This window comes from Diceros bicornis, chromosome 8 (assembly GCF_020826845.1).
Source record: "Diceros bicornis minor isolate mBicDic1 chromosome 8, mDicBic1.mat.cur, whole genome shotgun sequence".
NCBI classification, from domain to species: Eukaryota; Metazoa; Chordata; class Mammalia; order Perissodactyla; family Rhinocerotidae; genus Diceros; species Diceros bicornis.
This window is the reverse complement of record NC_080747.1, coordinates 3650659-3719171: the sequence shown is the minus strand read 5'-3', so window position 1 is coordinate 3719171 and position 68513 is coordinate 3650659. Positions and strand designations below refer to the sequence as shown.

Sequence of the window (68513 nt, the reverse complement as noted above, 5' to 3'; positions counted from 1 at the left end):
AGCTACCTGGCAGCCTAGGAACAAAGGACCCACCAGGCGGGAATGCAGGTGTGTGTGGGGGGCAGAGCGCCGCTTGTCGGCCCACGGGGTCGGGGGGAAGGACTGTGGACAGCGATACGCGGCCTGCGAGGGGAGGCTGCTCTCACAGCCCTGTCCTGGGTCCGGTGGGGGGGGCAGTGCCTCTGGCCCGCCCCCGTAAGCCTCGAATGTGGAACTGATAAAGAGCCAGCATCCTCGGTGGCGGCTGCGCTCGCAGGAAGGTTGTGGATTTTCCTGGTTTCCCAGCTCCTTCCAGGGCTGGTTCCTGCCCACCCTCGGGCTGTGCCTCCACCTGTCTGACCCCTCACCTCACCCTGCCTCAGGTGGGGTCCCCAGCAGCAGGCGTGAGCGGGGCTTTGGTCACTGTGGGGTCAATGTTTGGGGCTGTCCCTGCCCTTAGGACACGCACGCCCAGGACTTCAAGGGTGTAGGGGCAGCGCACCCTCAGACGGCTCAGAAGGAAATGTGCGGGTGAGAGACAGACACTCGGGGAAGCTGGGGCAGGCGCATGTATTCTTTGGGTTATTCTCAGAGCTTTTCCCTAAGTCTAGAATGATCTCAAAATAACAAGTTCAGAAAATGCGGGAGAAGGTGGCCTCACTGAGGAGGAACGTAGGGGGAGAAGGGCCTGGGCGCCAAGACCGGGACCCCGCCCTCCGGCGCGGGAAGAGCAGCCGCGCAGGTGTGCAGGGGGCCCAGGGCGTGGAGAGCTCGGGGGGCAGTGCCGGCCTCGAAGCCTGCAGAGCCCCGCCACGCTGGCAGGAAGTCGGGGTGAAGAGAGCATCCAAGCTGCACCTCAGTGGGGTGCCAGACAGGTTTGGTCCCCAAGGAGAAAGTTCTGGAGGAACAGGGAGGGTTGAGGGTGCAATGGGGTTGCCTTTGCCATGAGTGCCTGAGAAGGCGAGCGGGAGGATGGAAGGACACGGGGGACAGGTCCCCAAGACAGGGCAGAGAGAGATCGGAACGGCTTCTGCGTTCTGAATGCAGAATGCGGCAAGGTGGCCGCTGAGCGAGGGGGCGGCAGTGGGAGGGGATTGAGCAGGTGGGAGAAGGTCCAGCTCAATGGCCACGATAAAAGGCCACACCCACATATGAGTGAAATCCTACGGTATCTGTCTTTCTCTATCTGACTTATTTCCCTTAGCATAATACCCTCAAGGTCCATCATTGTTGTCGCAAGTGGCAAGATTTCATTTCAAACGGCTGCTGCAGAGATGGGGAGACACAGGGCAGGGCTGCCTTCGAGGCTGGTGACGCGGGCGACGATTCCAGTGTGAATCCTGCAACCCACAGTCTCGAGAGAGACAGGAAGAAAGGGGGCGGGTCAGAGTTCCACGGGGTTGAGTTTACAGGATGACCATGACACAGAGAGAGACAGAGACAGAGACAGACAGACAGAGAGGACAGAGTTCACAAGGACTTGAACACTAAGATCTGAGCTGTCCAGGGGAGAGAGACGGGGAGCTGGATCAGGGCCGACGGCAGAGAAGTGGAGGGTAGGCCTGACTGTCTCCAGGAGGGCAGAGGATCAGAATCATCACAGAGGGCCCGTGAGGACAAAATGTCGTAGATTGGAGTTGGGGAGGGGGAAAGCCAAGACCATTCAATGGGGAGAGAAAAGTCTTCTCAACAAAGCGTGCTGGGACAACCGTGTGTCCACACGCAGAGGAGTGGAGCTGCATCCCTACCTCACACCACACACAAAAATTAATGCAGAATGGATCATGGACCTAAATGTAAGAGCTAAAGCTATAAACCTCATAGAAGAACACGTAGGAGTAAATCTTTGTGACCTTGTGGACTTCTTAGATATGATGCCAACAGCACAAGCAACAAATGAAAAAATAGATAAATGGGACTTCATCAAAATCGAATTTTTGTGCTTTCAAAGGATACTCGAGAAAAGACAACCCACAAAATGGGAGAAAGTATTTGAAAATCACATATTTCTTATGGAGCTTTTATCCAGAACGTATAAATAACTCTTACAACTCAGTAATAAAAAAGACAACCCAATTTAAAAAAGGGCAAAGGATCTGAATAGACTTTCTCCACGGAAGATATTCAAATGGCCAAAAGCACACTCAAAGAGGCTCAGCATCATTAGCCATTAGGGAAATGCAAATCAAACCACAGTGAAATACCACTTCACATATACTAGGATGACTATATTAACAATTGTTTAAAAGACAGAAAATAAGAGTTGGCAAGGGCATGGAGACACTGTAGCTCATACACTGCTGGGGGGACAGTAAAATGGTGCAGTGGTTAAACAGGGTCACCACGTGACTCAGCAGCCCCTCCTAGGTGTGGACTCAAGAGGATGTAAACACACGTCCACACAACACGCGTACATGAACGTTCATAGCACTTTTCACAATAGCCCCAAATGGAAACAACGTGAATGTCCATCAGTGGATGAGTGGATAAAGAACATGTGCTATGTCCATGCCATGGAATAGTATTCGGCCATAAAAAGGAATGAAGCCCTGACACATGATACAACGTGGATGAACCTTGAAAACACGCTGCTGAGTGAAAGAAGCCAGACACAGAAGACCACGTGGTGTATGGTTCCAGTCATGTGAAAAGTCCAGACTAAGCGAGTCTATGAAGATAGAAAATAGATGGCTGGTTGCCGTGGCGGGGGACGGGGGAGCCACGGTAATGGGTACAGGGTGGTAAAAACGTTCTAAAATTAATTGCAGTGATGGTTGGACATATCTGTTAATGTACTAAAACCATTCAATTGTACACCTTAAAAGGGTGGATTGTGTGGCATGTGAATTATATCTCAAGAAAGCTGTTATATTTTCTAAAGCTGAAGGGGGCATTGTTGGAAGTGGAGCAGTTTCTGGTGATGCAAGAGATGGGGTGTGGAGTCCAGACCAAGGAGGGACGGAGCAGGAAGTCCCTGCGGTGAGGAGGCCTGAGGACGGGGAGGCCAGATGTGCAGTCCATGTGGATGTCCAGGACTTGGGAGGAAGAGAGGGGGTGCGCTTGGTCAGGGGAGTGGATGCGAGTCAAAGAGGTGACCACAGGGGTGGGACGCATGCGGTGCACTCAGTCCTGAGGGTCTTAGAGGAGGTGGCCTTCAGGCTGAGAGGTTGCGGCCCCCTGGTTCTTTGCTGCCTGGTCTGCTGGTCCCCTGGCAGCAGCCGAGAGAGACGTAGTGCTCAAAAGGGCAGGCGTCAAGTGTGCCCATTTTAAGGAGGAAACTGAGGGTCAGAGTGGTGAAAGGGCACCAAAACAGTCACAGAGCAGGATGCGGCAGAGCCTGAGCGCCGGGGTTTGGAGCAGCTGCATCCCGGAGCCCGCTCATGGTTGTACCCTGTGCTTCCCCACAAAGCACCAGGCATCCGCCAGGCCGAGGCCTCCTGCAGGGACACCCGGGTCAACCAGACGTTCCCCTGACATGTGCAGCCCGGAGAGCGCGAGTGGGCTGGCCAGGCTTCAGGGCAGGGTGGGGTCCACGGGGCAGAGCTTCTCCTTGAAGCCGTGTCAGGCCACAGAGAGTGCCCCACGGCCTCCCCAGTCCCGATGTGCCATGTGGCCTGGGCTCCAGGGCACAGGAGGTGCCCAGGGAGAGGGAACCACCAGGCTCTGGAGGGAGACCGACCGGAGCTCAAGTCCTTGCAGTGTGGCTTTGGATGAGTCACTTCTCTGCTCTTGGGCTCAAGTCCTCACCTGTAAACTGGGGATCGTGTTGTGTGGGCATAAAGGGGAGAGGGCCTAGCACACAGTAGGCACTCTATAAATGGTAGGTGCATAACCCCCCCGACTTGGCTGAGTTCTTGTGAATCTTGTTTATTGTCAGGATCTGGCTGGGCACGGCCCCTGTACGACAATCTAAGTTTCAAGTAACCACAGGAAACCCCAATCCAGCTGACTTCCGCATGATAGAGGATCTACTGGCTCAATCAGCTGATAGTGAGGAACAACAGCTTCAGGCATGGCATGATCTAGGCTCAAGACCAGCTTGCTTTCTCTCCTTCTCTAGTTCCACCCTTCAGGCGCCTCCATTCCAAGGCAGACTGTCCCCTCATGGTCATCAGATGACTGCCGGTCACAGCTTTTCCTGGTTCTCACACGGAGAGAAAGAAAGAGTCTGTCTGGGCAGGAGGACACATTTCTTCCCGAGGGCTCCAGCAAACAGCTCTTCATGGGGAATTGGCTCTCATTACTTAAAGGACGCATGCTGAACCAACTGTGGAAGGGAGCAGGCTCAGCCAGTCGGGGCTCACCCTTGGACGGCGCTGGGTCCAGTCCCACCTGAGTTTCAAGATCAGGGGCAGGAAACCGGGCTCCTGTTGACTGGAAAGCAGGGAGTGTTTCTAGAGAGGCACGAGAATCTGCCTCCAGAGCTCGTGCTGCCCAGGGTGGCGCTGGGGGGGTCTGCCCTGGGTCCAGGCTGGGAGGCCGAGGCAGTGCGGGAGCCCAGCCTGGCAGGAGAAACACGGGGTGTGAGGTCTGCCCACGGCAGCAGAGATGCTCCAGGAACAAGCGGGCAGTGCCCTGGCGGGTGTGGGGGGGGGGCTCCCATCCCTGAGGGTGCGCCAGCCCATCGGGAGGACGCTTGCTGGGGCCTCTAGCCCCTCGGGAGGCTCCCTTCTGCCGGGAGCATCTCATCTTCATGACTGTGTGACCTCAGCTTCCAACTGGGTGCCTTCAGTATTCCCACCCACCCCACCCTACAACCCACGGCCTGGCTGTGCGGTCCAGTGGTCAGCGCCCAGGTCTGCCACATGGCTGTGTAACCTGGGGAGGGTTGCTTCACCTCTCTAAGACTCAGCGTTCTTCCCTGTGGCGGGGATGGTAGGAGCTCCTCCACAGGGGTGCCGTGGGGATTAACAGGCCATGGTGGGGGCCAGGGAACGGGCAGGTGTTCGGACCCTCGAGCACCTGTGTCCCATAAGCAGCATTAAAGCTTCGAGGGGAGCTCCAGAAGGCCATCAGGTGGCCTCCTTGCCCTTGAGGTCTGACCAGCGTCCTCTCTGGCTCATCTTCAGTCCACCAGGCCCCTGGGGCCCTATGACACAGCCCAGGGGACCGGCAGAGCAGCACGGCCCCGGGGTGAGGGGAAAGGGGCTCCCAACCCCTGCCCATCACTCCTGACAAGCTTGGCCATTCCTGACACGCTGGGTGGCCAGAGCGACCGCTCAGCTCCAGCCGAGGATGGAGAAGGGCCTCGGAGGCTGAAAGACCAGCAGCTCCTCCGAGGGCCAGCGCGCAGCCTCCAGGACAGCCACGGTCCTGGAGGGCTGCCTTCCAGACAGGGCGGACAGGACTTACCCTCCCAGGACGGCGGAGGCCGCTCTGGTCCAGGAGGAGGTCCAGGTCCACTCCTCCCGTCGGGGATGGGTGGGGTGGGGTGGTTTCCAAGAAGAGCTGGGGCTGCACGCAGTCAAAGGGAGGGCGGTTGTCTTATGAAAAAGGAAAAAGACCAACCCCCGCTCAGCTGCGGCCCTGATGTCGTCATTTCAGTCAGCCAGGCCCCTCTGCGCCGTGCCCGCTCCTTGCTATCTCGTCCCCTTCTCCTCTCGGAGCCTCGGCGTCAGCTGGTTCCAAACTAGCTTTGTACAAGGGCGCGAGTCCCGCTGCCTGGGCTCCAATCCCGATTCTGTGGCTTGCTTGCTGTGTGAGCTTGGGCAAGTTATTGAACCTCTCTGTGCTTGCTTTCTTCATCCATGGCATGGGCACGTCAATATTAGTACCTCCTCCTGAGGATGGGGTAAGAATTAGACACACACAGTTTGTACCTGATACATAGCAGTGAATCATCAATGTGACCTGTGTTGTCAATTAGCCTGGTTATCTCGGCAGCCCGCCTCCCCATCTTGAGCCTCAGTTCTCCCTTGTATAAAATGGACATGGAGCAGGAGTGTGGTGCTGGGGAAAGAGTATGAACTTTGGCGTCAGATCCAACCGTTTTCTAATCCTGGATCCATCAGCTAACAGCTAAGGGCCTGGGAGAGCCGCTTAAACTCCCAGCTCAGTGCCCCCACCCATGAGATGGGTCTAGCCGGCACCTCGCTCGTGGTGCTGTTCCCAGAACTTAAGGAACCGCCCGAGACAGGGCAGAGCTGGGCCAGCAGGGCAGAGCTCGAGACGGCTCGTCCCGGGGCTGGGACTCCACCTCGAGGTGCAGTGGGGTCCCCCCATCTCCAGGCCTCGCTCCCACCCCCGTCCGACCGCTGTTCCCCTCCACCCCTCCCGGCCTCCCGGACCTTGCTCGTTCAGCCCCGCAGCGCTGGCCACACTCTCGTCAGCCCTCACCTCCTGTGTTTGCTTTCTGTGCTGTGTAACAAATTGCTGCAAACCTAGTGGCTTAAAACACCCGTTTGTCGTCTCGCGGTTTCCGTGGATGGAGAGCCTGGAACGCTTTAGCTAGTCCTTGCTGGGGTCTCACAGGTGTCGGTGGCTGCAGCCCACTCAGCGAGGGAGGCGTCTTCAGTCCTCAGGTTGTTGGCAGAATCCATCTCTTCACAGCTGTAGGACTGAGGCCCCGTCTTCTGGCAGGTGTCAGCTGCAGGCCACTCAGCTCCTAGAGGTCGCCCCCAGGTCCTTGCCTCCTTCCTGCCTCTACGCCACCTCAGACTTCCAAGCTCTCTACACTTTGAACCTCTGACTTCAGGAAGGGCCAGTCCCTTTTCAGAGCTCACCTGATTGAGTCAGGCCCACCCACACTCAAGGGGAAGGGAACTAGGCAGGGACACACACCAGGGGGCAGGAATCTTGGAGGATGTCTTGGAACTCTGCCCACCACCTCCTTTGGTCCGTAGGAACCCCAGGAGGAAGTGTCATCCTTCTCATTCTCCAGCTAGGTAGGACCGGGAGGCCTAAGGTCACACCAGGAACACTAGAGAGGACACCACTGGGGACCAGCCTCAGGTGTTCCCAACCTGCTTTGGTAGATGAGCAGCCGATGTATTCTCAAGAGACTTCTGGGGTCCAAGGAGGTCCAAAGGTGGGAGTTACAGGAGCAGAATTTAGCTCAATCGAAGGAGAAACATTCCAGCCACTGAAGAGATTGCTTTGACAGGTGGTGAGCTCCCCAGCACCAGAGGTGTGCAAGCAGAGGCAGGCTGGGCCTGTCAGGGAGCTTGTGAAGGGAACGCCCAGCTCTGCTGGTCTAGTCTCTGTGCGGCTGCTTTCAGCTCAGTCTCTGAGACCCACCTTCCTGCCCGCTGGGACTGTCATCTGGCCAGAAAGTGCTGAGCCCAGCGGGAGGTGATCACAGCCGGACTGGAGGCAGCATCCTGACCGGGTCGGGGACAGGTGGGAGAACCGCCAGGGCCAGTGAGACACATGGAGACTCTTGCTGGGACTGCAGGGGAAACGACCCCCAGAAGATGGCTCTGGGTCTGCTGGCAGCAGTCCTGCAACCACTAGAGCCTGAGAAGGCAACCGGTACCACGGGGAGCACAGCCCAGACGGGCTAGAGGGCACTGGGAGTCCCTGGATCAGGCCGTACGTGATGCCAGATCACTGTGGACCCATCAGGAAGGCGCACCGATAAATCCCCTTTTGCTGAAGTCGGTTTGAGCCGAGCTTTCTGTCACTGACCCCCAGATAACGGGGAGGAGGCATCGCCTTACACCCGGATCCCTGCAGCGTCCTCCCAGGTCTCCCCGCTGCTGCGTACCCCCTCTGGCCAGCCCACGCCCTCACGCGGCCAGAGCAAGCTGTCTCAGAACAGCTGACCACGTCGTGCTGCTGCTCTTCTCCTCCAGGGGTCCCCGCTGCCCGGCGGAGAGGGTGTGCCCTCCTCAGCCCGGCCAGGCTCTCCTGCTCCCCTGCACCCTCTCCCCGGGCTCCCCGTCTTCCTGCCCCGCCCGATAAACCTCTTCTTGGCTGTCAGAGCCCCTCTCAAGTGCCACCCACTTGGGGAAGGCCCTCCTCGCCCCTGGGCCCTGGAGAGCCCCCGGCCTGGCCCCCAGGCTTCCCTCTGTCCCGGTGCCCTCCGTGCAGGCCGTCATGGTGTGGTTGCCCTGACACAGCCTGGCGGACTAGGCGTGCGCTCTGGGGCCGGGCAGCCTGGGTCCTGATCTTGGCTCTGCCTCGGCGGGCTGTGTGACCTTGGGCACATTACTCCACCTCTCTGTGCCCTGGCTGCCTCAAATGCAAAAGGGGGTCATAATAGCGCCCATTTCCCGCGGTCCTCACGAGCGGTAACGAGAGCCAGCTGCTGCTCTTCTTGCTGTCTCCCCGAGGCCAGGGGCCCCGCCCAGCCTGGCAGAGGGCGCTGGGGAATGAGGGAGCAAGGAAGGCAGCGCAAGGAGGAAGTCCCCTCTCAGAGTCTGGTGGGTGCCAAGGGGCGGGGCTGCAGACAGAGTGCGCCCCACCACACTGCCCCCCACCCGGCCCTGAGCCGGGGCCCTCCCTCTGAGTCACCCACTGACGTGGGCTGATGAGTCTTATCGCAGGCCGAGGTGTGGCTGAGGACTGTCCTCGAGGTCCCCAAAGTGACATAAGCTCTGACCTCATCCGACGTGAAGCCCCGGCCCGGACAAGGGTCAGGTCAAAGGGCAGAGCCTGCCCAGAGTTTGGAGAGCTCGACCCAAGGACCAGGACACGGCCCCGCTGTCCGGCTCTGTGCAGAGGTGGAGGCACCGGCGGGGGTGCCCCGGCAGAGGCAGACCCCAGCCCAGCCCAGGTCCAGCCTGGATAGACTCAACTCCATTCCGATCGTGTAAGTAACGTCGGCCAACGCCCAGCAGGCACCAGCCCCGGGGAAATGAGACACTGTCCCTCTCCGCAAGGGGCTGCCATCTGGTGTGAAGTCAGGCACGACCCAGATGGAGATCGTATTATAATTGCAACCTGGAGCGAGGCCACTTTTCATAGCAAGAACCCCTACCTACAGGTGCAGGACCCCGAGCCCCACGCAGAGTACCCCCTTTGCCCAAGAATTTTTCGGTATTCCCCGGGGGGTGCTTCTCATGAGCTCACAGACAAGGCAGTGTCTGCAGGGGGCTCGGCTGTGTTGGGCCCACTGCTGCTCTGCTGGATGGTCGGGAATGCCCGGTCCTCTGGTGCCAGGCCCTCCGGAGCCCTCAGGATGCCGGGCCGTAAGGAGAACGCCTCGGTCCCCTGGGCCATGTTTTGTTAGAGGATCCTGAAGCACAATGTCTGGGGCCCTTGTTGACATGGTTCTGGTGGCCTTCAGTGCTCACAGCCCTCTCCCCTCTTCTAGAACCTTCTCTCCCTGTTGTGTTTTGTGCCACGTGGACTGACCCCAGTCCATTCACTGAATGAAGGTTCATGGAGCTCCTTACCGTGGTAGTGAGTTAAGTGGGGGAGGACTGACGAGAAAGGCATTCTCACCAGTGAGTGAGTGAGGCCAGTCCTCACCCAATTCAGTATTGCAGGCGCCTGCTCCTGAATTAGCTTCTAGAACTTTCTGCAAAGCTCGGGCACTAGTTGCTCCCCTGATCCCCCAGGAAAATCTGAATCACACCTGCTGACCAACGGAGCTTCTTGAAGGATCCCTAGGCTGTCTTGCCCCTGGTCCCTACCGAGGAATATTTTATGAGGAGCCACACGATACTCGCTATGGAGGGTGTTGTCAGGACATTCCACAGCATCCTCTTTCTCAGGCTCCCTGGGGAACCCTTCTCTCCTCTTGATAGTGAGAAGAGTTAAGCTGCCTTGGAGCAATGGGCTTGTTTTCATCACATGGGGATCATGTTTCCCTCTTTGCCCTGGCCATGAGGAAGCTCAGAGGCAAATTTATGGGCATGCACTAAAAGAGAGCATCTCATGACAAGAATTTGTATATTAACCTCCCCTCTGGCTTCCCATTATCCTTCTACCACCCTTTTTTGTTTTACTCTATTTCTCTCCCCTCCCTTTTATCCTGTTCTTGTTTGTAAAGAACCTTAAATATCGGGGGCGGGGTGTGGGCTAAGGGGCAGTAAATGTAAACAAATGAATGATAAATTTATTTAAATAAAATAAACCCCCAGCACGTGTGGGAGAATGGGTTGCAACGACGTAAGAGAGAGGGCAGGTGCCTGGACACCCAGGCAGAGCCGGGTCTGGAAGCCTGGACTGACAAGTGTGCCCGTGTTCCCTGTGGGTCCCCACAGCAGGAGGAGCCCCCACCTTCCCTGAACCACCACCAGGGCACATCCTAGGCCCTCGAGGAAGGCTCCCCCACATCAGGGGCCGGGCTCTGGGGGAGACTCAGACCCAGGTTCCCGCAGCAGGTGGGGAAGCCCCTCAGGGTGCCCCGCTTTGCTGAGCCAGCGGCGGGAAGGAGAGGGAGCAGCAGGGGGCGCTCCTCCCGCCGTCCCCCACAGCGGCCCCATCCTGGAAGCCGACAGAGCACTCCAGGCCTCGGCCAGCAATGCTCACCGCGGCCTCGGTGAGCCCAACCCGCCCACCTCAGGGAAGAACAGAGCGATCCCAGGGGACTGCACCCCGACTTCCAAGTGGAGGGGGAGCCACTACGTGTCCTTTCACTCTGGGCCTCAGTTTCCCCATCCGTACAAGGAGTAAATATCCCCTTTGCAAGGTGGTTGTAAAGGTCACATCAAGTGACCCTTGGAGGCAGTGTGATCCCAAGGGAAGAGCTTGGACTTAAGTGGCAGAAAGACCCAGATCTGAGTTCCAGCCTGCCACACGCTGTGGCCTCCACCTTCCAGAGCCTCCTTCTAAGGATCGTAACGCCCACCTCCCAGGGCGGCAGCGAATATTGAGTCAAATCACGTATGTAGAGCATCTGAACGGCCTCGGGCCCAAGAAGCAGCAGTTGTCACTTGTAAACTGTAGAGGGCAGTGCAAGCTCTGGTCTGCAGCAGCAGCCATCCCCGGGAAGCTCCTTGAGACTCAGTTTCCCCATCTATAGACAAAAGGTTTAGAAGAAATGAGCTCTTGGCCCTGCCCAGGTCTCTGCTTCTCTGTGCACTGGGGACTCCAGGCACGCAGAAGCCTTGCCCTGGGGATGGGCATCTGTGGCACCGTGTGCCCCCAAAGAGTCTGCTCTGGATCACGAAGCCCCCAAGATGTCCTGGACCTGCAGCCCACTCCCCCTGCCCCTCAGGCCTGAGCTGCCCTGCAGGAGATGGGAGCCAGGAGCCCTGGCCAGAGTCGGGGGAGGCCCAACCCAGCCCAGCCCAGCCCTGGGCCCCCAACCCTGGCATCCCAGGTTGTTCAAGGAAAGGCCTGAAATGCCCCACATCTTCAAAGCAAAATGCACTTCCCGTTTTTCAAGGCAGAAACGCACGTCCTATCACCCTCTGTCAAAGGGCCTTTTAGAAGGGGAAGCCCCAGCCCCTTCACCACCCCCATCCCCCCGTTACCCTGCAACCCCACGCTCACGGCCACTGCCCTCCCCGGCTCCTGTGGGTGCTCACTGGGCCCCCAGCTCCTCCCTCCTGTGTCCTCCCCAGCCCAGGCCACTTCCTCCAACACACACCCCTGCCTGACCCCTCAGCAGTGCCCTGATCGGACCCACCCCATCCCCCCAGCACCCCCCTCACCCAGCCAGCTTTCCTAACCTAGGTGTCCATAAACTTGGAGGAAAACAGACAACACCTTCACGTCACCCACACCTGCCCTGAAGCCCAGCATCTCCTTCAGTGGTGAAGTGGGCCCAAGCCCTGCTCCCCGTGACCCGTCCCAAGAGCGAGCACAGGGGTCTCCACAGTGCGCTGAGGATGTGGTGGGCACCTCCGAACCCCCTTCTGCTGGGCGCTGCGCGGAGATCCGGGCGGATGTCCCAGCGCCGCGGGGTGGTGGTGCTTTACGTGCCCACAGAGAAGCCGTGCGTGGGTCGTGGATTTGTTTGCTGTCTTATATGTTTTAACAACTGTATTTTAATAGCATTGTATCCTTTTGTAATGCTTTGCAGGTTGTTTTATGCATTTACAAAATCATTCTGATGTGGTATATACATACAACGGAACACTACTCAGCCATAAAAAAGACAAAATCCTCCCATCTGCAACAACATGGAGGGACCTGGAGGGTATTATGTTAAGCAAAATAAGCCAGACGAGAAAGACAAACACCGCATGATTTCACTCATATGTGGAAGATAAACTAACACATGGACAGAGAGAACTGTTTAGTGGTTACCAGGGGCAAGGGGGCCCAAGAAAGGAAGAGATGCATGTATACGGTGACTGACAAACAATAATGTACAACAAAAATTTCACAATAAAAAAAAAATATCATCATTCTGAGACGGGCTCCCCGGACTCCATCAGGCGACAAAGGGGCTCATGACAAAGAGGGTGAGACCCCAGCTCCAGGCTCGCACAGGACATTTTCACCCAACGGATGAGCCTCTGCTCTGATTTTTTGCTTCTAGAGCCTTTGACCAGGCAGTGACCTGCTCCTGGTTTGTCCTCCGACAACCCCGTCCCAGTGCTGCATATGCGAACACTCCTCACCCTTGAATTCACCTCCAAAGGGCACCTCTGCCCTCTCCTCTGACCCCCACAGCCCTCGTCACACCAGCTTGACACCATTGTCACCAGGCTCTGGGCCCCTCAGGGCAGGGCCCAGATCTGAAGTGGCCCTTCAGAGAATGTGTGTGGAATCACGAGAGTGAAAGCAGCTTCCAGGTCCTGCAGGCGGACTGTGTGCCAAGCATGAAATGCTAGGGACATTTCTCCACCATTTACTCCGTGCGGCTCCCCCAACAATCCTAGGAGGTATCGAAGTGCTACTCACTCCCCTTTCCAGGAGGAGGGAACTGAGGCACAGAGCTGTAAGCCCACCCCCAGGGTCACAGAGCACGAAAGCTGGGCCTGGAACCCCGACAGACTCCGTCCAGAGCCGGGGAGAGCGTGTTTCTAGAAGCCTGAGCTGGTGGATTGAATGAAGAACATGCAGATTACAACCTGATGAATGAGGCGCACAAGCCATCCACACGGGGTCGGCAGGTAGATGAGCTCCCACTTTGGGGAAGTGACACCCATGATGTCGTTTGCTTGAAGGTGCAGTTTCAGTACACACACACAGAGGAAGCAGAGTCACAAGATTTATTACTTACAGATCCCCAGAAGGGGGCCGGGGAGGGGGGGGCCACAAGCGGGTGACGAGCCAGCGGGAGACAGAAAGCAGGATAGCAAGCAGCTATTACTTACAAGGTGGTTGGGGCGGAGGTCACTAAGTTTTCGTGGGCTCAACTCTAAGTGGTCATTTTAAAAGATGCCCCAGGAAAAGCAAAATGGGAACTGAAGGACCTAAGCTCAGGTCCTTCTGTGAATGTCTGGACTCGTGCGAGCAGGTTGTCATACTCTGAGACGCCCAGGCAGCAACGCAGAAAAACAGAGCGCATCGTCCAAGCTCTTAAGACTGAGGAGGGAAGTCGGGGCACAAGGCAGTTCCCGAAGGTTTGTCCCCAGTGGAGGTGGGGAGCCAGGAGGAGGTGACATGCATCCATACCCCTGATATGGATGTGCCGGTCCCTATGCTGAGGGCTCCCGCGCTGGAGAGTTGGGGACAGGCTGGGGAGGAGGAGCTGGGGAGATCCGGACTTGTCCATTTCTATGGGGAGAGGGGAGTAGTCAGATTCCTGGAATCCTGGACAGGGACATGGCTGGTGCGGGGACTCCAGGGTCACCCGAGGACTGCGCCCTGGTGGCTCCCTCTCTCCACGGCCCCCACCCCTCTGGGCCCCAGCATATCCATCGCCGGGTCTCCCAGAGGCAGGCGCAGCCCCGCGGCCGGGCGGGTCCAAGCCCAGAAAGCCGGGCGGGGTCCGTTTGGGGCCGGGGCGGGGCTGGCGGAGGGTCCGGGCCGCCCCTTCCAGCGAGGGCGGGCGGGGCCGCGCCTTTAAACGCGGCCGGGCCCGCCGCCCGCAGACCGTCGGCCCAGAGGGAGCGGGCGCCTCTCCCGTCCCCGTGCCCCGGGCATGCCCCTGCGGTCCCGGCGCCCGCCTGCCTGAGCCGCCGGCGCGTGTGGCCGCGCGCCCGCCCCCGTTCCCTCCGTCGGCCCCCGGCGCCCGGCCCCCGCGCCGCCTCGGCGTCCCCGCTGGCCCCCGGCCCGTCCCCCGCGCTGCCGCCCGCCGCCGGCCCGTCCGCCATGCGCGCGCGGGCGCTGCTCCTGGCCGCGCTGGCCGCGCTGGCGCTGGCCCGGGAGCCCCCGGCGGCGCCGTGCCCCGCGCGCTGCGACGTGTCGCGGTGCCCGAGCCCCCGCTGCCCTGGCGGCTACGTGCCCGACCTCTGCAACTGCTGCCTGGTGTGCGCCGCCAGCGAGGGCGAGCCCTGCGGCCAGCCCCTCGACTCGCCGTGCGGGGAGAGCCTGGAGTGCGTGCGCGGCGTGTGCCGGTGCCGCTGGGCGCACGCCGTGTGCGGCACGGACGGGCACACCTACGCCAACGTGTGCGCGCTGCAGGCGGCCAGCCGCCGCGCGCTGCAGCTCTCGGGGACGGCCGTGCGCCAGCTGCAGAAGGGCGCCTGCCCGTCGGGTAAGCGCTCGGGCCGCGGCATGGGGCAGTGGGGTGGGGGCGGAGAGTGACGCCTTCTCTTCGGGGAAACTGAGGCTCAGAGCTAGGGCGGACCCTCGAGGTCCGCACTCCCTGGGCACAGCTGGAAGACTCTTTAGAAATCATCTAACCAGTCCCCTGGTCTTCCAGGTGGGGAAACTGAGGCCCAGAGAGGTAAACTGCTGTCCCGCAGGCCGCAGAAGTAGTCAAAAGTGAACCCCGGGCTCTGCTGAGAGGGGTTCCTGAGAGAGGCCTGATCCCGCTCTGCGCTTCTCCGGCTTCTGGCCCCAGCAGACCCACCTGTCTTGTGTCTCATTTTCGCTGGTCTGCATATCCTGCAGGGTGCTGGGCGGGAAGCAACCTGGCCTTAAATCTCCAGTCTGGGTACCGTCTTGAGTGACATCCAGTGTTCCCTTTCTTTTTAACTTCACTTAAAAGGCATGTCTCCAGAGGGCTGTTGGGGAATGGCGAGCAAGCTGTGGGGTCCCTGGACTGCTGGGGGCTCCCTGGGGAGAGGCTGTTGGGGTAGCGAATTTCTCAGTCCCTCCAAACCCCAGAACAGCCTCCTCTCACCTGGACTTGGCGCTGGATTGCTTCTTGCCGCACTAACCTTGATGCATAGGTTAACCTTGTGCATCAAAGAAAATGCTAGAAAACCCTGCAGTACCCTTATTTGTTTGGGGCACCTCTTAGGAAGGCAGGTTCTGGCATTGGTTCAGCAAGTCCTCGTGGACACCCTGTGCTGGGCCCCGAGTCCACCGAGCTGAGTCAGGCCCGGTGTGTGCCCTCAGCCTCCAGCGCCAAGGAGAGATGCTAACCACCAGGGCAGGCTCTACGGCCTGGGGGCGCCACAGGGGACACGGTGCCTGGGGTGCTGGGAAGCCCTCAGGGACCAGGGGTGTCTAAGCTGACTCTTAAAGGATGGACAAGTCTTCCAAGTAGCAGGAAGAATAGGCTTTGTGGGAAGAGGCACTAGCGTGAGCCACCACGTGGAAGCTTTGCTGTGTGTGTGAGGCGTGCTGGGAGGGGCAGAGAGCCCAGAGCAGCTGGCGTGTGTGGGCATGCGGCTTGTGTGTGTGAGTGTGTGTGTGTGTGTGTGTGTGATACTCAAGGCTGGGCAGGTCGGCAGGCGTGGGATAACAGTGGCCATAAGCATCGTGCCAATGGCTTAGACTTCATCCTGTAGGCCAGGGCTTCCCAAATGGTGCCTGGTATTCTGAAATAAGTGTCCTTTGGCCCAAAAAAGTTGGGAAAGTGAACACTGTCCCTGCAGTGGGGGATTCATGCTACGCTTGAGGCTGTCAGAGGTCCTGAGAAAACTTGCAGTAAGAAAGCACACACGCACACAGTGATAAAACCCAGGGTTTCCTAAGAGAATTTCAATAGAAAGTTCCTCTTTCCTGGCAGAACACACATGACCTGCTCCCAGCACCCTGGGGTTCTGGGGAGCCCAATTTGGGAAGCATCGAGTGGCACTAGCTGTGATAATGTGGGAGAGCTGTTGAAGGGCTTTAAGGGAGGTGAGGGTGGCGAGGTCAGACTTTTGTGTAGATTGTGCCCAGGAGACCGGGGGCGAGAGCATGGTGCCCCTCGATGTCTCGGGGACCGGCATCATCATTCAGTGAGCGCCCTCTGCCCCCTGGGTGGTGGCCCGTCGGGTTTGGGGCTTGGTACTGGCAGGCCCAGCTCAGGCCGTGCTGACGGGTCTGAGAGGTGGAGGGCTCAGGGGGCTTGGCACCTGCCCTCTGAGCTTGCTTGTGTCCATGGGCCCGCCCCAGCCCCGACACCCCCATGTGGTGGACGCTATGTGAATAAGGCGCCAGGGCCCGGGGGCGGGCGGAGAGGTTGGAGGGGGTCCAGGCTTGAAACCTTCGCTCGTGACCGATCGAGTCCACGTCCGTGAAGCACCTTCTCTGTGTGTCCTTCTGGCCCTGGGCTGGGGACAAGGACGTTGCAACGGGAAGGACCCCGTCTGTGCCCTCGAGAAACCCAGACAGTGGGGGAGACACATGAGGGTGAGAGCTGGGGCACAGCCTGCTGACCACAGGCAGGTGCAGGGGCCGCTCCGCAGGCGGGAAGCAGCTGGGAGCGGGGAGGGCAGGGGCTGGGGGTCCCAGCGCTTCATACTGATGGTGTGGCCTTAGACGGGTACTTACCCCCGGTTTCCTCCTCTGTGGGCTGGAGTGACAGTGGCACCTTCCGGGGAGAATTGTTGCCAGGATGAATGAGCCAGGCATTGGGGCACAGGCCTCCCTGAGCCATCCCTAGACTGTTGATTGTTCCATGTGTTATTGTCACGACCACGGCTGCTGCCACCATTCTGTTGCATCTGCCAAGGTCGGGGCCGCCTCTGTGCTGAGCCTGGGAAGGTGAGTGGGAGCCCTCAGCAAAGGTGGGGAGGATGGAGAGGGCCGGGGTAAAGCAGAGGCAGATGGAACGGCCTCAGGCACAGGATCCCGAAAGCCCTGCCGCTGCTGCTGCCCGAGCCCAAGAGGCAGAGGGCACGTGGGGAGCTGGGCCTGGGGCCAGAGAAGGGGGAGGGGAGGCCTCGGGGCGGGAGGGAGGGCCAGACCGCTCCCGGGTCCTGTGAGCACCGTTCACACTGTGGTCTCATGCGGGTTGTGTGTGTGTCCTTGCTCTTGGGCCTTGTGCCACCATGGTCACCCCGGTGCACGGGGACCTCGGACATTGGCTTTCCATGGGGCCTCACGTGCAGAGCCCAGTCCTCGTGGAATGCCCGCCACGTCTCTCACCGGCGCTGTCCCCTGTGCCTCTGCGAATCTGGTCCTCACTCCGGCCCTCAGATGCACTCACTGTGCAGGGGAGGGTCAAGTGATTGGTCTGAGGTCCCGTGGCCGGGAAGTGACCGAGTCAGGCCTGGCCGGGGTCTGGCTGGCTTTGAAGGCCGTGCCCTTGCTGGCCCCAGGCTTCCTTCTGCAGCAGGGGCAGCAGGGTCCCGGAGGATGCGGTCAGTCCCGTCTGGCCCTCCAGCTCCATCGGGCTCTGCCTCCGAGAGCGACACTGACAGTGTCCCCCTCCCCCCTCCCTGGGCCCGGCCAGAGTCGCTGGGTGATGTCCACACGTAGAGGTGGGTGAGGCGCTACCGCCTCCGGGCATTTCCACACAGAAGTCCTGCCAGCTCTGCCCTCACCCATGCCAGCTGTGCTCCCCTCTCCCCCTGGTGGAGGGTCCATGTCTTCCCCTCTCCCTCAAGTCCCCCTCCCTCCCCTCCTCCTGCCTTCCACCCTGGAGGGTCTCCGTGGTCCCTTCTCACCCCCAGGTGAGCTGTCTAGTCCCTGCCTCCAGATACACCCCGGGGTCCTGTCTCCAGCCTGTGTCTCTCCCCTGAGCTGGAGTCCTGTGTCTCCACTGGCCATGGTGCCCAACAGGAGGACCAGCCCCAGGCAAGTCCTTGGCTCAACCTTGAAATGTCCCCCCAGCCAGCCATGGCTCCTACTGGCTCCGGCAACATGGTCTCCACTGACTTCCCCACGTCCCTCATCCTCCCTCTAGTCACCTCTCCATGCAGCAGCCAGGATAACCTTGATAAATCCATCCTGCCTGTCACTGGCAGGACCCCCTTGCAGCTCCCCCACACTTACCGTGACCCACAAGGCCCTGTGCCATCTGGTCCTCTCCCACCCCTGCAAGGCCATCTCATCCTCTGTGCTCCAGCCATGCTGGTCTCCTTCCCACCTCAGGGCCTTTGCACGTCCTGTGCCCGATCCCAGAATTTCTATTTTCTCACCATCACTTGGCCAAGTCCTCATCCTGCCTTGCCTAGATGATCCACCACCCCGAGCTGCCTTCCCTTACCGCCATGCCTACGTCCTCCCCTTCATTAGCCTCATGAGTGTCCTCACCCCGCCTGGTGACTCCATGCCTTGTCTCCATCTTCACCAGGCTCTGAGCCCCACAGGGTGGCGCCCCGGTCCAGGGCCTGGCGCACAGTCGGTGCTGTGGAACGAATGGATGGCCTATGTGATGTGTGAATCTCCTATAACCCTCTCCACCCTCCTCACGTACCCCCAGTGACAGGGGCTCACCGCCTCCCCAGGGAGCCTTGCGAAGTCTCACCTCCATGTTGGGGAGAGCTCCTGCAGTGTGAACACAGACCTGTCTGTGGGATGGGAGAACGGAGGCAGTGTGTTCCGAGGGTCTGCGTGGAGGAGAGCCCTGGAGTCCTCGCAGCCTCTCCTCCTACAGCTGCAGGCAGATGGGCCTTGGAAGGAGCAGCTAGTTCCCAGTTTAGAGCCGGGGCAGTCGACGGCCGTCGTTTAATAGTCAGCTTTTGTTGTGCAACCCAAGCAGCTTCCAACGCGCCTCTCAGTTTAATTTACTTAAGAGCTTTGGTTGGTTTTTGATTTTTAATCCTCTTAGCAGCTTCCTGGGGCTGCGCACGTCTTGGAATTCAGCATTCGTGACTAGTCAGCAAGATGACCCCTCCCCTGCTTGTCTGCCCCCCGCCCCCAGCGGAGCTGCAGCACCCGGTGGTCCCGAGGACTTGAGCTGCTCAGCGCCATGGCGGCTGGGAGCCGGCAGTCCAGCCAGAGAGGAGCTTGAGGCCCGGGGCCCCATGCAGCTGGCCTTTCCCGCCAGGGCTGGGCACGGGGAGCACCCTCACCCTCTGCACCCCACCTTCTGTCCTAGGGTTGCAGCTGGGATCCCACAGCTCCGCCTCAGGGTCTGCCAGCCCAGGCTTCTCCCCTTCCCCTGCGCCTCCACACGGAGGCCCGAGGGCGCGTTATGAGAGACTCAGCCTGCCCTGCTGAAAGCCTGGCCACGGCTTCCTCTGCCTTGATCACACGTAGGCTTTGGATGCGGCCTGCAGGCTCAGTGCAGTCCAGCCTTTGCTTCGTGCGCACCCTCACCACCACCAGCAGAGCCCCGTGAAATCCCCGATCCCATGTTGTAAGGGACGGATGACGATGTGTGGAACCCAGGCAAGGAAGAAACCACTCCAGGTTGGGGAGAGGGATAGATCAGCAAGGGCTTCCTGGAGGAGGAGGAGGTGGTATCTAAACAGCCGTGGAGGGGTGGGCACAAAGGGAGCCCGTGCAGAGGAGGATGGCGGGAAATGCTGAGGATGGGCTGGTGCCAGATGGAGGAGCCGTGAGGGTGACCCATCTTCAGGAGGTGAGGGCCCCTGAAGACGTATGGGTAAGCGGAGTGCAGAGTGGGTGGGGGCCCAGCTAGTGGGAGGCCAGTGCCCCAGGCAGGGAGAGCTCATTAGACCTGAGCTGGGGGGATGGCTGAGGGGGGCAGGCTCCAGAGGCGTTAGGATCTCAGGACTGAGGGGGTGGAGGGTCCTGGGGGGAGTGTCAGGGCGGATGGATGGCGGGACCTCTCCTGGAGGCAGGGCACCCAGAGGAGCAGGTTTGGAGAGGCAGGGTGACGAGTTCAGATTAGGTACCAGCAGGGGATCTGCGGGGACAGTGTGCAGTGGGGGAGCAGGGTTCTATGGTAAGAGCCTGGCTGATGAGTGGCCCCATCCGCGTGTCGGCGTGTCTCTGCGTCATTGGGAGTGCGTGGGCTGGGTCTGGGACAGGGCAGCAGGCTCGTCACCTCTCCAGCAGGGTCCATGGAGCCCCAGCCCCGCCCAGCCCAAATCCAGGTCCCGTCCTTGGCTTCACCCCGCCGCGTGGGGGTGAACACAGCTGCCCCGATGTGGTGAGACTGTCTGTGATGAGTGCCTTGAGTGTCTGTGATGAGCCTGGGCCTGAGCGTGCTGGGGTCGGCCCGCTGGCTTCGTCCGCCTGGCCTGACGTGCAGCCCTCAGCCGTCCACCAGCTCACCCGGCGGCCGGGAGCTCTGGGAAAGTGAGGCCGGGCCGGGCCCCGTGTGGCCTCGCTGAGGCCTGGGGTTCAGGCAGACTGGACGAGAGCGGGCGGGCGGCTGGCTGGGAGAGCCGACGTGTCCTGCCAGAGGGTCTGAAGGCCGCTGCCTCCCGAAGCTGCTCCCAGAGAGAGAAGCCACCAGGGTGAGCAGGGTCAAGGCGAGACCTGGGCTTGTGCTCTGGGCTCATGGAACCTTGAACACACACCGTTTTAGTGTTTTTGTCATGGCCCTTTATAAGAAAAGGCTCAGCTAGGGCAGTGAGCTGCCCCAGGTCACTCAGGTGGGGAGGGACAGCACTTCCCTGAGCCGGAGTCCCCCTGATTTTCCCTCTGGTGCTCTGCCTGCTGGACTGGCCTCCAGCGCCTTGAGGAAGCAGCCTCCCTGCTTGGTTTTGTTAAGGATGTTGAACAGGCAGGTAAGAAAGAGAATGAAGTCACAGACCCCTTGTCCTCGGAGCGCAAAGACGTATATGTGAACACCCCAAACTAAGCGCCAGGTCTAGTGCAGGGGAGCAGGTGGCCCTTTGAAGTTGTGCAGTGCACAGCGTGCCCAACTGTATGTTCTAGCCCCTCTAGTACCTAACAGGCAGAGCCAGGACTGAGACCCAGTTCTGTTCTCCACATCCGGCTGCTCAGGAGTGAGTCCCAGCTCCACCACTTCCCATGGCGAGGCCCTGCATGTCTCCTAAGCTCTCAGTGTGTCAGTTTCCCTGTCTGTGTAATGGGGTTAACTGCGGTACCCTCCTCACTGGGTCATCAGACAGTCAACAAGGTAATGAACTAAAAGTGCTGTGCACAGCGAGGGGGCTAACAAAGCTGAATGTTGACAGGAGGAGTGGGTGAGAGGAAGGAGAGGCGGTCGAGGGGGGAAGGAGCCAGAAGGCAGTGTCTGCAGAGGGGCTGCCACGTGTCCAGGGGAGTTCCACGGGCCTTGTCTAGTCCCCACACAACAGCAGAGGAGCCTGAGCCCAGAGGAGTCAACTGATGGCCAGTCAAGGCAGCGAGGGCTTCCTGTAGGAGGCGGCCAGGGGCTGACCCGTGGCCTCCGTGGCTGGGGCGGCCCGGCCTGCGGCCCGCAGTCCTGCCTCGCTGCAGGACCCCTTTGATAAAGCACAAACAAGCTGGTAGCAGGGCCTCCTGCTCCACGGGGTGGGCTGCAGCCCCAGTGGAGTGTTGCAGCCCGAGGAGCCAGGCTGGCCCCCAGCTGAGGACTGGCCCAGGCTGGGCTCTCCTGGGCCCCGGACAGCCGGTCACCCTGGCCGAGGACCAGCACGGACTGGGGTAAGGGCCTGGGGTTGGGGGTCAAGGGCCCTGTCTGGGGGCCTTGGCTGGTCTCGTGACCTCTCTTAGCCTTTTTCCTCGTCTGTGACGTGGGCTAAGGGCTCCTGCCTGCAGAGTTGCTGTGAGAGTTCAGCGAAACCACCAGTGCCAGAGCGCAGCCCTGGCCGCTGCTGGAGGGGCCCATGGCGGAGGGGCAGCGCTGTTACTCTCGGCCTGGGCTGCAGCCCTGTCCAGGGTCAGGAGCCTGGGGCCCGAGGGTTGCAGGCAGCAGCACTGCCCCCCTGGGAGCCGCACTGGGGCCTGAAGCCGCTGTCCGTGGCTGGGCAGACAGTTCACTTGAGGACAGGCAGGTTCTCAAGAGGGAGAGAAACACAGGGAGCCATCCTGGGAACTAATTAGACCAGAGCCGCCCCCTGGGGCTTCACAGCCTGCCCCAGAGCCTGCCCCTGGGGTAGGGGAGGGCTGGAGGCCACCCAGGCAGCCCCGGGACTGCTCATCGGTCCCTGTGGGACCTTCACGCGCTTGCTCGCTCATTCGCTCATTCTCCCGATGCTCCCCGCTCGCTGCTGTGGGTCAGGGGCACCCAGGCCACCGGGACAGTCCAGAGGGACAGGCCTTGGGGGGTTACGAGGTGCCGTGGGGAGAGGGGAGGTCCAGAGGGGAGAGATCGGTCACCGAGCCTGTTGAGTCCGGGCAGCTCCCCAGAGGAGGTGTGTTGTCTGGGGCCTTGGGGGAGGGAAGGGGCATTCCTGGCAGAGGGACTTGACCATGCAAAGGCAGGTGACACTTAGGTGTGTGTGCTTAGGGAAGCGGGCCGGGGGCACCTAGGGGAGAGTGGCCGTAGATGAGGCTGCAGGTGTCAGTGGGACCTGGACGCCCAGGTCCTTGAATCCCCTGCTGAGAAGTCAGGCGGGTTGTGCTCTGTGCGGCTGTGCAGTCTGCAGGCTGCAGTCAGCATCGTGGACAGGTGGGCGCAGCCTGGGACCTCGTGGTCACCCACTGGTGGCCCCTCCATCTCCAGCTCATAGCTAACCTCTGGGTGACAGGGGGTCTTCTGATTGCAGGGGGCAGTAGAAGGGGCAGTGACCTCGGAGTTGGAGGCATAGAACGGGGTCTCAGTCCTGGCCCTGCCCACTGTGTGCTGGAGGGGTAATGCACAGGGCATTTGTACAACTGCAGGGGAAGCCAGCCGCGCCATGATCTTTTTTAATGATGGTCCTGGACTTGTGCAGTACACCACCTGTGCAGCAGTACAGAGTGGCTCCGTGGGGTGTCCAGGCCAGTCGCTTTCCCACCCTGGACCTGAGTTTCCCCCTCTGTCCCGTGGCAGTCCTGGCTGTCCAGAGCCAGCACATAGTCCTCCTGCAGGGCTGCCACTGTCCCTCAGCCGTCCTGGAAGCCCTGCCGGGCCGCAGCATGTGGGCGGTGGGGCCCCGAGCCCACTCCTTCCCTGCTGGCCCTTCTCCAGCCTCCGTCCTGGCTGTGCCCCTTCCTCTCCCTGGAGGCCCCGCTGGACACCTGGCCTCCGTTGCTTTGCTCTGTGTCAAGTTCCTCCGACTATAACTTCCAAGGCCTGTGGATTTCAGTTTATTTTTGAAAAAAAAAAAAAAAGCTAACAGCTGAATCTGGTCGAGGCTGACTGTTGACTTCAGAGCTTTGGCTCGAGGACGAGGTGGGGGTGGGGTTGTCAAAACCCCCAAATAAACAGAGTCTGCTTCCCAGCCCGGCCCGAGGTTTTCATGTGGAGAGAGGCGGTGAGAACCCGTCCTCCCTTCCCCCTGATTCAGGGGTGATTCATCCGTGTGGGGAGGAGGACCAGGAAGAGGCCTGCCCCCCGCCTCCCCGCCATCCACCATGGCGGCTTAAAGGGACAGGGCCTGCAGGGCCCATGTCACCAGCGGCCCACCCTGGGGGGCCCCAGGCACCCGGGTCAGTGAGGGCCCAGGGTCTGACATCCATGGGACCTGGGGCCAGTGCCAGGCCTGCTCCCCCGACAGCAGTCTTCACCTCCAACCTCAGTTTCCTGGGACATAATATGGGCCAGTGTTGCCACTGAGGCCACTCTTGTGAGCCTGTTCCTCATGAGACTTGTTAATAGGCTGAACAGTGTTCTCTGTGGTGGTGTTTGTAGACCTACTGTGTGCTGGGTCAGAGAGGATCCTTGTTCCCTCTCCCTCCCTCCCTTTCCATCCTCTTCCCTCCCTCTGCTTCTCCCTCTCTCCCTCTCCCTCTTCCTCCCTCTGTCCCTCCCTCCCAGAGGCTGCCGTGGGCCTCCCCTGGGCTGTAACTGCCAGCTGTGGGAGGAACCAGGCGTGCCTGTCCCAAAGGAGCTGGTGCCAGGGTGGGAGGTGAGCCCCGCGGGCTCCTCCTTGAAGTTCCTGAGCCGCTAGGGCCCTACCCGCCGGCAGGGCAGTGGGCACACACCACAGCGCACCCCACAGCCCCTCCACCAGGAGCCTTCCTCTCTCCCTTCTTTATTTTTGCAGGTATATCTGCATATATTTGCCTATGGTAGAAAATTTGCAAAGTCCATGGAAGACAGAATCACACACAACTCCAGCCCTGCCCTTGAATAACCGCCACGGAATATTCTGGTGGGTTTCCCACCAGTCTTTCCCTTATGGATGTTTTACAGAGGGTTTCTTTGTAATCATCACATATGAGGGTTTTTTTTAATCATCACACATCGATTTTTAAACATCAAGCGTCGCCTATTTTAAGTGATGTCTGGAGAGACCACACTAGAGAGAGGAGCGTTGGCGCAGAGGCCGCCGCGCCGTCCGGGTGGGTCTCAGGGCTGCCCAGTCGGAGCCTCGGCAGCCGCGTAGCTCGGGGGCTCGAGGAGCTGGGCGTCTGCAGGACCGGGACCAGGTGGACAGACGTGCCCGGAGTCTTCCAGCCCCGGAGTTAGACCTCTGAGGTCCCGCTCAAGCCTGTTCTGATCAGACATGTCTCCCTCCTCTTGTTCTGTTCCCGCGGGGCCCAGTGTGGAGTGTGCCAAAAGTCCATCTACAGCTGCCTCCGCGCTGCTGTCTCTGCACACGCGGTTCCAGGCCTGGATCGGGGACCACTGGCTCCCCTCTGTCCCATCTCTGGTCACACTGTGCTGTGCCTGGCTGGTCACTGGCCTGTCCTCAGCACAGGGTGTGCACACAGAAGGCACTCAGCACGCGTGGCCCAAATACACTCCACCGAGAGCGAGTGCTGTGGGCCAGGGAGCCCGGGGAGGGAGAGGCTTGTTCTGACTGGGAGAAGCCTGCCGGGGGACTGCCTGGAGGAGGTGGGATTTGAGTTGTGCCCGGGACAGCTGGGAGAAGCCTGCCGGGGGCTGCCTGGAGGAGGTGGGATTTGAGCTGTGCCCCGGACAGCTGGAGCGTCTTGTTGGGGAGGGGTGGGGAGAGGTCTGTGGGTGGAGGCAGAGTGGTGGCTGACAAGCAGAGATGACAAGTTTACAGGGGGAGGGGTGACACCAGGCCTCATCCGCCCACCCAGGACTGCGCCCCCAGCACCGCACGGTGGGCACTCGGGTGGGGCAGATCCAGGCTTGGTGCCCGTGGGAGAGCTGCAGACCTGCCCACTCCCCTGCCGTGGAAGGAGAAGGGCCTGGGTTTGGGATCCCCCGGGGTCCAGGCTGTGGGGCTTGCCGGGAGGGCGAGCCTCCGGTCCGGGACCAGAACCTGGGTGGGGCAGCAGCATGGGTGGTGCTTTCCTTCCCCATGGCCGGGAGGCCCGAGCACGAATGTGAGTCCCTGGGCCTGGGAGCCGGGACAGAGCGGGGCTCAGCCCCCACAGGCAACAGCAGCCTCACTCCAGAGCTCCCAGGAGGATGAGCCACCCCGCATGGGAACAACCGTGCAGAGCACCTGCCATGGCTGGGGGTGGAAGCCTGGCCCAGCGTGGGCCTGCTCCTGACTGTGACCTCTGAACCCTAGACCCTGCCCCGCCAGGGGCTCTGCCTCTGGGACGGACCCGGCAGGGTGGGCCTGGCCGCCCGCAGTTTGATCAGCGAGGAGCGGCGCAGGGGCCAGCAGTGGCCGGTCTCCCAGCCGGGCTCTGGCCAGCCCGGACAGGCGGCCTTTGATTCCTGCTGACCACAGCGGGCTGGGCCGTGCGTGGCCGGGCGGGGCTGGCTGAGAGGCGGTCATCGCAGGACGGTGGGGTGGGCCCTCCTCGCCACCCTGACCCCCGTGGAGCTGGCGGCAAGCTCGCCTCTGGGCCCGCGTCCCAGCTCAGGCTGCGTGGACAGTCGGGGCTTTGGGGGGCCACAGGAGGAGGTGAGGGCCCCTAAGGAAGCCCTGTGGCCAGCATTCAGAGCCCGTTTCCCCTCAACTAGCTGTGTGTCTTCAGGCAAGGGAATGCGTCTCACTGAGCCTCAGTTTCCCCACCTTAAAGTGGAGACCGTGACCCTGCCCTGGCTGTGGGCGGGGCTACACGCGCCCGCACGTGTGTGCGGGGCACAGACTTCGGGCCTGTGCCTGCTCCCAGGGCTGCACTCAACGTGGGGCCTCCCCTCCCTTCAGACAATCTGGAAAACCAGATTTTCTCTAATCTTGGTGCTCGGTCACTTCCCAGAGACCATCAAGAGAAGTAGTGGCTGCAAAACTGGACTCCCCAGGCCGGGCCCTCTTTGCTCAGCACGGTTGGGGTGGCAGGGTGGGTAGTGGGCTCCCCCTGGGCGGGGAGCTTCACAGTGTGCAAGTCACATTCACCCCTAGTTCCCACAGGCTGGGGTGGGGTAGGGGAGGGGGATCTTCAGTCTCATTTTTCCGATGAGAGGCTCAGAGAGGGTAAGTGATTTGCCTGAAGCCACACAGCTGGAGAACAGCAGCCCTGCGTGGGTGACCCTCATTCCAATGCTGAGTCCAGGCCCCAGGAGCCACTTACAAGCAGCGCAGGGCAGCGTGGGTTCCAGATAGCACCAGTCTCTGGCGGGGACCTGGGGGACCTCAGCACATGCCTGAGCAGGGAGACCAAAGGGCTGTGGGCCTCGTGCCACCCACACGCCTCAAGCCTGTGGTCCCGGCAGGCGGCAGCCCCCGCTGCTGACGGCAGCAGAAATCTGAGGCAGTGAAGGTTCCAGGGAGGTTCACAAACCGCCTGGCAAGTCGGACTGGGGCTTGGCCAAGTTAGACGCAAATAGGGGCCCTGGTAACTCAGACATTGGCAGCCCAGTGAGGCCCAGGATTGGGCCACACTGTGGTCAGGCGAGGGCAGCTCAGAAGGGATGACCTGGGAGCTTCTGCTGTACCCTTGTCCAGTCACTGCACTAGCCCAAGGGCTGGAGGGACGGTCCAGAGTCGGCAAGGCGGGGGGATGGTTTTCTGTGCCAGGGCATTGCTGTTTATGAGACCAAGGGCAAGGGCCCAGGGGCACCAGCTCAGATTCAGCCCGAACATTACGTCACTGCTGTGCAGCCCCAAGGCAAGCGTCCTAACCTCTCTGAGCCTCCTGGCCAGACTGGTGATGTCAGGAAGCTCAGCATTAACTATTCTTGGGGTGAGAGAGCCAGCCCCCTTTCCAAATGTCTGGATGTCACTGCACTGCAAGGTGCTGGATGTCCCCAGGGGGCTCTGCACCCTGTGGGGGTCTCCGGTGGAGCTCCCACCTCTCTCACCCCAGGTGGGGCTTCTGGGTGGTGTCTGGGTCTCCCTAATGCGCCTGGTTCTTCCTGCCAGCGTAGGTCTCCACCAGCTGACCAGCCCGCGCTACAAGTTCAACTTTATCGCCGACGTGGTGGAGAAGATCGCGCCGGCCGTGGTCCACATAGAGCTCTTCCTGAGGTGCGTGAGGCCCCCCGCCCCTCCGAGGCGTCTCCTCTGTCTGCTGGGGCTTAAACTAGACTCGGTCTGGCACTGGGGAGCAGTCGAAGCCAGAATGGGCTTGGGGTCAGGCGGAGCTCATGCAGAGCCCCGTGCCCTGTGCCCTGCGGAAGGACGCTCCCCTCTGACCTGGATCTCCTCACCTCGGGAGGGGACAGGCGGCCTTGCGCCTCACAAAGCTGTGGGCACTAAGCAGGTGCAAGGCGGTTGGCAGCTGTGGGTGTCCATTCGTTTATTCATTCATTTGTTCAACCAGTTTCCTCGAGCACCTGCCATGTGGTTGTGTTCCGGAGGGGCCATGGAGTAAAGCACAGATAACAAGTAACCAAAGTATGAAAGAGGGTGGAAGGTGCTAAGAAAAGCACAGTCGTGCAGCAAGGTGGGGCCATCAGAACGCTGCGGGTGGGGTGCCCTGCGAAACTGGGGTTCAGGGAGGCCTCACTCATCTCAGCTTGGAGCAAACACCGGGGGAGTTAGCCCAGAGGACGTGTTGGGCGCGACGGCCCGGTTTGCACCAAGGTCCCGAAGTGCTTGTTCCAGGAGGGCAATACGGCCAGTGTGGCCAGAGCGGGGGGGGGGGGGGGGGGGGCGCGGGGTGGCCGCCTCTCCAGCCTCAGTGTCCTCATCCGGACCCTTCTGGGCTCTTGTGACACCCCAAGAGGGACTGGCTCGCTGTGGAGGGTCTGTCCCTGCATTTTCCCTTCTGCTCCTGCTGTTTCTATGGCCTGGGCACCCTCTTCCCACCCCCTTGTCCAGACGGGAGCTCCTCAGTTGGATGAGACTTAGGTATCCCAAAGCTCCATCTCCCAGAAAGACGAGGACGCCAGCTCAGAGCGGGGCGGGGATGGCCAGGCTCACATGTTGGTGAGCAGCGGTCGGGACCGCTTCCTGCCATCAGAGCTCTCCTGCATGTCTCTGATCTCTCTCAGCCTCGCTCACGTGCTCACCGTGTCCCCGGCCCTCCCCTGTTAGCCAGCTGGGACAGATGGCCCCTGATGACACAGGACAAGAAGATGAATGAGGAGGTTCTTGGTTTCCCACCAGACAGTGGCCTCTTCCGGCCATAGACTGCGTCCAAATCATCCTGGAATCCCCAGAGCCCAGGATCTGCTCCAGAGTGGTGGCTCAGTGAGTGAGTGGGTGTGAGAATGGATGAGTATGTGAATGAATGAGTGAGTGGGTGTGATAATGGATGAGTATGTGAATGAATGAGTGGGTGGGTGTGAGAATGGATGAGTATATGAATGAATGAGCGAATGAATGCATGTGTGAAGGAACCCATGAATGAGTGAATTGACAATAAAATGAATGAATGAGTGGGTAAATGAATGAATGAGTGACGGAATGAATCACAAGAGAAGCAGTGTGTAGTGCAAACTGCCTCCTTGTGGAGCCAGGGGCGCAGGCCCCTTCCTCTGTCCCTGGCAGGGTCTGCCCTGGTTCCCCCCACACACTCACATGCACCCCCACGCACACCCACCTCCCCCTCCTCCCCAGTGTCACAGGGCCTGTGAGCTGGTTCTGGAAGCCCTGTCCTCTGAACTCTGCTGCCCTGCAGACTGCTGGCTCACGTGGAATCCTGGGGTCTCTTCCCAAGTTAACTTAGACGCCCTACAGGGAAGACTGACAGCATGGCTTCTCAAGTTTAAGGCATTCCTTCCGTCTGTCTCTCCTCCTTTGGGCCCCTGTGTGTGGAGGGGCCAGCAGACGGCCCGGATGGGGCACGCAGTCAGAACCCCATGCCGTCCTGACGGGTCGGGGGAGCCGCCTCGCCTGTGCCCTTCTGCCGGAGTGGACAGTCCCCGGGAGGCCTCGGGCCGCGACTCCGGGGCCTTGGTTGTTCTCGGAGCACCTTCCCTGAGTGGCGAGGGCCAGCCAACCCCGAGGCCCAGAGGAGCAGGCGGCCCATGGGGTCCCCGGGAGCGGGCAGAGCTGGCTGTGCCGATTCCTGGCCCCAGCACAGGGCCGCCTGCTGGCTGGGTGCAGAGCTTGCCCCGTGGGGGCCCTCGTCACTGGGTGTCACTGCCCCATCTCTGGGGGCAGGCACTGTGCTCACCACCGACGGGGCTCCGTGGGGGCAAGCGGACCAATGGCCTGGGGCCACTGTCAGAGCTCCTGCTGTGTGCCCGGCCCTGTCGGCTGCTTTGCCCGCATCGCTCAGAACAGCCCTGGTGTGCCCCCCTCTTAGAGGACCGGGCCCACCCCGCAGTGCATGCGCACACCGCACCCCCAGGCCCTTCCCACTCCCTTGCCCACGGCGTCTTCCCATGAACCCCAGAAGGTAGGCTTCATGTTCCCATTTTCCAGATGTGGAAACAGAGGCCTCGCAGAGCTGCTGAGTGCCGAGATGGGGTGCCCCCAGGTGTCTCGGACCCCAGAGCTGAGCCCATCCTTCTGCAGCAGCTGACCCCTCACTAGCCTTGCCGTGGGCCCCGACCCTGAGACGTGTCACTGGGGAAGTCACAACTGGGCACACTAAGTGGCACTTCCCTGCCCTTGCAGGTGGCTCAGACGGGGGCAGTGTCTCTCCAGAAGGCCCCGAGTACCAGGCCTCGAGCAAGCTAACTGCTGACTGCAGCCCAGCCTGGGCAGGCGGTAGTGCCGTTTCCACGTCAGTCCCAGAGGCTGTTGTCTGAGTGGGTGGGTGAGTGAGGCCAAGACAGGAGAGATCCCAGACGCAAATGAGACGGTCATTGATCGCGGGCGGCCGGGTGTGACCCCTGACCCAGGCGAGGAGGCCCATGGGCTGCCTGGACGCTTCCACACAGGTGCCAAATCCTACATGTGAGGCGGAGCAGGCAGGTGGGGCTTCCGGAGGTACCTTGTGCAGCTCCTGCTCAGGGCACACACAGAGTTGGGTGGACAGATGCTGTGGTCACCTTGCAAGGGGGCCGAGTGGCTGGGCTGCCTGGTTCAGACCCCTGGTCTGCCCTTTGCCTGCCTGACCCAGGCACGTGGGTCGTGTCTTTGGGTCTCAGTTTTCCCACCTATAAACTGGAGACCTCCCTACCTTGTAGGGTGGCCATGAGTATGACATGACCATCCCTGGGTCAGAGGGAGCACTTGGTGACATTAGCTGTTGTCACCTGTCTTGTCGGCGGAGGCAGGGCGTCTGCACTTTCCAGTCACTTCCCTGAGAGATCTCCACCTTCTGTGCTTTCTCTCCTGCGTGGCTACCGGCCCCTTGGGGCCCGTTTTTCTTGGAGCAGCCTCGGAGGCTGAGCACCTGCTCCGTCCAGGCCCTGCACCGGGGCCCAGAGGCGTCCGCCCCGGACAAGTCCTGAGCTACGTCCATTCTGGGTGCGGGCTGTGGTTCCTCCTCTGAGGGCTCTGGTGAGGGTTGAGCCTTGTCCCCGTCAGGGAATGCTGACCTCGGGCCCCACGCCGGCTGCATCGCCCATTCGATCCCATTTTACAAGGCAGATGCTGAGGCCGGGTGTCCCCTTGTGTCTGTGAGCACTTGCCCCATCCTGCCACGTCTAGTGCTCCTCGTCCCCTGTGTCCTCAGAAGGACGGTGGCTGGTGTGGAATTCACCGTGCAGAGCCTGCCCTCAACCCTGCTCGTTACGCCATTTGGGGCTTCCAGGCAGGCAGCCCGAGGGCAGGGGCCGGAGGGTGGTAGGAACACGTCCCCCCAGTCCTTACTCTCTTTCTGCCCAGTCAGAGATCTGGAAAGCAACATTCCCTGGGACCTGCTGTGTGACAGTCCCAGCGGATGCTGCGTGCACGGCAGCCATTTTCCCCGTGCCGGTAACAGCCGTGTTTGTTGAGTGACTGCTTGCCTCAGGCACCTTGGATTCTAGGTATCACTCAGCGGGGTAGGTGCTGTTGTCCCAGTTCCCAGATGAGGAGACCGAGGCTCTGAGGTTAAACGCCCTGCCCACAGTCAGGCAGACGATAAGCAGGGCCCGGACCTGAGATTAGAATCCTGGTCCGTCTGGCTCTGGTGCTGTGCTGTCGCGGTGGCCAGGGCCTGCTGCCTGGCGTCACCGGTCTAACATTCATGGGTCTTGTGTCTCACCCGGCAAACTGCAAGTCAGAGGTTAAAGCCGCTCCTTATGACTGTGAAATGGGTCTAGACCTAAGTGTCCTGGCCAGGGCCACAGCCGGGAAGTGGCAGAGCCAGGATTCGAACCTGGGCCCAGAGGACCCCAAGCCCGTGTTCATTCACCCCCACCCTGGCTCTGCTCCTCGCTGGCCAGCCCAGGGCTGCGACCGACCCCCACGTCTGAGTCCGCGCCGGCTCTGAACGCCCACCCATGCTGTCTGCCCACAGACACCCTCTGTTTGGCCGCAACGTGCCCCTCTCTAGCGGCTCGGGCTTCATCATGTCGGAGGCCGGCTTGATCGTCACCAACGCCCACGTGGTGTCCAGCACCAACGCCGTCTCAGGCCGGCAGCAGCTCAAGGTGCAGCTGCAGAACGGTGACACCTACGAGGCCACCATCAAAGACATCGACAAGAAGTCGGACATCGCCACCATCAAGATCCACCCCAAAGTGAGTGGGCCGCGGCGGGAGGGGCACCTTCCCAGACTCCAGGGCTCCGAGATGCGCCAGCCCAACCTTCCTATTGGACACTTGGAGGAACCGAGGCGGCGGGGGGACCAGCAGCTCGTCCCCAGTCGTGTGTCGAGTCAGCCTAGAAGCCGGGTCTCTGGGTACCGGCCTTGCGCTTCCCTGAGCCGCCAGGTGCAGGCAGAGTGAGGCTGCCGTCCAGGAAATGTGCCGCCCACGTCACCCCACATGGAGGGCCTCCACGGCCCAGGGACACTTCCGTTGTCCCTCCCGGGCCCACTCCAGGAGATGCAGCTGTCCCCATGGGAGTGACGGAGGCAGGTGGGGAGCACTTGGGATATGTGCCCCAGTCCCTCCACCTCCACATCCGGTAGCTGACCAAGCAGACTTCCCCTGGGGCTGTCATGACCCTCCCGTCATACCCCTGGCTGTTTCCAGGAGGCCTGCTGTGCATACTCTGTCTCACCACAGCCCTTGGCAGACGTGGCGGCAGTGTCCTGCTATTTCAGAGGGGGAGCTGAGGCTGAGAGAGGTCAGGTAGCTGCCCAGCATGACGCTGACCGAGGGCAGGGCTGGCCTGCTCGGCTGAGTCCCGGCCTCCCCTGCGTGTCTCTTCTTGTCCAGTGTTGTAGTGACAACTGTGAGAGCCCCTGTGGGCATACCTGCGGTGACCTTCGGAGACCTGCCCGTGCCGAGAGGTCAGGGGGTGGCAGGGCCGTGTACTGGCGAGTCCAGCTGGGCTGAACTGGAATCTGGCTTCTGCTCTTTCTGAGTACAAGTTGACAGCATTCTCGAAGATAAGTCTTTTGCGAGGAGGTCTCCTCCTGCCTGATTAAGGGAGAGAAGATTTGGTGGCTCCATGAAATTATTCTATCGCGGACCCTTCCCCACCTTTGAGCCCTTTCACGGTAGTCATTGAGTCTGGGGGTGCCACTTCCATTTTCAAGAGGGGGAAACGAGGCTGGGGCACGAGGGGTGCTCTCAAGGACAGAGGTCGACAGACTTTTCCCGTGAAGCACCAGACAGTCAATAATTTAGGCTTTGTGGGCCTCGTGACTCTGTCGCAGCCTCTCACCCTGCACTGTAGCGAGAGAGCAGCCATAGGTGCTACCATGGGTGTGGCTGTGTGCCAATAAAACTTTATTTACAATTTGTGACCCCTGCCTGAGAACCCCTGTGGGCTGCGGCTGGGTCTCTCCCCTTCCGGGCACTGACGGAACCCCAGGGGGGCAGAGGGCATGCCCCAGCAGCCACTTGTGCCCAAAGATGCCAGTAGAGTGTCTGGGTGCCCGAGACCGCCCGGAGCCTGTAGGCGTCGTCCACACCTACCACTTCATCCCAACAGTGGGACCCTCTTAGCCCGCGTCCTGGGGGGCCATCAAATTGAGCTGCGGGGAAGGTGACCTGCAGACCGCTCAGGCCCAGTGAGGAGGGGCTGAATCGCAGCCTTCTGGACTCACCTGTCCTGGAGGCCTCAGACGTTGTTATCTCTCACTCTCTGGCCACAGAAAGGGTCGTCTCTCCAGGTCCTCGCCCCTAAATGTGTCGGTCCGGTTTCTGCACCCAAGACCCCCTCTGCCTCTTACAGAGGCTTCACCCGCCCCAGCAGCACAGAAAGCGCCACGAGGCCCCACTCCCCCCCCTCGGGGGCAGACACAGCGCAGCGCCTCCTGCAGCCGCCCGGTGGGCCCCGCTCACTCCCATTGACAGGCGTTCGCCTTTCTTCTTTTACCGATAGTGTCAGCCTACGAAAACAGAAACCAGTGAGAGGCAAAGTGTTGATTTGGGATCAAAGAATTGCAGCTCCGGGAGCACAAGTTCAGGCAGAAACCCAAATAGTGTCCCGATTAAGGAGAGAGGTTCAGGGTTTTTATGGGAAAAGGGAGGAGATGAGGTAAGTCGTATTAAAGAAGAGTTCACTGGGGCTGGATGAGGCTGGGCTAGGCTTGTGCTTCATAGACTGGTCAGTGATCTGGTCACCAGCAAAGCCCAGTTCCATCAGTCCTCACAGACAGGATATTCTCGTCCTCGCTGACTTCTTGGGATGCTGGCGGTTTGGTCCGGTTTGGAAGAGACAGAAAAAAAGACGGTCACGGCAGTTCTCCTGAGGTGGCTGCCCCGGCTCTGTTTTAGTATGGCCCCCCTCGTGTCGCCTTTCACCATAGCTGCTATGGAAAGCACCTCCTTAAGAAAAAGTCCTTGTTTGACACGGTGGCACACCGTGAGAGGGACGGCCGCTGAAATGGGAAGGAAGAGCAGTGGCAGGTGGGTCGGGCGGTCCAGAGGCCTGCGGGGTGTGCCCTGCCCCCAATCTCCAGATCTCCTCTCCAGTGAGGCCCCTGGGCTGGGGACACGGCCGTCTCCAGCACCTTTCTAAAAAGCTTTTTATCTGGAAGTAGTTCCGGACTCACAGGGAGCTGCGGCCGTGTGCCGAGGGGCCCCCGTGCCCTCCTCCCAGGTGACCTCTGACATGGTCAGCTCCAAGGTGACCTCTGACATGGGTGGACACACGCGGGAACTTGACGTGGTGCAGGCGCCGAGCCTCGGCGTCCGCCGGTTTCACGTGCACGGCGTGTGCGCTGCAGCACCTCCTAACACGCGAGGCACCCCCTCTGGGCGAGCTCCCCAGACACGGCCTCTCTCAGAGCCCCGGTCTAGTTACAGTCAGACAGACGGACAGACAGGCTCCAACGGTGCCGTGTGCAAACGAGGGGGTGTGGGTGTCTGGGTGTGCAGGGTGGCGCTGGGGCTGGTTGAGTCGCCGTCTCTCTCTGGGCCTCGGCTTCCCCAGTGTCTTTATGGGGAGATCGGGTTGAGTTGCATCAAAGATTTTTAAACCAGGGTTCCCAGGTCCTCAGGGGCTCAGGACTCCTGCAGCTCTCTTGACTGTATGCGTCAGATCGTGTGTGACGCGTTTTCCGGGTGTTGGTGTCCATAGCTTCTGCCGATATTCAGAGGGACCTGTGACTATTGAACCAGTGAGCTCAATGACGTCGGAGGCCGTGCCCAGCTGGACCCTCTGGGCGTCCTCCCCGTGACGGACCCCTGTGGCCTGCCCTGGGCAGACCTGCGGCCCCTCGCGGAGCTGAGCCTCTGCTCCATGAACGCTGGCCCTGGGTCTCTTGCCCACCGTGGGTCAGCCGGAGGCCGCCTGGCCTTGTCTGCATTGTTGACTTGCCGTGGTCTTCACCCCTGACCGTTGTATCCAGCTGCTCCCCGACCACCCCGCCAGGGGCCTGGCTGTGATCTGAACGCTGAGCCTTCCTCCTGTGTCCGCCCCCTCTCCCCCCAGAAAAAGCTCCCCGCACTGCTGCTGGGCCGCTCGGCAGACCTGCGGCCCGGGGAGTTTGTGGTGGCCATCGGCAGCCCCTTCGCCCTGCAGAACACCGTGACCACGGGCGTCGTCAGCTCGGCCCAACGGGATGGCAGGGAGCTGGGCCTCCGCGACTCGGACATGGACTACATTCAGACGGACGCCATCATCAACGTGAGTCCTCGAGCGGCCTCTGACAGTGCTCGCTGCCTGTCCCCAGAGCCCCTGTCCCCAGAGCCCCTGTCCCCAGAGCCCCAGTCCCCAGAGCTCCCTGTCCCCAGAGCGTCTGTCCCCAGAGCCTGCTCCCTGTCCCCAGAGCCCCGTCCCCAGAGCCTGCTCCCTGTCCACAGAGCCTGCTCCCTGTCCCCAGAGCCCCTGTCCCCAGAACCCCTGTCCCCAAAGCCCCAGTCCCCAGAGCTCCCTATCCCCAGAGCATCTGTCCCCAGAGCCCTTGTCCCCAGAGCCTGCTCCCTGTCCCCAGAGCCCGCTCCCTGTCCCCAGAGCCCCCCCCATCCCCAGAGCCTCACTCCCTGTCCCCAGAGCCCACTCCCTGTCCCTGGAGCCTACTCCATCGCTCAACATGTCCACTTGCTAGAAGGTCCTTTCTTTACATTAAGTGGGCTCTGACCCCTGTGACTTCTACCCACGGGTGCCAGGGCAGCCTTGGGAGTTAAAGGCTGCTGCCTGACCCGGGACAGCCCTTCAGAGAGGTAGGCCATAGCCAAGGCCCCTGAAATACCTTTGCCCAGGTTACACACTGCGGCTGACATTTCTTTGTTATTGTATTGTTATTGTTGCATTGGATGGCAACTTTTGCGTTCACAAAGCACTTTGTGCAGACGCCCCAGTGCCCTCTCCCTGGGCTTGCCCTGGTTCGGGCTCTCTTCTGGAAGTGTCAGTCTCTGTAGAGACTCCTCGGGGCCGCAGGCTGACGACTGGTGCCCCGTCCTGCGTCTGCCTGCTGCTGCCCAGCCCGCGAGCAGTGGAGACAGCGAAGCGGGGCTGGAGGGACCCTGTGAGGCCTGTGCGGATAGCACCGGCCCGGGTCACCCCCGGCCATCAGACGGCCGTCCACCTGGCCTCTGTGGGCCTTGGCTTTCTTACCTGTCAATGGGGACGGCAGTGAGGCCTGTCGATGCTACTGGGGATGAAATTCGGTTACGTGTCTGCTGGTTAGAATGATAGCTGGAGGAAGGCTCCAGAACCCTCAGGCGGGGCTCCTGGCACAGCTAACATTGCGTTTCCTCCCCTTGCAGTACGGGAACTCTGGGGGACCGCTGGTGAACCTGGTAAGTGTCCTCTAGAACAGGGACCTCTAGTTTTCTTGGCCTGTGGTTTTCATGGGGGACATGGCCTGGAGGAGGGGATGGGAGCCAGGCGCCTTCACACCCGATGATCAGGCACGCACTGGGCTGGAGGCCCTGGAGGAGAACATGACCCCAAGGCATGCCACCCTGTGCCCCCAAGGGACGCTGGTGCTGTCAGAGGAATAAGGGATGACTCGAGAACCGCAGCCCAGGCAGGGGCCATGTGCCCATCGAGGACCTGGGGCAGGGGAGACGCGTTCGGGGGCCAGCCACCACCCCGGACCTCCCCGTCCTCGTGTTTTCATGAGATGAGATGGGCATGCCACGTGACTCAGCGTCCAGGCTCCCTGGGGTTGGTCCTTGGATCTGGGCTGTGTAGGGATAGACCGGGCCACAGGCAGGGACTTCTGGGGACCACGCTGCACAGCCAAGGTCCAGCCTGCTCCAAAACAGAGAGGCCTGTTCCCCTGAGGGCAGATCTCAGGGCAGCTCCTTAGCCTTGCCATCCCAGGTGGGGCCGGGGAGTCCAGTGCAGTCCCACCTCGGGGAGCCCCCGTCCACGGAGGGGGTCAGACACGGACACACCCAAGCGCGATGTGAGGAGCAGTGAGAACTCTGGAGGGATGCCGGGCAGGGAGGCCTTGCAGCTAATTGGGACCAGGGAGGGCTTCCTGGAGGCGGGAGCATCCAACCTGGGCTGTGAGGATCAAGGGTTTGGGATGGATGGGGACATGCAGGAGAAGGATATTCCAGGGAGAAGGCACAGCACGGGCACGGGGATGGGGGCGCAGTCAGGCGCCGTTGCTGGAGAAGCTGTAGGAGAGGTGAGCCGGGGCTGAGGGGCCCGAGTCCTGACGCAGAGGGGGAAACCCTGCAGGCTCAGCAGAGCTGAGGCCTTTGAGCTGGTGTTCCAGAAAGCTCACGGGGATGGACCTTAGGCTGGGGATCAGGAGGCTGCCACCTGTCATGCAGGCCATGGAGACAGACACACAGGGCCCGTGAGGGACCCTCCATCCCCTGGGTCCTCCACTCGGCTGGTCCTCCCACCCCACGAGCCCCCGGGGACCAGGCAGACCACGTGTGCCCTGATCCAAAGCTGAGCCCCAGGCCCCAAAGGGGCCTCCAGTCAGCTGGGCAGGCCATGGCCTGGATGCCACATGCAGACATCACCCCTGCGATGGCCAGGAACACCGGTCTGGGGGGTGTATGCCAGGCTGTGGGGAGGGGCTCAATCCTAGGCGTTTGCCCAGAGTGAGGTCTCTGGTGGCCGGGGCAGATGTGGGCCAGGCTGCACCAGCCTCAGGGGGTGACGGGTAGGGGCAGGGTGGGAGGCCAGCTCCAAAGGGACAGAGAGAGTGGGGGACCCTGGGGAGCTGCCCTGGCCTCACTCGCCCCCACCCTGCTTCCAGAAGGAAGGGATAGATGGGGCCCTCATCCCGCAGGCCTCGTCACATCCCTCTCTCTCAGCTTCGGCCCCTCCGAATGCTGCCTGGGGTCCTCAGTCAGTGGACACTGCTTCTGAGGGCACGAGCTTCCCCGGCCGACTCTCCCAGGCAATGAAGGGGTCGGGGGTCAGGTTTGAAGGGAAATGGTGGGAGAGGCGGGGGGCCCCGGACCCAGGTGTGGACCCCAGGTGCCTCTCCAGGACAGCTTCGGGGCTGCTCAGGGAGCTGCTCGGGTAGGGACACTGACGGCCAGGGTCAGCTCCAGGAACCCAGCCGCGGACGCGGTGCTTTGCAGCTGAGGGCAGCGGCTGCTTGGGCTCCCCGACTGACCGCCCACTCTGATCTCCCGCCCAGGACGGCGAGGTCATCGGCATCAACACGCTCAAGGTCGCAGCTGGCATCTCCTTCGCCATCCCCTCGGACCGCATCACGCTCTTCCTCACGGAGTTCCAGGACAAGCAGGTCAAAGGTAAAGAGCTGCTGAGGGGGGGCTGAGGCGGGGGCACTGTGCCAGGGCGGATGCCCCGCAGCTTCCAGTGGGGGCCGGGCCCTCCTTCTGTGCTGTGTGCCCTTGCTCACTCCTGACGGGGCCCTCAATTCCTGGGACCCCATGGTGGCTCAGCCTCAGCCCTCTCAGGGCTTCCTCCCTGCCCTCACTTCATGGCCACTTTCCCCCCCGCCCCTCCAGACTGGCTGGGGGTCTCTGACCTCACCTCCCACCTCCAGCTGCTTGGGCTCTCAGGGCCCCACTTGTCTGGGCTGCTCCTTGGTTGTCAGAACCTGGTGCTTCCTTCCATCCACCCACCCACCCACCCACCCACCCACCAATCCACCCACCCACCCACCAATCCATCCACCCAACCTTCCATCCACCCACCCACCCTTCCATCCATCCATCCACCCATCCATCCACCTTTCCTTCCATCCATTCTTCCTTTCATCTGTCTCTCCTTCCTTCCTTCCTTCTGTTCATCCACCCATCTGCCTGCTCACCCACCCGCTCACCCTTCCTTCCACCCACCCACCCGTCCCCGGGTAGTCCGTGTTTCAGCCCTCTGGCCGTGCAGACTGCCCGGTAGGGCAGCCTCTACTCCGGGGAAGTGGAGCCCAAGCCCCTGATCCTTGGAAGTCCCTCTCCCCTCAGCCCCCATCTCCTCAGCCCCCTTCTCCTCAGCCCCCATCTCCTCACCCCCGTCCACACAGGGCTGTGCAGCCCACCCTGCCCACTCCTAGATGAGTGTCCATCGGGAGAGGCGGTGACCGGCGCGGGCGGCTCTCCCTAGTGAGGGCATGCCAGTCACCTTGCTCAAGTCGGTGGTCACAGCTACTTTCCAGAGGAGGGTCATACTTCTCCTGATCTCAGGACCTTTCCTGGTGGCCTTCACCTCCCCAACTGTCGTTTCAGCCCAAGAGAACTCCCTCCCGCCATTTTATCTCCCGTGCCCACCTCCTGGCTAGTACCAGACCTGACTCAGCCCTGCTACTCACACCCTAAATTGCTTCCCTGTCTCCCCCCGCCCCCTCATCAGCAGTTCATTGAGAGCAGGGGGCTTCTTCATGCCCTCCCTATCCTCCACAACCCTGCCAGTCAAGCACACGGACCCCAGTGCAGCCCAGACTGGTGGCATGAGGACTGGTCACATGAAGAACTGCTGTTGAGGACTCCATTTGGTTCATCAGTGTCCGTTATGTGAAGATAGCTGGAGCCAGGGCAGAGGCAGTCTTCCCTAAAGAAGCTGAAGGCTTCTGCTGGACAGGGGCATCAGCCAACCTCTTGAGCCTTTTTCCCCTTGGCTGCTAGGAAGCTCAGAACTTGACCCAGGGCTGCACCTTCGTACTGGTCATAGCCTTGGTCCTTTCTCTAATTGCTGAGCTTTTCCAGTGTGGTTATCCTCTGCTCCAGGGGTCCCTTTGAGTTTGGCACCTTCCCGGAAATTGGTGGAGCTGCACTTTGCAGAGATCGAGCTGTGAGGTGACTGTTTTGTTAGAAATGGGGTGATAGCATCCTCTTCTTTCTCACCTCTCTTCCTTTCTGCTCTCAGACAAGAACCCACCGGGGGCTGGGGTTTGCTCCTTTGTTGTACCTGGACTGTCAGTGCTGACCTCACCCGAGACCCCTGGGAAACGCTCACCCCATCCCCAGAGCTGTCACCTCCCCCCGGACATGTGGACTAATCAAAGATCCCCATCAGTCTGAGCTGAATGACTGAATCTATAACTTAAAGTCCTTCTGGAGTTGACTGGTGTTCCTTTTTGCTTCCTTTTTTAATAAAAAATCAAATTATCCAAACCCAGTTAATCTAAATTTCTTTAAAACAAACCATCCTTTTATTAAACCAGGGAGACGTTAGTTAAGGTGCACGTCTTGTTCCCGTCTAGGAGTTGGGGTGCAGAGGCCTCTAGGGGCTTTCAGGGTAAGAGAGACTACCATGCTCGTCTGGGGGAGCCTCGGACTGGGGCCCCAGGAGGGTCTGGGGGTTCAGCCAGCCTTAGGACTAAAGTGTACCCCCACGGGGGTATTTGTTTTAAGGGGGCTGGCAGTTATGGGTGTCTGCCCCTCTGTGAACTGCGGGAGATGGCTCCTCAGCGGTCATCTCCAGCCTGGGGAGAGGAAAACCTCACTCCTCTCCTGATCTGGGGGTCTCTGTGGCCTGGGAGCCGAGGAAGGGCTGCAGGGAGGCTCTGGGGGAGGGGGGAGTGGGCACTGAGGAAAAAGGGCCCGAATGCACATTCCCTGGTCTCAGGGTCACAGGCAGACTCGGGGGACCCACGAGCTAGGCTCCTGAATCCTTCCCAAATAAAGGAGGAAGGAGGGCCGCAGGAGCAGAGGCTGGGCCAGGGGGCCCGTGTTATGGAGCGCCAGCCCAGCGCCTTGCTGGTGCTCTTCGAGCCTCCCCTGTGTCCCTCCTCGAGGGGCCAGAGGCTTCAGTGCCCCTGATGTGAGTGCCGTCTGGGCTGTCCCCCAGCTCTGCGACGGGCCACTTTCCGCCTCAGCCCTCTCATCTGCAGAGTGGGGCCAGGTTCAGCCCAACCGCTGCCCGTGTCTGAGAGCCTGCTGGGCGCGTGGGCTCCCGTGGGGCGTGAGCCGGACACACGGTCTCTGCCCCCTGAGCTTTCGTGCTAGTGGGGAGGAGGCCACGAGAGCGCCAACATGTAACATGACGTCAGGGTAGTGGCGCGGGGGCCTGCGGGAGAGAGGGGCGTGGGTGAGAGCGTCAGACCGTGGACGCTGGGCTCTATTCTAAGTGGTGGGCTGAGGAAGTGACGATTTAAAGAACCCCACTGGCTGCCGGGCAGGGAGTCCACTGTGAGGGGCAGAGGAGATGCTGGGGTCCACGTAGGGCCCACGGCTGCCTTCCCGGAGGCCTGGCTTGGGGTAGTGGCAGCGAGGGGTCAGGAGTGGTTGGGTCCAGCAGGACTCGCTGGAAGGTGGATGTCGGATGTGAGCGAGGAAAAGGAGCTGAAGTGACAAAGGCCGAGCACTGGGTGCTGAAGGGCCGTTTCCTGGGGTGGGGTCGGGGGCAAGGCAAGGATTAGCCCCGATGCCCCAGAAGCCTCAGGCGTGCGCTTCACTCTTGCTGTGGTTTTGGTTTCTTGTGGAGATGACATTCACGTGATACACGGTAACCCCTGTAACATGCACGGTTCAGCCGCGTCAGTGCATTCACGGTACAGCTGTCACCACTCCGGTTCCCAGACTGTCCCAGCTCCCCAGAGAGCACCCTGTGCCCCTTAAGCAACCACCCCCCTCCTTTGCTGCTGTTTTATTTCCGTCGTTGGTGTTCTTGCCTCATATCCGGTCCAGAGTGGTTCCATGACATGTTTAGAAAGAAACAAACAGGACTCTCGACCCCCTGCAGCCTTGTTTCCAGGGCGCCTGGCGGACACACATCATTTAGGTGACGCTCCAATAAGGGTGGAAGACGAGGGTTGATGGTTATGATTCTGCTGACCCAGAAATTCAGCCAGGCCGCCTGCACCCCATGTTTCTAGAGAACCTGCGTGTGCCCGGGCCTGCTGGCTCTAGGGTCGGGGGGTGGTGGGGGTGCTCTGCTGCCCAAGGACTCTAATGGGACGGCTGAGGTGGCCCCGGGCCGCACTTCTGCCCCACCAGGGCACTGCTCACTCACAGGCACAGGGAGCGCAGCTTTCTTCCTCTTTTCAAGCACGGCCTTGGGGTTATGGGCAGAGCTGACCAGTGGCAGGACCCACCCCAGGGCAGGATGAAGGGCCAAGGCCTCAGTCCTGGGCCTTTCCCTTTCCTCTGAGGACCTTATCCAGGCTCGTGGATTTAAATGCCATCTAGAGAATGACTCCCCCAAACTTACGTCTCAAGCCCCCCACTCCCTGGGCGTGCCCGTCGCTGTCCCCCCTCTCAGTTAGGGCCAGCTCCATCCTCTGGCTTCCCCCCGTACGTCCAATCCATCAGCCAGCCCTGTTGGCTGTACCTTGGGGATCTGTCCACCTGGCAGCTGCCCTGTCTCCAGCTCCACCCCCCTGACCGCCACCAGGAGCACTCACCTGGGCTTGTTGCCTCCTCCCTGCTCCTCTGCCACTGCCCTTCCCCCACAGACCCTTCGCACTGCACTGCCGAGTTTCAGAATTTAAGGCAGACCACTCACGTCTCTGCTCGAAACCGTCCACAGCCTCCACCTCTTTTGGGGTAAACACCAGGGCTTTCTATGGCCCACCAGACCCGTGGGGCCAGGCCTCCGGCATTCCTCTGGCCTCAGCTCCCACTTGGTACCATCCATTACCATCCATCAATCATCTTTGGTGAAATGTCTGCTTAAATATTTTGCCCATTTAAAAAATTTAGGGTGCTTGTGTTCTTATTATTAAGTTTTGAGAGTTCTTTATACATCTGGATCTGAGCCCTTTACCAGATAAGTGGATTGCAAATATTTTTGCTTGTGACTTGTCTTTTCATTCTCTTAACTGTCTTTAAAGAACAGTTTTGTAAATTTTGATGAAGTCGAATTTACCCATTTTTTTTTTAGGGATTGTGCATCTCGTGTTGTATCTAAGAAATCTTTGCTAACTGAAGTCAGAAAGATTTTCTCCTACATTTTCTTCTGAAAGTTTTACTTTCCGAGCTTTTAGATTTAGGACTATGAAGCATTTTGAACTAACTTTTTAAAAATAGTGCAAAGTATGAATCAAAGATCTTTTTTCTTGTTTTGGATATTTGATTGTTCCAAAACCATCTGTTGAAAAGACTATCCTTTCTCCACTGAATTGCCTTTGCAACTTTGTGAAAAACAAAATGAGCGGGGCCGGCCCAGTGGCGCAGCAATTAAGTGCACGCGCTCCGCTGCAGCGGCCCGGGGTTCGCAGGTTCAGATCCTGGGTGCACACTGACGCACCGATTGTCAAGCCATGCTGTGGCGGCGTCCCAAATAAAGTAGAGGAAGATGGGCATGGATGTTAGCCCAGGGCCAGTCTTCCTCAGCAGAAAGAGGAGGATTGGCATCGGATGTTAGCCTAGGGCTAATCTTCCTCCTGAAAAAAAAAAAATGAGCATATTCTGTCCACTTGTCTATTTGTCTGTGTTACACCATCCTGATTGCTTTGGCTTCATGCTGAGTCTGGAAGTCAGTCCTCCAACCTTGTCCCTCCCTTTCCAAGTTGTTTTGTTCTTCTAGATCCATTGCATTTCAGTCTGAGTTTTAGAATCAGCTTGTCAATTCCTACTCAAAAATCTCCCCCTGGTGTTTTGATTGGGATTGTGTTGAATCTGTAGGTCGATTTGGGGAGAATTGTTATTTTGACAAGATTGAATCTTCTGACCCAGGAACACAGACTATCTCCCCAGTATTTAGGTCTCCCCTGACTTCTGTCAGAGTGTTTTCTAGTTCTCAGGGTACACGTCTTACACGTCTTTCATCAGGTTTATTCCTAAGTATTACATAATTTTGATGCTGTTATAAATGGTATATTCTTTTAAATTTAAATTTCCGATTGTTTGTTACGAGAATATACAAATAAAATTGACTTTTGTAAGTTGATTATGAGAGATCCTGCCACCTTGATAACTCACTCACAAGTTCTAGTAGCTTTTTTGTAGATTTCATCACATTTTCTACATAGATGATTTTGTAGTTTGTGAATAAAGACAGTTTTACTTTTTTCGATATGGATACATTTTTCTTTCTTGCCTGGCTAGACTCTCCCATAAAATATTGAATAGAAGTGGTGAGGGTGGACATCCGTGCCTTGTTCCAGACCCCAGGGAGAAATCTTGAGTCTCTCACCATTAAGTATGATGTTAACTGAGGGTTTTTCATGGAAGACCTTTATCAGGTTGGAAATGTTCCCTTTTATTTCTAGTTTTAATTAGGAATAGATGTTAGATGTTTGTCAGATACTTTATCTGCACTTTTTGACATGATGGTTTTCCTGTTTAGTCTGTTAATGTGGTAAATTGCGTTGGCTGATTTTTGAGTGTTAACCATCCTTGCGTTCCTGGGGTAAACCTCACTTAGTCATGATGTATTATCCTTTTTAGGTATTGTTGGATTTGATTTGCGGAAAACGTGTAAGGATTTTTTGCATCTATCTTCATGAAGAATATTGGTCTAGTTTTCTTTTCTGGTTTTGGTATCAGGATAATGAGCTGAGAAGTTGTTTAAGAAAAACACTCCTCTACTGTGAATTCTCTGCTACAACACTGATTCACTTCTAGCACTTCTGGTCACCAAATGTGTGACCATTTCCCACACCAAGCTGGGTGTCCTACAATTTAACTCAATTCTGACACTGTCTACCTGGAGATAGCATCATACCCCACAGGTTAAGGGCTCAGTCCCAAAGACTGCCCCACCAACCCGCCTTCAAATGCTAATTCAAAGTCCAGGTTGTCGCCTGTGGCTATAAATCAGTTTCCCGTGAGCCCCTCCTTGGTTCAGTCATTTGCTAGAGCAGCTCACAGAACTCAGGAGGGTAGTTTACTGACCAGTTTACCAGTTTATCATAAAAGGATGTGACTCAGGAACAGCCCGATGGAAGAGATGCACAGAGCACGGTATGGGGGAAGGGGTGCAGAGCTTCTATGCTCTCTCTGGGCACATCACTCTCCCAGCACCTCCACATGGTCACCAACCCAGAAGCTCTCCTATCCTATCCTTTTGGGGTTTCATGGAGGCCTCATTATGTAGGCATGATTGATTAAACCATTGGCTGTTGGTGATTCATCCCTAGCCCATCTCCCCCCGCAGAAGAGGGAGGGCTAGGGCTGAAAGTTCCAGTCCTCTAATTACATGCGGTTGGTTCCCCTGGCAACCAACCCGCATCCTTAGGGGCTTCCCAAAAGCCACTTCTTTAGCATAAACTCACAGGTGTTTGAAAGGGACTTGTTGTGAATAACAAAAACCCATTTCACCGTGATAGTTATGCAGCTATTTCAGGAGCTGGGAGCAAAAGATGCCCCTTATAGCTCTTATCACTTAGGAAATCATGAAAGTTTTAGGGACTATGTGCTGGGAACCATAGATGAAGATCAAAATATATATTTCTTATTATAAATTATAATATCACAGAAGTATTCATTCACTTTTAGTTTTCTAGAGGAGTTTGGGTAGAATTGATACTATTTCTTCTTTAAACACGTGATCAAATTCTCCTGTGAGACCATCTGGGCCTGAAGTTTCTTTGTGGGGAGACTTTTAACATGATTTCCATTTCTTTATTGAATATAAGGCTGTTCAGGTTATCTGTTTCTTCTTGAGTGAACTTCGGTAGTTTGGAAATTTCAGGAAATTTTCTATTTTGTCTAAGTTGTGAAATTTATTGGGATCAAGTTGTTCATGATAGTCTCTTATCCTTTTAATACCTGTAGAATTTGTGGTGATGTCCCCTCTCTCATTTCTAATATCAATAATTATATCTTTTCTCCTTTTTTCCTATTAAGTCTTGCTAAAAGGTTATCAGTTTTATTCATCTCAAAGAATCAGCTTTTGGTTTTTATTTATTTTCTCTATTGTATTTCTGTTTCCTATTTAATTTATTTCTACTCTTTATTATTTCCTTTCTTCCCTTTACATTGGGTTTCATTTGATGTTCTTTTTCTAGTTTTTAAGGAGAAAGCTGAAGTCATTGACTTGAGAACTTTCTTCTTTTCTAACATTTAGTACTATTAATTTCCCTCTAAGTACTGCTTTACCTACATCTCACAAATTTTGGTATATTGTATTTTCATTTTTATTCAGTTTAAAATATCTTCTAATTTCCCTTTTGATTTCTTCTTTGAAGATGGGTTGTTTAGAAGTGTTTTATTTAGTTTTTATGTTATTGGGAATCTTGTTAATACCTTTCTATTATTGATTTCTAGTTTAATTCCAGTGTGGTCAGAAAGCATACTTTCGTGACATGAAGTTTTAGAGGTATACCGAGACTTGTTCTATGGTTGAGAATATGTGAATGTTATTTCTGGGTCTAGGATGCCAGCTGAGTCATGGGCAGCTGGGGGACAGAGGGGCCACGCTAGTGAGCTGTGTACCATGCTCCAACTGGAGGGCCTGGCACACGGGTGGTGCTCACTGGGCATTTAGGGTCAATGTTATCATTTATGGGAAGGCGGGGAAGTGACGAGTCCAGATCTGAGTGAGACAAGTTTGGGGAGCCTTCGGGTGGAGGCTGGAGAGGGAGCGCCGCTGGCCGCTGGGGGCCGGGTGTGGGACTCATCAGGAGAGCAGGTGTGAGAGCTGATGGGGTTGGCTGGTGCCTGAGGGTGAGGGTGGCGTGAAGCCACCAGACCAGAGCCAGGACATTTCCCAGCCCCTCAAGAGCAGCCAAGGGGACAGAGGCGGCTCTAGGCTCTAGGTGCCTGACCACACAGGGCTGGGTTGGCCCAAGCAGGATGGCTCCTGCTGCTTTCTGCTCCCGGGGGATCCTTGCCCCTTCCCGGCCCCTCAGGGGGCAGAGGCTTTCACGGCGGCTCTAACCGAGTCCCATGGTCTTTGTTTCCAGACTGGAAGAAGCGCTTCATCGGCATACGCATGCGGACCATCACACCCAGGTGAGTGTCTGAGGGACGCTGCCCCCTGCTGCCCCTCCATTCTCGCCCCTCCCTTCGGCCTTCCTCCCAGACCATGGCCCAGCTTTGCCCAGCCACCTGCACGGGCTCCAGTGGGCCCGACACACTCAGGCTTCTGAGCCTTTGCTCAGGCCTCTCCCTCTGCCTGGCATGCCTTTCCTTCCTTTGCCTGACAGATTCCTTCGGCTCCTTCAGGACTCCACTCAGGTGCCCCCTCCTCCAGGAAGCCTCCTGGATTAGTTTTCTGTGGCTGCCATAATAAACTACAACAAACTTGGTGGCTTAAAACTATAGAAATTCATTCTCTCACAGTTCTGGAGGCCAGAGTCCAAAGTGAAGGTGTCAGCAGGGCTGTGCTCCCTCTGAAGGCTCTAGGGGAGGGTCCTTCCTGCCTCTCCAGCTCCTGGGGGCTGTAGGTGTTTCTTGGGTTGTGGTTGTGTCACTCCAAGCTCTGCCTCTCTCTTCACACGGCCTCCTACCTGAGCGTCTGTGTCCAGATCTCCCTCTCCTTTCTCTTATAAAAGTACCAGTCGTTGGAGGTAGGGCTGCCCTAAGTCAAGATGATCTCCTCTAGAGATCCTTAACCACTTATGTCTGCAAAGGCCCTGTCTCCAAACAAGGTCACAATCTGAGGTCCCAGGTGGACGTGAATTTTGGGGGACACTATTCTACCTCCCAGGCCACTCAAGTGGGAGGAAGTGCCTCTGTCCCCAGCATCTCACTGGCCCCATGGTGTTGGAATTGCCTGTTGTTGCCGCCCCACCTTGACTGTGAGCTCCTTGGGAGCGAGGACTGTGTCCTGCTCATCCCTCTGCCCCAGCACCAGCTCTGCAGCAGAGCGGGTGCCTGGAAATACTGAACGAGTGAACTAAAGAAGGGGGTGGGGAAGAGGAGGGACAGGGAGGAAGGAAAGGAGGCAGGGAGGAAGGAAAATGCAAAGTCGAGTGCAAGGATTGGAAGGAGAAAGAGCTTGCTGCGCTGGGGAGCTTGGGGAAGAACCGTTCAACTGACCGCACGCTGAACCCCACACAGTCCCTAAAATGATCGTTCCTCCTGTTTCAGCAGCTCTCAATCTAGGGATTAAATCAGAAAGTGATTTGTAATCAAGACCAGTATACCAATTTACCTTTTAAATGTGTTCTGTCTTTCTGTCTTTCATCCATCCAGCCAGCCGTCACACCATCCGTCCCGTCTTCCCTCTATCCGTTCCGTCATTCACTCCTTGTCTGTTCATCCTCCTCCCATCCGTCCATTTATCCCTCATTCCTTCCTCCTTCCATCCGTCCATCCGTCCTTCTTCCTTTCCTTCCTTGCTCGCATCCCTCCCCCCGCCCATCCTCCCATCTGTCCATCGTCCTCCCCTACCCACTCTTCTACCCACCCACCTGCACTAGGGTTTCCCTGGAGGAGCCGTGTCCAGTGGGGGACCCAGACAAGAGCAGTGACACCCCAGAGTGGTCAGTGGCAGGCCAGGGCAGTGTGGGTGGCAGCCCGGAGGAGGTTCCTCGTCTGGCCTGGGTGGTGGAGGGAGGGGCAGTGTTGCGCCAGGAGCCAGTTTAGAGACTCCGAGGATGTGCTGACAGTGGAACCGTGCTTTCAGTGTGGCGGAGGAACTAAAGGCCGGCAACCCAGACTTCCCGACTGTCAGCAGTGGGATTTATGTGCAAGAGGTTGTTCCGAATTCACCTTCTCAGAGGTAGGCTCCAGGGAGGAAGTGGGCGGGCCTGACGGGAGGCACTCAGACATCCTGGCGGTGGGGGAGGTGGGCGTGGGGCCTGGGCTGGGCCTGCTTCACTGACCTAGAGTGATCTTGATCTTCTTGGCAGCATGACGTGACGTGGGTGGGATTGTGGCCTGTCTTCTAAGCCAGGGGCGGCTGGAGAGATGAAGTACGCCGTAGAGCACAGGCCACGCCCTGTCCTGGCCCAGACTGTCCTTTCCTTCAAGTCTGGGGAGACCGTGGGGGAGGCCCCGTCTAAGCTGAGAAGCCCGCTCCAGCCTGACTCCCCCAGCCAAGGGGGCCAGCCTGGGTCTCTCTGGGCCTGTTCCCTCGCCTGCAAAATGGACATGATTCAGCCCTCTCTTTCTACCCCAGGGGACTTGGGACTTTGTCAAGATCAAATGAAATAAAGCGTTGCTTTCTTTGAACCGTCAAGAACTAGAGAGAGGTTGAGGTTGCCACCCCGTGAGCCGAGGCAGGCAGAGCAGCGAGGTTTCTACACCTGTGCGTGTTGATCCAGTCCCCAAGATGGGCTCCGAGGAGGTCCCCTCCCCTCCTGTGCCTGGTCTCCAGCAGCACAGTGGGTGGGCTCGGTGGTTCTAACCTGTAATTCCGGGAGCTGGAGGTGGTCTGTGCTGGGGTCTGGCTGCTTGGGGAGCGAGGACGGGGTGGGTGGAGACGAGCCAGGCAGGCCGGCCCCAGCCCCCACGGCCCCTTCAACCCAACAGGACACCTTCTTTCTGTTTTCTGAACTTTGCTGCTTCAGGAGGCCGTGCTGGAAGATGTGGGCCCCTCATGTCCCTCTGTGACGGACACAGATAGCACACGTGCTCAGCCCACTGCCGGCCCGCAGGAAACACTGTTGAAGTGCAGATCCCTGAAGAACCACCACGCTCAGGCCCTTGATTCGGGGCCGCTGCGCACCGCTGCTGTCAGCGGCAGCAGTTACGGGGAGCGGCCGCGTGCAAGACCAGAGAGTGAGGCCGGTGGGGCGGTGGCTGCCGCGGACCACGGCTGTGTCGTGAGCCAGGCGTGCCCCACGCGTCATCGCCTTAATTGTCCCTGCAGCCAGGAGGGTGGGCTACTGCGGCCAGTCCGTTTCACAGATGGAGACAGGCTTAGAGAAGTCACTCCCCCCGGCTCACACGGCCGGCACGTGTGGGTCTTGGCGCCATCACCCACACGTCTAACCACCATGCCCCCCTGCCTTGTTCTGGGTGGAGGTGAGGGTCACGGCGAGTCAGATGCAGGAGGGAGGCCAGCCCAGTGAGCTCTGCTTCTTCTGCGCAAGTCTTAGCAACAGCAGTAACGTTAGAATCAACACCCTGGACCTCGTCGTAATTTGCAAAGCATGCCCCCACGTGGGACTGCGTGTGTGGAAACTGCGGCTCAAGGGGGCCGAGTGCCTGGCCTGAGGCAGCCCAGCTAGGAAGGCTGCAGCCAGAACTTGAACCAGCCCTTCTGAGGTGTAGACAAAGTAGACTGAGAAAGCACTTGCCCGTCCTAGGACGCTGGTGTCCATCCGGTGTGAGAGCCTTGCAATCAGGACGCTGGTCTCACCTGGTAAACCGGATGGTGCCCCGACCCGGGCCCGGGCCTTGAGGCGCTGTGCAGTGACCATATGTCTCTCCTGTTGGCAGAGGGGGCATCCAAGATGGCGACATCATTGTCAAGGTCAACGGGCGCCCTCTGGCTGACTCGAGCGAGCTGCAGGAGGCCGTCCTGAACGAGTCCCCGCTGCTGCTGGAGGTGCGGCGGGGGAACGACGACCTCCTCTTCAGCATTGCGCCCGAGGTGGTCGTGTGAAGGTGGGGCCGACCTTCTTCTGTGGCCGAGCTCCAAAGCCTGCAGCCGAGGACAGGTGCCAGCCGAGTGGTTCCGTCCAGAACCACTGGCTCCCGTGGGATCAGGACGAAGGACCGGGATCGGTCCTCAGCAGAGCCAGCAGCCTCCTCCCGGCCATCCAGGGGCAGAGCCTCAGGCTGGGCCTCGCCAGGGGTCCACATCTCAGCCTTTGGGGAGCGTTGGCCCCCACATCATGGTGCCCATGGGGGCAGCCCAATGTCCCCCTCATACAAATGCTCCTGAGGGCCACCTTCCAAGTTCTCGGGATGTCTAGAAAACTCCTCTATAGTTCCCCGGAGGTCCCATCCTCTCTGCCACCTTCCTGCCTTTGCACCTGTTGATACCTCTGTCTGAAATGCCCACCCTGCTCCTACCCCACCTTCCCCTCACCGACTCTCACCTGCTCAGGTCTCAGCTCTCCTCCTCCCCCAGGAATGCCTCCCGGGCCCCCCGGAGCCCGAAACCACAGCACCCACCACGTTGAACGCCCAGGGCTGTCTGCCCCGCCAGCCTGGAGTCCCTGGTGGGCAGGCCCCCTCTGACACCCTCGAGGAGGCACCGAGGGGATGTTCCCTGGCCGCCCAGTCTAGCCCTGCGGCTGGCGATGAGGTTCCCCCTTCCCAGGCAGGAGCGCAGCTGGAAGCGGGCAGAGTGTGTCTGACACGCTCTGGAAGGCCGGCTTGTCCTCCCGGAGGTGACCATGGGGCAGAGGGCAGAGGAAGCTGGGACCTGTCAGGGGGAAGGGGTTGCAAGGACTGAGCCAGCTTCGCCTCCCCTCGCTGTTCTGGACGGAGTGGCCGACGCACGGACTCCTCCCAGGAGCAGGGCGGGAGGCACCTCCTCAGCTGGGGAGCCTGTTTTGGGGTGTAGTTGTGAGCTTCGCTGTTCGTTGATTCCCGTGTTGCCTGTACTGTAAGTTTCTCTACTGTACGGAAATTAAAGTTTACAAGCGCATGGTGCCTAGCCAGCAGGGTCTTTGGGGCGCCCACCCCCTGCCGGACGCAGCTTTTCCTGGGACCCACAGCCCACACACCAGGAGGCACAAAAACCTGGAAATCGCCTCGAGCCCACAGACAGCACCGCACACCAGCCCCCCGGCCACTCTGGTCCCAGCTCCCCCTCTTATTCCAGCCCCATGGTCTCGGGCAAGACGCTCCCCTGGCCCTGCCTTGGCCTCTCCCCCATCCAGGAGGGACACTGCGACGGCCCACGTCCTGGTAATTCAGGCAGACCAGCTGGAAAGGTGCCTGGCTTACAGCGAGCCCCCGTGGAGCCGGGCTTGTGTGCCAGGCGGGTGACGGGACTCTCCCTGCGTCTGCTCTGTGTCATCCTCACAAAGCCACCCAGCGGTGGGGAGTGCGGCAGAGAGAGACAAAGCGGGTTGCCCAGGGACACGGCCAGGGGTGAGGGCGGGGCAGCAAGCAGGCACTGCAAGCTTGAACTTGCCCAGGGCGAGCTCCTGGGGCAGACGTGGGGACATCAGGGCGGAGGGGGAGGGCCTGGCCTGTGTTCTGGACCGCCGAGTCCAGAAGGATCGAGGCCCCCGGGCCAGCCCTCACTGAGGGGCAGGGTCTGGGCAGCTGTGTGACCACGGGCCACCTTCTCTCCCTGGGGGTCGGGGGGTGAACTGCAGACCTTCAAGCCCCTCCAAGCTCTGAGAGCCTGCAATTCGAGGGTCCGGATATAAATGACCCCACCACGGGGCTAATTTTAGGAGATGGCTTCAGATGGCTGTGGCAGCAGCTGGATCCTGTTTGTCACCCAGGAGGGACCCGCGGGTGATCCCTGGAGACAGGCACACGGGGCATTGGTGACACCAGGTGTGGCCGGCTGTGTGCACTACAGCCCGCCAGATGGGGGGACATCAGACCAAAGAACAGCGGCACCCACGCCCAGAAAAGGACTGGACACTGTCGCCAGCAGCTTTTAACGCGGGCGCTGTGATCTGGTTCACCGTCCCGGTGTCGCAGTCCGCAGGTTCAGGTTATCTCATGAGCTGAGCACCCCCTACACCCCAGTCACACCAGGCCTTGCTGGGGACGCAGGGGCCGGGCACAGAGGTGGCTCCGCCAGACGCTTCCCACCCCCACCCCGCCTCGGTCTCCACCTCTACCCTGTCTGTCCTGATCTAAGATGCTGGCAGTGGGACACTGTACCCCATCCTGCTGCAGGGGTCTTCTGGAAAGTCAGAGCCTGGCCAGGAGCCTGGTTCAGCCCGCACCATGGGGCTGCCCACCTCCCAGCTCGCCCCCACCCCCTACCTCCCACCCAGAGTGGGCCAAACCCAACAGGCTGGGTGCCATCCCAACCTCCCTGTGCCCCTGCCCACCTCCCTATCTAGAAGAGTCCTAATGCCCAAAGTCCGTCCACCCTCCCAGGCCTCTGCTCTAGCTCCCACCGGGCAGGCGGGCCGTCTGCCTTCTGCACACGCTCTGCAGGACGCTGTGAGAGTAAGGAGGCTACAGGGTAAGGTTCCTGAGAGTCAGGAGCCCGGCACTGGTGTCAGGGCAGAAGTCTGGAATGAGACCGCCGGTGGGTGGGCCTGGACTTGGGAAGAGGGCAAGCTGGAAGCAGGGCATTGAGAGCCCAGCCGTGAACTTGCCCAGGGCCAGGCGGCTGAGAGGGATCTGGAAGTCCAAGATCAAGGTGGGGTCCTAGCTGGCTGTAGCTGTGTGCTCACACGGGGCGGGAGGGAGCGGGAGCTCCCATGTCACTTCACGTATGGGCGGCAACCTCGTCAAGAAGACGACACCCTCATCTGCCCTACTCACCTCCCAAAGACCCCACCTCCACAGCACGTCACACTGGGGTCAGGGCTTCAGCATGCTGGGGGGACACAGTCCAGTCCATAGCACAGGGACTGAGGCAGGAGGGGAGAGAAGCCAACTGAGGCTTGTGGCACTGAGCTGGTGGCCTCTGGGGCACCTGGGGGTGAACCCCGCTGGAGACCCTCAGAGGAACTGTGCAAGATGAGCTCAGAGGCGTCCCCCGAGGCATGAGGAGACTGCGGTGTTCATCCACAGACCCCTCCCTCCCGCACTCGCGGGGGCTGCCCTGGGGTGTTAGGTCCTGGGCGCCTGGGCTGCCCTGCTGGGGGCTGAGCAGTGTCCATGGTGCTGGAGAGAACCCTCAGGCCAAGGGGCAGAGGGACACAGGCACCGGAGGTGGTGCTGACAGCCAGCCCAGAACTGTCCCTCATGGCTGCAGTTAAGCTCAGAGGTGGGGGGCCGTGGGCACATGCAGCCCTGCCCAGCACCTGCCCGATAGATGCCAGTCGGTTATTCCAGAGCCCAGACAGGCCGCCCGGCTCCTGCCTGTGGGCATCTCACAGAGCTTTCTTTGCCCTGAGGTCTGGAGCAGTGGGGGAGGGGCGGATGCGGGGTGCACGAGGTGAGGGAGTGGCGCTGCCCAGACAGGGAGCAGGGCTGAGACCATCTCCTCGTCTCTAAAGCCGTGACAATGCCTGTTTGCTGCAGTAAACACTGGACTAAATGTCACATAGGAGCCTCCTGACTCGGGAGCTGCCCCAGAAGGTCATTACACATCCTCTTGCTCCCTGTCACCAGCCCAAGGTGACCACGGCCACCCCCCTCTGGCCTCAGGCTGTCCATATGTGACAGGGGCAGGTGGGCTATAGGGATCTCAGAGCTGGGAATCAGCGGGCCTGGGCCGTGCTCTCTGCCCCTCGCTGGCTGACCTCTGCCAGGGCCTCAGCTCCGAGCTTCTGCATCCAGGGAGGCCTGTGGTTGCCCCCCCGGGAGGAGGGACCCCTCACTCGAGGCTGGGGGCTGCCTGCTCACCCCCCTGGCTGGCCCTGCAGCCATGAAAGTGGGCTCTGAGCCTTCAAAGCCTCTGTCCTCCGCCAGCCACCCAGCCCTGACCACCCCCGGCCAGGCAGAGCTGGCCTCCCAGCTGCCCCTCCAGCTGTGCTCGGTGAAAAACAACTTTTTTGGAGCCTGCCAGTTGCCGCCGGAGCCATTCATTGTGCAACCCTCCGGGCTCCTGACGTAACCCCCAGGGCTGGGCACGCAGCCCACCCTCTCCTCTGTCTGCCCTGGAAGCTGGAAATGGGGTGCTGACCAGGCCAGCACCCACAGGGAGGAGCACCCTGTTCCAGCCTCGGGTCCCTCCGCAAACACTGGAATCCTAGAAGGACGGCCAGAAGGAGCGTCCCTGTGACCAAACGCCCCATTGGACAGAGGGAGAAACCAAGGCCCAGAGAGGAGAAGGACTTGGGGTCACACATGCACAGTGGCTGGCCTCCTGGGGACCGGGGCTGAGCTCCTGGCTGCCCCGCAGGCTGGGCTGGAGCAGACAGCTGTGGCCGAAGCAGCTGCAGGACCCGCGTCCGCTGCCTGAGGCCAGGATCTCCAGGATCTCCAGGAGGGAGGCTCCCGCCAGCGGCAGCCCTTCGTCACGGCATCTTCCGTCCGGAGTCCCTCCCTGCTCCCTCTGAGATTAGCGGATCCAGAACACGGTGACCCAAGACGGAAATTCTGGAACGGGTCAGATTCGAGGGAGACAGCAGGAGAGCCTGGCACTGTTACCCTGGCCTTGAGCAGCGCCTGGGGCCACCGGGGCTGGGCGCCCCCTGCCCACACGTGCCCCAGCTCTGAGTCTGTGCACGGCGTCCCGCCTCCCCTCCACCCTGCAGGCAGCGGACACTCATCTCCCCCGCTCAGCTGCCCTGCTCTTGGTCCAAGGTCACCAGGCCTTTGGGGATCCGCCGCTGCTCTCATCTCCCTCCTCTCCACTCCTCTCCCGCCCTGGCCTTTGTGCAGACTGCTCCCTCTCCCGGGACCCTCTCCCGGTCTCCCCGACGCCTGCTTCCTTCCCACTGACCATCCCCTCCGCGGGCTGGGCTGGGCTGGAAAATGGCCCCAAAGGTGTCCACATCATAACCCCCCGGAACCCATAACATCACCTGGTGTGGCCAAAGGGACCTTGCCGCTGTGATCCAGTGAGGGATCCTGAGATGGGAGGTTATCCTGGGTTCTTGGGTGGGCCACAAGGTCCTTACCAGAGGTTGGCAGGAGGGTCAGAGCAGAAGACGGGACAGTAGGGTGCCATGAGGGAGGGGCTGAGGACGCAGGGACTTCTGCAAGCTGAAAAAGCTGTTCTCTTCCTGAAGCTTTGTCATCTCACATTTACATTTAGAGCCACAGTCCAACTGGAATTGACTTTTGCGGATGGTGCAAAGGAGAGGTTTCTCCATCGGAACATACCTAAATGTATCTAAATGTCCCCTAGACCATTTATCTTAAATGCAATTCTTCCCTCCTTTGTCGTAAACCAAGCTCCCATACGTGTGCAGGCCTGCTTCTGGACACCTTCGTCATGTTGATCTCTCTGTCTTGCCCCGATACCCCCCGGTCTTAATTACTTCATCTTTACAATGCACTTTGTTATCGAGCACAGCGAAACCAGCCACCTCGTACTTTCCCTTCAAGGCTGCATCGCTCTTCTGGACGCTGCTTTTCTTTGTATAGTTTAGAATAGGGTTATCCAGCTCCACCTCCTGTGAATTTGATTAGAATGGCGTTGAATCTCCAGATCAGTTTTGAAAGAGGTGCCGTATTTATGATATTCAGGATTCTAATACATGAACATAAGTATTCCCCCGTTTACTTACATATTCATTAATTTCTCCCAATAAGGTTGTATAGTCTTCTGTGTGGATACCTTATACTTGATATTGTATATAGTATCCTTTGCATTTTTTAATCATCTAATTGTTGCTGACGTATAGACTTGTTTTTATTATTTCTTCTTCTTTTTTTTTTTATAACTTTTATTTATTTATTTTTTTCCCCCAAAGCCCCAGTAGATAGTTGTATGTCATAGTTGCACATCCTTCTAGTTGCTGTATGTGGGACACGGCCTCAGCATGGCCGGAGAAGCGGTACGTTGGTGGGCGCCCGGGATCCGAACCTGGGCCGCCAGCAGCGGAGCGCGCGCACTTAACCGCTAAGCCACGGGGCCAGCCCTCTTCTTATTTTTTAATGATTTTTTATACTAACCTTTTATCCAGTAACCTTGCCAAAATCACCAGTTAATGTTAACAATGTATCTATAGGTTATTTTGGAATTTCTATATACTCAATCACATCCTCTATAAATAATGTTTTATCTCTTCCTTTCCAGTCCTAGTACCTTTCACTTCTTGCCTTACTGCACTGGCTAAAACCTCTAGTTCAATGTTGTATAGAAGTAACAATAACAGATTTCTTAATCTTGTTCCTGATCCCAAAAGGAAAACTTTCAACATTATGCCATTGAATACAAGTTTGTTGTAGGTGTCTTGTAGTTACCCTTTATCAGTTTAAGAAAGTACCCTTTTGCTCACAGTAAGCTAAGAGTTTTTATTATGCATGAATACTGAATTTTAACAGATGACGTTTCTGCTTCTACTAAAATGATTAAATTATTTTCTCCTTTGTTCTATTAATGTAGTGAAATATATTGATACAGAAATATTTTACCAACCTTGCATTGCTGGACAAAACCTAATTTTATTAGGATGTATTATCCTTTTTTAAAAATATTTTTGCTAATATTTTGCTTGAGATTTTTGAGTTCATAAGTGCAATTGGTCTATAATTTCCGTTTTCCTAATATTCACATTGAAGTGTGCTGTCAAGATTATTCTGACCTCATAAACTGCCGTGGGCAGTGTTTACTCTTTTTCTATTCTCTGGGAGAGTCTGTGTAAGATTGGCATTAGTTCCCTCTGAAATGGTGATAGAATTTAAAATAGACATCTATTCTTTGAGTTTTTCTTTGTTTAAGTAGTGGATTCAATGTCTTTAATTTATAGGACTATTCAGATTTTCCATTTCTTCTCGTGTCAGCTTAGGTTAAGTTGTATTTCTCTGGGAATGTGTTCATTTCACCTAAATTTTCAAAGTATTGACGTAAAATTCTTTATAGTTTCCTCTTTTTATTTGTTTAGTGTCTTCCGTTTCTCCACTTATGTCCTCACTTTCGTTCTTGACATCACTATTTGTGCCTTCTCTCTTTTTTCTTGATTAGTCTTATCAGGAGGTTATAAATTTTATTACTCTTAAAAAAACCAAGATTTGGCTTTGCTGATCCTTTCCATTGGACATTTGTTTTCTAGTTCATTAATTTCTGCTCTTACCTTAGTTATTTCTTTTCTTCTATTTTCTTCGTTGGGTTTAACTGGACTCTCTTCTTTTTTAACATATGCACTTAAAGGTATAAACTTCCCTCTTATGCAGCTTTAGCTGCGTCACCCAGGTTGTTTTTCTCCGGAACTCTTGTAGGCAGATGTTGCCTTCCTGGGTTGCTCCAGAAGCGATATAGCATTGTGTGTAGACCACAGAGTCTGGGATCAGACAACCCGCACTTGAATTTCAGCTCTGCAACTTTCCAGCTGGGTGGTCGTGGCCAGGTTACTAAACTTCTCTCTCCTCAGTTTTCTCATCTGTAAAATGGAGGGAATTATAATCCCCACCCAGGGATTAAATAATAAAATACAGACAACACTGCGTGGCATATGATATGCACTCAAAATATGTAACTAGCTATTACCTCTTTATTGCTCCCAGCTTTCCATCTCTTTGTCTTTGGCTATATAAATTCAGGAAGATTTCCTTCTATTTATTCTATTTAGTTTGTCCACAAACTCTCTTGTTCTCAGGCGGCTTCATTCATGTATGGTAACCTCTTTTTGTTCTGTGGATGCCAAATCTCTCTGGACAGTGATCAGCCTGCTGTCAGTCGACTGTCTGGACAGAGTGGACTCTGTTTTCTGTGGAGTCAGCTGTTGGTCCACCTCAGCCTCTCTGCTGGCTGTTTTTCCTTGAGTGTCAGCCGGGCCTTGTTTGTTGCTGAAACATATGACCTAGGGACTTGGCTAATTAACCCAAATATTATCTTAAAATGGTGTGGGTTTTCTCTGACATTTCCAGCCTGTCATCTGAGAGAGAAGCCACCCTTGATCTGGGGTGCCGGGCCGAGGCGTCTGTTGGCAGGCTGCACTTGGGCGTGCAGAAGGGGGACGGCAGGGAGGCTGCCTTCCTGCCCCGAGGACAAATGAAGAGGGCCTCTGTTGGGTGCCACCCCTCCCTTGGAGACTGGCCTCTATAGAGGCCTAGACAGCCTTTCTCTGCCACCAGGCTCAGCTCGTCTGCTGCGTCTCAGATGCAGCTCCTGTCTTCCCTCCCTCTCCTCACGCCACACTTCACACCTGCAGACCCCAGCTGGCCTTGCAGACGGTTCTCCTGGCATTCAAGTCTTCCTCTGCCTGTGCCATCAGCTGGGGCCCCTCTGCTCCCAGCTGAGATTTGTCCCCCAGAAACTTGCCTGGGTCTTCAGCTGGTTTGGGCCCCTGTTCAGGCCTGAACAGCCTCTTGAATCTTTTCCCTCTGTACCTCTCTGCTGGCACTTCAATGGAACTGGGAGAAGGGAGGGAGGCAAATGCACACGCCTGGTCTGACAGCTTAAGAATGTTTCCAGTTTTATTTCTGGATTTTTCACTGCAGTCCCTCTCCCTAGTCCCTGCCATGAGACCATGGAAGAAGGTGGGGTGCAGAGAAGGAGCATAGACTCCTCTGGTAAGACCTGGGTCCAAATTCCGGTGCTGTCAAGCTTGGTAAACTTGCTGAGCTTCAGTTTCCCCATCTGTCAAATGGTGCTTTTATCTGCATCTCACAGAGCTGAGTACCTGACCATCCCCCTCTAGCCTGAAGTGCATCTTGGTGAAATTAGAAAATGCTTCCCATTCCTCAAAACGCTTTACTGCCATTTCCCTGGAAATTACAGTCCTAGATACACAAATCTACTCTGACCTCGAATGTGAGGGACACTGTCTAGAGCAGGTGTGATGTGATGTGATGTAATGTGTAGGCGGGTCTGAGTGTCCAGCTCAGAGGGACACCCTGGAGCTTCCATGCCCCCACTCCCAGTTTGGAAGATAAACTCTTTCCAAACGGACCCAGCTCCTCGATTCTCCTTGGCTGACAGCCTTCCCAGGGGCTCCTAACCCTCACGTAGGCACAGGGACACCGTTCCGTCGGGCTTGGTTGTATACCTCTGAGTCTCTGGGCGGCAAAGCTTGGGCACCGCAGATTCCCCAGCACATGCAAACGCGCTCGCACATTTGGGGAATGTGCCCACCTGCGGGGGTGACTGTGCAGACCTCCCGATGAACGGAGACACGTGTGAAGATCGCAGCAAACTACGGGCCGCTCCATCCGGGGGCTGACAAGGGTCTCTGTATGTTGTCTTCTCTGAAATAAAGGAGAAAAGACTGCCTTTCAGATAAAGAGAATGTCTGTGGCCCAAGTCACAGTGTTACTGAGGAAGAGTGAGTCTATCCTTGAGCCTGCCTTCCCGCCAGCGCAGACCTGCTCTGCGGCCGGGGACACAGCGCTGAGGAGCATTCCCTCTGTGCTCGCTGCTCGCGACCTTCTGATCCGGCCTTCCTCACGCTGCCTTCAGCCCCACCTGGGGCCCTGAGACCCCCAGCCACCCGGATGCTTGAGACGCTCTGTGTAAATCAGCCCCCAGTCACCCAGGGGTGTAGCATCCCCGCTGGGCCTGTGCCCTCCTCCTCCCAGGCACCTGCCCCTGCCCCCACACGACCAGGCTCACCTGCGGCTCCTCGGCCTCCTTGAGGTCCCCTGGGGCTTCCTTGCAACCCTTCTCTACTCCTGAACGGCCCTTGACTTTACCTCTGCGTTCCGCCCCCTCTGTGTCCTGTCCCCTCTGTGTTCCGTCCCCTCTGTGTCCTGTCCTTTCTCTGTTCTGTTCCCTCTGTGTTCCGTCCCCTCTGTGTCTCGTCCCCCTGTGTCCTGTCCTTTCTGTGTTCCGTCCCCTCTGTGTTCCGTCCCCTCTGTGTCCTGTCCTTTCTGTGTTCTGTTCCCTCTGTGTTCCGTCCCCTGTGTTCCGTCCCCTGCGTTCCGCCCCCTCTGTGTCCTGTCCTTTCTCTGTTCTGTTCCCTCTGTGTTCCGTCCCCTCTGTGTCTCGTCCCGTGTTCCGTCCCCTCTGTGTTCCGTCCCCTCTGTGTCCTGTCCTTTCTGTGTTCCATCCCCTCTGTGTTCCGTCCCCCTGTGTCCTGTCCTTTCTGCGTTCCGCCCCCTCTGTGTCCTGTCCTTTCTCTGTTCTGTTCCCTCTGTGTTCCGTCCCCTCTGTGTCTCGTCCCGTGTTCCGTCCCCTTTGTGTTCCGTCCCCTCTGTGTCCTGTCCTTTCTGTGTTCCATCCCCTCTGTGTTCCGTCCCCCTGTGTCCTGTCCTTTCTGTGTTCCGTCCCCTCTGTGTTCCGTCCCCTCTGTGTCCTGTCCTTTCTCTGTTCTGTTCCCTCTGTGTTCCGTCCCCTGTGTTCCGTCCCCTCTGTGTTCCGTCTTCTCTGTGTCCTGTCCCCTCTGTCTTCCGTCCCCTCTGTGTCTCGTCCCGTGTTCCGTCCCCTCTGTGTTCCGTCCCCTCTGTGTCCTGTCCTTTCTGTGTTCTGTTCCCTCTGTGTTCCGTCCCCTGTGTTCCGTCCCCTGTGTTCCGTCCCCTCTGTGTCCTGTCCCCTCTGTGTTCCGTCCCCTCTGTGTTCCGTCCCCTCTGTGTTCCGTCCCCTCTGTGTCCTGTCCTTTCTCTGTTCTGTTCCCTCTGTGTTCCGTCCCCTCTGTGTTCCGTCTTCTCTGTGTCCTGTCCCCTCTGTCTTCCGTCCCCTCTGTGTCTCGTCCCGTGTTCCGTCCCCTCTGTGTCCTGTCCCCTCTGTGTCCTGTCCCCTCTGTGTTCCGTCCCCTCTGTGTCCTGTCCTTTCTCTGTCCTGTCCCCTCTGTGTTCCGTCCCCTCTGTGTTCCGTCCCCTCTGTGTCCTGTCCTCTCTGTGTTCCGTCCCCCTCTGTGTTCCATCCCCTCTGTGTTCCGTCCCCCTGTGTTCCGTCTTCTCTGTGTTCCGTCCCCTCTGTGTTCCATCCCCTCTGTGTTCTGTCCCCCTCTGTGTTCTGTCCCCCTCTGTGTTCCGTCCCCCTCTGTGTTCTGTCCCCACTGTGTCCTGTCCCCTCTGTCTTCCGTCCCCTCTGTGTCTCGTCCCGTGTTCCGTCCCCTCTGCGTTCCGTCCCCTCTGTGTCCTGTCCCCTCTGTGTTCCATCCCCTCTGTGTCCTGTCTCCTCTGTGTTCCGTCCCCTCTGTGTCCTGTCCCCTCTGTGTTCCGTCCCCTCTGTGTCCTGTCCCCTCTGTGTTCCGCCCCCTCTGTGTCCCGTCCCCTCTGCGTTCTGTCCCCTCTGTGTCCCGTCCCCTCTGTGTTCCGCCCCCTCTGTGTCCCGTCCCCTCTGCGTTCTGTCCCCTCTGTGTCCCGTCCCCTCTGTGTTCCGCCCCCTCTGTGTCCTGTCTCCTCTGTGTTCCGTCCCCTCTGTGTTCCGTCCCCTCTGTGTCCCGTCCCCTCTGTGTTCCGTCCCCTCTGTCTTCCGTCACCTCTGTGTCTCGTCCCCTCTGTGTCCCGTCCCCTCTGTGTTCCGTCCCCTCTATGTCCCGTCCCCTCTGTGTTCCGTCCCCTCTGTGTCTCGTCCCCTCTGTGTCCCGTCCCCTCTGTGTTCCGTCCCCTCTGTGTCCTGTCTCCTCTGTGTTCCGTCCCCTCTGTGTTCCGTCCCCTCTGTGTCCCGTCCCCTCTGTGTTCCGTCCCCTCTGTCTTCCGTCCCCTCTGTGTCTCGTCCCCTCTGTGTTCCGTCCCCTCTGTGTTCCGTCCCCTCTGTGTCCTGTCTCCTCTGTGTTCCGTCCCCTCTGTGTTCCGTCCCCTCTGTGTCCCGTCCCCTCTGTGTTCCGTCCCCTCTGTCTTCCGTCCCCTCTGTGTCTCGTCCCCTCTGTGTCCCGTCCCCTCTGTGTTCCGTCCCCTCTGTGTCCCGTCCCCTCTGTGTTCCGTCCCCCTCTGCGTTCCGTCCCCCTCTGTGTTCTGTCCCCACTGTGTCCTGTCCCCTCTGTGTTCCGTCCCCCTCTGCGTTCCGTCCCCCTCTGTGTTCTGTCCCCACTGTGTCCTGTCCCCTCTGTCTTCCGTCCCCTCTGTGTCTCGTCCCCTCTGTGTCCCGTCCCCTCTGTGTTCCGTCCCCTCTGTGTCCTGTCTCCTCTGTGTCCCGTCCCCTCTGTGTTCCGTCCCCCTCTGCGTTCCGTCCCCCTCTGTGTCCTGTCTCCTCTGTGTTCCGTCCCCTCTGTGTTCTGTCCCCCTCTGTGTTCCGTCCCCTCTGTGTTCCGTCCCCTCTGTGTCCCGTCCCCTCTGTGTTCCGTCCCCTCTGTGTCCCGTCCCCTCTGTGTTCCGTCCCCTCTGTCTTCCGTCCCCTCTGTGTCTCGTCCCCTCTGTGTCCCGTCCCCTCTGTGTTCCGTCCCCTCTGTGTCCCGTCCCCTCTGTGTTCCGTCCCCTCTGTGTCCTGTCTCCTCTGTGTTCCATCCCCTCTGCGTTCCGTCCCCCTCTGTGTTCCGTCCCCCTCTGCGTTCCGTCCCCCTCTGTGTTCTGTCCCCACTGTGTCCTGTCCCCTCTGTCTTCCGTCCCCTCTGTGTCTCGTCCCCTCTGTGTCCCGTCCCCTCTGTGTTCCGTCCCCTCTGTGTCCCGTCCCCTCTGTGTTCCGTCCCCTCTGTGTCCTGTCTCCTCTGTGTTCCATCCCCTCTGCGTTCCGTCCCCCTCTGTGTTCCGTCCCCCTCTGCGTTCCGTCCCCCTCTGTGTTCTGTCCCCACTGTGTCCTGTCCCCTCTGTGTTCCGTCCCCTCTGCGTTCCGTCCCCCTCTGTGTTCCGTCCCCCTCTGCGTTCCGTCCCCCTCTGTGTTCTGTCCCCACTGTGTCCTGTCCCCTCTGTCTTCCGTCCCCTCTGTGTCTCGTCCCCTCTGTGTCCCGTCCCCTCTGTGTTCCGTCCCCTCTGTGTCCTGTCTCCTCTGTGTTCCATCCCCTCTGCGTTCCGTCCCCCTCTGTGTTCCGTCCCCCTCTGCGTTCCGTCCCCCTCTGTGTTCTGTCCCCACTGTGTCCTGTCCCCTCTGTCTTCCGTCCCCTCTGTGTCTCGTCCCCTCTGTGTCCCGTCCCCTCTGTGTTCCGTCCCCTCTGTGTCCCGTCCCCTCTGTGTTCCGTCCCCTCTGTGTCCTGTCTCCTCTGTGTTCCATCCCCTCTGCGTTCCGTCCCCCTCTGTGTTCCGTCCCCCTCTGCGTTCCGTCCCCCTCTGTGTTCTGTCCCCACTGTGTCCTGTCCCCTCTGTGTTCCGTCCCCTCTGCGTTCCGTCCCCCTCTGTGTTCCGTCCCCCTCTGCGTTCCGTCCCCCTCTGTGTTCTGTCCCCACTGTGTCCTGTCCCCTCTGTCTTCCGTCCCCTCTGTGTCTCGTCCCCTCTGTGTCCCGTCCCCTCTGTGTTCCGTCCCCTCTGTGTCCCGTCCCCTCTGTGTTCCGTCCCCTCTGTGTCCTGTCCCCTCTGTGTTCCATCCCCTCTGCGTTCTGTCCCCCTCTGCGTTCCGTCCCCCTCTGCGTTCCGTCCCCCTCTGTGTTCTGTCCCCACTGTGTCCTGTCCCCTCTGTCTTCCGTCCCCTCTGTGTCTCGTCCCCTCTGTGTCTTGTCCCCTCTGTGTTCCGTCCCCTCTGTGTCCCGTCCCCTCTGTGTCCCGTCCCCTCTGTGTCCTGTCTCCTCTGTGTTCCATCCCCTCTGCGTTCCGTCCCCCTCTGTGTTCCGTCCCCCTCTGCGTTCCGTCCCCCTCTGTGTTCTGTCCCCACTGTGTCCTGTCCCCTCTGTCTTCCGTCCCCTCTGTGTCTCGTCCCCTCTGTGTCCCGTCCCCTCTGTGTTCCGTCCCCTCTGTGTCCCGTCCCCTCTGTGTTCCGTCCCCTCTGTGTCCTGTCTCCTCTGTGTTCCATCCCCTCTGCGTTCCGTCCCCCTCTGTGTTCCGTCCCCCTCTGCGTTCCGTCCCCCTCTGTGTTCTGTCCCCACTGTGTCCTGTCCCCTCTGTCTTCCGTCCCCTCTGTGTCTCGTCCCCTCTGTGTCCCGTCCCCTCTGTGTTCCGTCCCCTCTGTGTCCCGTCCCCTCTGTGTTCCGTCCCCTCTGTGTCCTGTCTCCTCTGTGTTCCATCCCCTCTGCGTTCCGTCCCCCTCTGTGTTCCGTCCCCCTCTGCGTTCCGTCCCCCTCTGTGTTCTGTCCCCACTGTGTCCTGTCCCCTCTGTGTTCCGTCCCCTCTGCGTTCCGTCCCCCTCTGTGTTCCGTCCCCCTCTGCGTTCCGTCCCCCTCTGTGTTCTGTCCCCACTGTGTCCTGTCCCCTCTGTCTTCCGTCCCCTCTGTGTCTCGTCCCCTCTGTGTCCCGTCCCCTCTGTGTTCCGTCCCCTCTGTGTCCCGTCCCCTCTGTGTTCCGTCCCCTCTGTGTCCTGTCTCCTCTGTGTTCCATCCCCTCTGCGTTCCGTCCCCCTCTGTGTTCTGTCCCCCTCTGCGTTCCGTCCCCCTCTGTGTTCTGTCCCCACTGTGTCCTGTCCCCTCTGTCTTCCGTCCCCTCTGTGTCTCGTCCCCTCTGTGTCCCGTCCCCTCTGTGTTCCGTCCCCTCTGTGTCCCGTCCCCTCTGTGTTCCGTCCCCTCTGTGTCCTGTCTCCTCTGTGTTCCATCCCCTCTGCGTTCCGTCCCCCTCTGTGTTCCGTCCCCCTCTGCGTTCCGTCCCCCTCTGTGTTCTGTCCCCACTGTGTCCTGTCCCCTCTGTCTTCCGTCCCCTCTGTGTCTCGTCCCCTCTGTGTTCCGTCCCCTCTGCGTTCCGTCCCCCTCTGTGTTCTGTCCCCCTCTGCGTTCCGTCCCCCTCTGTGTTCTGTCCCCACTGTGTCCTGTCCCCTCTGTCTTCCGTCCCCTCTGTGTCTCGTCCCCTCTGTGTCCCGTCCCCTCTGTGTTCCGTCCCCTCTGTGTCCCGTCCCCTCTGTGTTCCGTCCCCTCTGTGTCCTGTCTCCTCTGTGTTCCATCCCCTCTGCGTTCCGTCCCCCTCTGTGTTCCGTCCCCCTCTGCGTTCCGTCCCCCTCTGTGTTCTGTCTCCACTGTGTCCTGTCCCCTCTGTCTTCCGTCCCCTCTGTGTCTCGTCCCCTCTGTGTCCTGTCCCCTCTGTGTTCCGTCCCCTCTGCGTTCCGTCCCCCTCTGTGTTCCGTCCCCCTCTGCGTTCCGTCCCCCTCTGTGTTCTGTCCCCACTGTGTCCTGTCCCCTCTGTCTTCACTCCCCTCTGTGTCTCGTCCCCTCTGTCTCCCGTCCCCTCTGTGTTCCGTCCCCTCTGTGTCCCGTCCCCTCTGTGTTCCGTCCCCTCTGTGTCCTGTCCCCTCTGTGTTCCATCCCCTCTGCGTTCCGTCCCCCTCTGTGTTCCGTCCCCCTCTGCGTTCCGTCCCCCTCTGTGTTCTGTCCCCACTGTGTCCTGTCCCCTCTGTCTTCCGTCCCCTCTGTGTCTCGTCCCCTCTGTGTCCCGTCCCCTCTGTGTTCCGTCCCCTCTGTGTCCCGTCCCCTCTGTGTTCCGTCCCCTCTGTGTCCTGTCTCCTCTGTGTTCCATCCCCTCTGCGTTCCGTCCCCCTCTGTGTTCCGTCCCCCTCTGCGTTCCGTCCCCCTCTGTGTTCTGTCCCCACTGTGTCCTGTCCCCTCTGTCTTCCGTCCCCTCTGTGTCTCGTCCCCTCTGTGTCCCGTCCCCTCTGTGTTCCGTCCCCTCTGTGTCCCGTCCCCTCTGTGTTCCGTCCCCTCTGTGTCCTGTCTCCTCTGTGTTCCATCCCCTCTGCGTTCCGTCCCCCTCTGTGTTCCGTCCCCCTCTGCGTTCCGTCCCCCTCTGTGTTCTGTCCCCACTGTGTCCTGTCCCCTCTGTCTTCCGTCCCCTCTGTGTCTCGTCCCCTCTGTGTCCCGTCCCCTCTGTGTTCCGTCCCCTCTGTGTCCCGTCCCCTCTGTGTTCCGTCCCCTCTGTGTCCTGTCTCCTCTGTGTTCCATCCCCTCTGCGTTCCGTCCCCCTCTGCATTCCGTCCCCCTCTGTGTTCTGTCCCCACTGTGTCCTGTCCCCTCTGTGTTCTGTCCCCTCTGTGTTCCGTCCCCCTCTGTGTTCTGTCCCCACTGTGTCCTGTCCCCTCTGTCTTCCGTCCCCTCTGTGTCTCGTCCCGTGGTCCGTCCCCTCTGCGTTCCGTCCCCTCTGTGTCCTGTCCCCTCTGTGTTCCATCCCCTCTGTGTCCTGTCTCCTCTGTGTTCCGTCCCCTCTGTGTCCTGTCCCCTCTGTGTTCCGTCCCCTCTGTGTCCTGTCCCCTCTGTGTTCTGTCCCCTCTGTGTTCCACCCCCTCTGTGTTCCGTCCCCTCTGTGTTCCGCCCCCTCTGTGTTCCGTCCCCTCTGTGTTCCGCCCCCTCTGTGTTCCGTCCCCTCTGTGTTCCGTCCCCTCTGTGTCCTGTCCCCTCTGTGTTCCGTCCCCTCTGTGTTCCGTCCCCTCTGTGTCCTGTCCCCCTGTGTTCCGTCCCCTCTGTGTTCCGTCCCCTCTGTGTTCCGTCCCCTCTGTGTCCTGTCCCCTCTGTGTTCTTCCCCCTTTGTGTTCCGTCCCCCTGTGTTCCGTCTTCTCTGTGTTCCGTCCCCCTGTGTTCCGTCTTCTCTGTGTTCCGTCCCCCTGTGTTCCGTCCCCTCTGTGTTCTGCCCCCTCTGTGTTCTGTGTCCCCCTCTGTGTCCTGTCCCCCTCCGTGTCCTGTCCCCCTCTGTGTTCTGTTTCCCCCAGGACCCTCTTCTTCTACATATTCTCAACAGGAATGACCGACTTTAAAACCTACGTTTTAAAAACCTTTTCCTTTCCTTATATTTTATATGAAAAATTTTAAACTATGAAATAGTTCAAGCACATGGCACAGAATAGAAAATATTGTTCAACGATGACCCTGTCCCCCAGCCCTGCCACATTATAGCATTTTGATACATTTGACTCAGAGATTCTTCTTTTAAACACAGGAACTCTCTCCACACTCCACAGGCCGCCACGGTCTGAATTGTGGCCACACACCGTCAGCTCTGCCCGTGGGCTCTGCCGCTGCTGGGGGCACGTGGCTTGTAAGGACAGTGGTTGCTCCTTTGCAGGTGAGGGGTCTTTTCTCTCTGGTGACTTTTAAGATCTTCTCTTTGTCTTTATTGTTTTGGAGAATGAGGAGGAGGATGGAGGAGGAGGAGGAAGGATGAGGAGGACGGAGCAGGAGGAGGAGGGAGGAGGAGGAGGAGGAAGAGCCAGAGCAGCAATGCTGACGGAGGCTGCGAGTGGCCTGGACAGCTGGAAGTAGCTCCTGTGCGGCCCTTTACGGGATGGTGCCCGTCCTGCCCTAGGGCTCTCACTCTCCCCAGCACCTTGACAGCATATTCCGTCCATACAAGGAGTCAGCCCTTGAAGAGCTCCGACATATACAATTTTCCTGATGTTTCATTTCCAGCAGGTGTCAACGCCTCTCCTGGCCTCTCCAGGGGCCTGTGCCCCCTGCAGCTGTCTAGCTCGCCCACGCTTCTGTCCAGTTCCGTGTGTCCCTCACGTAGACACCTGTGCCTGCTCCATACACGTCCGCGTGCACGTACGTGAGCCTGTGTGCACACAGACGCACGCCTGGGACATGCACACAGTTGCCTCGGCTGGGCCTCCACGTGCACAGTACGTGCAGCTCGGAGGGTGCATGTGCCCACAGGGCAGGTGCTCAGTAAGTTCGCTCACTCACTAGAGTCACTCGTCACGACCTTCTCCTGGATTTTCCCCACACTCAGCTGATCCATTCTGTGACAGATGCACAGAAACACACCCTGGAAACAACCCAAGCATCCCTCACTGGGGGAATGGGTAAACAAGAGGTGGTCCATCCGCACCGTGGAATAGTACTCTGCCTTCAACAGGAAGGGAACTCTGACAAAGCTACGACACAGACGACCCCGGAGGACACTGTGCTCAGGGAGATACGCCAGGCCCAGACGGCAAATCCTGTGTGAGTCCACTCACGTGAGGGCCCCAGAG

The 68513-nt window shown here is 58.8% G+C and overlaps 1 protein-coding gene across 4 annotated transcripts; it reads left to right on the top strand.

Moving 5' to 3' along the window:
• The first annotated feature begins 13883 nt into the window (after positions 1 to 13883).
• HTRA3 (HtrA serine peptidase 3) lies at positions 13884 to 51554 on the top strand. Of its 4 annotated transcripts, none has more exons than XM_058546646.1 (9): positions 13885 to 14464; positions 27281 to 27380; positions 31696 to 31918; positions 35229 to 35423; positions 36506 to 36538; positions 38356 to 38470; positions 46969 to 47017; positions 48636 to 48731; positions 50396 to 51554. In XM_058546646.1, exons 1-9 carry the CDS (start codon positions 14080 to 14082, stop codon positions 50559 to 50561), a joined length of 1362 nt encoding a protein of 453 aa, XP_058402629.1. In that variant the 5' UTR covers positions 13885 to 14079; the 3' UTR covers positions 50562 to 51554. The 4 variants fall into 4 exon arrangements, with proteins under 4 accessions (XP_058402633.1, XP_058402629.1, XP_058402630.1 ...); XM_058546647.1 differs by lacking the exon at positions 50396 to 51554 and adding an exon at positions 48862 to 49318; XM_058546650.1 differs by lacking the exons at positions 46969 to 47017; positions 48636 to 48731; positions 50396 to 51554 and adding an exon at positions 39534 to 40357 and having other exon boundaries at positions 13884 to 14464.
• Positions 51555 to 68513: the final 16959 nt, after the last annotated feature.

What these genes read in the sequence shown, in the direction of transcription:
- HTRA3 (XM_058546646.1), top strand. Translation starts at nt 14,080, where the DNA reads ATGCGCGCGCGGGCGCTGCTCCTGGCCGCGCTGGCCGCGCTGGCGCTG. An exon ending in CACATAGAGCTCTTCCTGAG is followed by an intron (nt 27,381 to 31,695) that starts GTGCGTGAGGCC and finishes GTCTGCCCACAG; the next exon opens with ACACCCTCTGTTTGGCCGCA. An exon ending in GGGGACCGCTGGTGAACCTG is followed by an intron (nt 36,539 to 38,355) that starts GTAAGTGTCCTC and finishes TCTCCCGCCCAG; the next exon opens with GACGGCGAGGTCATCGGCAT.